Source organism: Dendrobates tinctorius, unplaced genomic scaffold (genome assembly GCF_039654945.1).
Source record: "Dendrobates tinctorius isolate UK_male_01 unplaced genomic scaffold, ASM3965494v1 ptg000086l, whole genome shotgun sequence".
Lineage (NCBI taxonomy): Eukaryota > Metazoa > Chordata > Amphibia > Anura > Dendrobatidae > Dendrobates > Dendrobates tinctorius.
In genome coordinates this window covers 65,322,862-65,394,950 of record NW_027361754.1, presented here as the reverse complement: position 1 = coordinate 65,394,950, position 72,089 = coordinate 65,322,862, and the positions used below count along the sequence as shown (strand labels likewise).

The following is a 72,089-nucleotide window of genomic DNA, read 5'->3' as shown; positions in this document are numbered from 1 at the left end:
CACCACAGGTGGCGTCACGAACTATTCCTATAAACTACATTAAAAACCACCATTGACTTGGGCACCCAGGGCCACGGACCGGGTCACAGCTGCCGTGACACATCCCACTGACACCGGCCCGGTACCGAGTACCCCATGACCCTGGGAGGGTGACCCAATTTGGCATCACGAACAGGATGACGAGACCCGATAGCATCGGGGTCTGTGCGCTTGAAATTTGAGAGACTTTGAACTTTTGAAAATGTGCAGAAGACATGATTTGATAGACTGTAAAATGGCCATTAGAAATGGCCGCTGAGGCGGAGAAGAAGGGCGTGAAGAGATGGGAGGTCCTAGGAAAAGACCGCGAAGAGTATTGGGCCTTCCCTGCCTGAATTACTATGTGACAGCGACATGGCCCAACCCCCGAGGGGTTCGTATACTGGCTTGGTATGGAGGCGATAAAAGAAGACGCCGCCCCCGGAAGGAGGGGCAGAAGAAGCCAGTGGCGGGAAAGGGGCCGAGGCAGGAAGAAGAACGCCAGAACGCCATGATGGAATGAGAAAAGAAGACGGAAGAACAGGGGGAGGAGAGCTCACTCGCCCCTAGGCCGCCCACGCGGAGGCTGCGAATGCTGATACATCCTCAGCGGCGGCCGCCACCACCTCACACCCGATAGTGCCATTGGGTGAGCCCCGTTCGGAGAAGATACATGAGGGCGCTGGAGCAGAATGGAGGCCCAGGACCGCGCCCTTGCCTGGACCGGGCGCTGTTGCACCGACCTCCACCAATGACCCCGGCCGAGACTGGCCTGGCCTCGGCTCGGATACAACTGCGGTCAATCCCGTCAGTTATTCCGGGAGTTGCAGCTTCAGCCATTTACCACCCGGAACCGGAGCTGGACCCGCGGCTGGAAACGCCAGGTACGATTACTGCCCCGGGGGTGACCTTAGTTTTGGGAATGGAACCCATGGATAGGAATGGCCCAGTTGACCTCCGCCGACGGCCCCCAACTGCGGTACCGCTAACTGAAGTCCCAATGGACACTGCGTAGTCCGACCCCGAGGAACTAGCAGCAGAGGTGCTAACAGCGGATGTGCCATCCCCGCAGGCAGTAGACATTTCCATGGCCCTTTCAATTACCCCGACCAGTCCCTATCTCTCCCTATGGGAGGCAGAATACATGCGGTTAGCGAGGAACCAGAATCAGGATGAGGACAGTTTCAGTTCGGCTTCCAGAACCCCATGAGGGGATCAGCAATAAGAAAATTTACAAATCTCGTTACCCAGGAGGGTTTATTTGCACCAGTTGTGCCTTTTTGTTTGCATATCATGGTTTTGTTTTTCCCAAAGTTGCCCTGTTTTGATTGGCAGCGTTCTTTAAAGTGAACTAGCGATCATGAACTTGGAGTGATCCAAAAACTCTTACTTATAAATAGTTGCACCTCTTTAGGTGCCCTCTCTTGGTTTTACAAAAAGACACTTTGCGAAGATGATGTTTTGCATGGACACTTTTCGAAGATGATGTCAACCTCAAAGGACACTGCGAGAAATTCCGGCTGGGAGCTGTGTCCAGCACTTACAAGAATAATTGTTGAATGTTTTACTGTAAAGTATTTGATAATGTGTTTTATAAGAGTATTAGTAACTGAGAAATGGCTTTTAGATAGAGTGAGAAATGTTTTGATACAGACTTAAGAAAAAAGAATTGAAAGTAGACAGGTGATGGACCAGGTACTTGCGGTCAGCGTCTTGCGTCTAGAAGAGAGTAAAATGAAAAAGAAAATGTGTAATAGAGAAGGAAAAGCTGAATAATACTGAAGTGATAGTGAGTCACAGATAATGGCACTTAGAATGAAAAATTGCACTTTTTGACTTGAAATTTAGATAGTTAAATAAGAATTGTTTGTAACGTTCAAGAATACATACCTCCTATACTAGGAAGCTTAGTATAAGAATTGTTTATGCAGCATTATAAAATTTTTGTATGTTCCTGTACTGTCAACTTTGCTGTCTTGCAGCCCTCGGACGTGCTGTGTTTAACGGGGGGGTATGTGGCGCCCCTGAGGCTCAGTCGACACAGAGGTACTGCACCTTCTCCTAAGGTGTAGTGCCCCACCACCTAGGTAAGTTGGGAACTCCTTTCCGCACTCCAACACTCGCACCCCACACAACAGGGTAGTTCAGCACAACCACAGTGAGGGTGTCTCTCTCCTCCTAGACATTAGGAGTGCCCTGGTGGTTCCCTGCTTGGAACACTGAATGTGCCGGGAGGTGGGTGGAGTTGAGATCCATATAAAAGGTTTGGAAGGTTTAGAATTGCAGATCAGTCTGGACCGTCAGTCAGGGAAGTCTGAGGACGGGTCCAAGAGGAAGGAGATCCCTAGAAGAGGGAGAGAAGAAGGAGTGCTGCAGCCGCCTCAGTGATCTGAGCCAGCTGGCATGGGAGAGGAACTGAAGGAGAAAGACGTAGAACTGCAACCTAAGCTTCCATAGGAAAGAGGAGTAGAGAGAACAGAGAGGAGTTGTGGGTCGAAAGAGGAACCCTGCCTATAGGTTTTCAGCGCAAGGCCAGGGCCCGGTCCCCGAGGTTGTATGCACACTTATGGTTCTGCAGCAGACACCGGTGGAGTAGTTGGCTGTAAATACACTACTCCTATCTAAGACTTGGGGCACAACAGCAACTGAATAGAGAGCCAGGACTCCGGAGAAGGGAGTCCCCGAGAGAGGCTACAGCTGTCTGCCATACAAGTGAAGTTGTTAGGAACATCTGACAGGAGGAACTCCAGAGTACCACGGTACTGGAGCTCTTCACACCTTAAGACGCAATAGAGGAGTCGTTCAGGAGAGGTACATGTTGGCGGAGTGTTGGAGAGGAGAATCCTGACTTGCCCGGGAGGTTGATTGAGTCTCTGCCCCGGGGGACATGGCACGGAGGCAGGCACCAGTGTGTACCACGGACTGTGAGTATAGCTTTGGAACTGCAAGCCCTGGTGTCTTCCATTCATTTGTGCGCTAACACCGTCAGGACCACTACATCTGGGTACCAGCATTCCTCACACCGCTTGTGCCTATTCTCATCTATTGCCATTACACGGCCCTGGGGTTACAGCTTCACCTGTGGGGAGCTACACCATCTATGCTGCAGCACACCATCAGCCCCAGAGGATCTGCATGCAGCGTTGGCTTAACATCTTGCTTGCCAAACACCACAGGTGGCGTCACAAACTATTCCTATAAACTACATTAAAAACCACCATCGACTTGGGCACCCAGGGCCACGGACCGGGTCACAGCTGCCGTGACACATCGCACTGACATCGGCCCAGTACCGAGTACCCCACGGCCCTGGGAGGGTGACCCAGAAGCAACTTAGGAATCTCTCTGTCAGATGGGTTGTGTAGTCTCCTCTCTAGCGCTTACTTGAGGTACATGCAGTACAGTGTTACACTGACGTTCCTCCTTCTTCTTCCCTTTTGGATCTACCTCGTATGGCAGACAGCTGTAGCCTTCTATCTCTCTTGGCTCACCCTTCGCTGTTGTGCCTCAGAGTCTTAGTTGGGAATAGAGCATTTACATCTTCCTATTCCTCTGGTTTCTGTTGCAGGACCTTCAGTATCCATACAACCGTGGAGACCAGACTCCAGATCATGCGCTATCACTGGGAGGGAGCTCTCTATCCTCAGCTCAACCTCCAGCTTCTCTCCACACATCTACACTCTTTGCCCTCCTCACACTAACTAACTAACTTCCCCTCCTGACCCTCAGAGAGCACTCCTCCCCCAATTCTGGTTCAGAGCTCCCTCTGCTGGCCTGGAGTGAGAACTGTGCTGCATGTAGTGATTAACTGCTAGAGAGACCCTTCATCGCTTCCAAGCCTGACATCACCCTCCCTGGAGGAAGGCAATGCCAGTGTGGTGACCATACTCCTGGGGGTGCCACATTCCCCCCCTAGTGCAATTCAGCACTCCTGGGCTGATGAAAAACATACACAACATATAAACAAATATAATTGTACAAGGTTTAGAAAAATGAAAAATTACAAAAACCAAAGGCTCCAAAAATAGTCCTGTGATGATAAGTCCATGCATCAACGTCCATGATCCATTCCTGGGCAAATGGTGAACTATGTACAAAGTTAGTGACCAGGCCAAAATGTCCATACCACAAACTGGAAAATTCAAAAAGGAAATTTCTTACAGAATATTTGTAGGCACAAAATTTGAACAGTTACATATATACATGTTAACACTTACAGTACATTGCTTTCACTTATTCATATGCGGAATCTAATGGGTGATATACCTTGAGTAGTACGGGTAGATCTACATAACACTGGCGTGGTTGAGGGTGTTACTGGTTGCCTGATGCTAACTACTGGTGTAGTGTGTGATGTACTGGATACACTACTGGTGGTTCTGCGTAGCACAGGGATACTAGATTTCCTAGGACCACTTCTACTCACTGTGGGCATGACAGATTCACCACTGGCAGGGCAAGGGTTCTCTGGCTCTACTGTTGCTGTGGCATCTGCTGCCTGATTTTCCTGATTTTCAGGATTTTCTTGAGTCACTTCTTATTGTACTACCAGTTGGGGAAATGTCAACACTGGCACCACTATGGCATTATTTGCTCGAGTCCAATTTGCAGGGAATTCTCCAAGTATAGTGCTGACCTTTTCTTCTTCTATGGGTTGGACGTTATTTTGTTCTTCCATTCTTTCCTTTAGCTGGTTAGGGCATAATTTCAAATGATCCCTTGATATTGCTGCTGAGGTTTCTCCTCCATCCTTACTAGTAAGGCAAACCTTGGTATTGTTAAAGTTTGAGGGTAGAATGGTGTAAGGTTCAGCTTCCCATTGGTCATCCAACTTATGCATCCTTCTTTTCCTCTTTAGGACTTGTTCTCATGGTGACAAGGGAACTACAGGTGCATGCTGATTGTAGTTCCTCTCTTGTTTTTGTCTTGTCTGAGCTAGTCTCTGTATCCCAGTCAGCATCTGGTGATGTCACTTCAGGTGTCAGGACTCACATATCCAAATCAATAGGCAGCTTACCAGGCCTCGCTCTCATGAGCTGGAGGCAGGAGTGTAGTTGGTGGAATTCACAGGAATGTGATTGTAGAGGTCTACCAGATCTGGCAACTTTTCTGGCCACAGATTCCACTCTTCCAAGGGCAAGGTCTTCAGTAGGTCGATCACCACCTTGTTCATCTTTCATACATGCCATTGGTCTGTGGATGGTATGGTGTTGTCCTGATCTTCTTACAACCGTACAAGTTACAGAATTCCTGGAACACTTCCGCCTCAAAAGCTGGACCTTGATCTGTAAGCACTCGCTCGGGATATCCGTGTGGTCTACAAAAGTGCTGTTGGAATGCTCTGGCTGCTGTTCTGGCTGTTTGATCCTTGACAGGCACTACTACCAGGAATCTCGAGTAGTGGTCAACGATGTTAAGAGCATAAATGTAGCCGGAACGGCTTGGGACCAGCTTCACATGGTCCAGGGAAACCAACTCAAGTGGTTGCTTGGTTATTATAGGCTGCAAAGGAGCTCGCTGGCTGTTACGGTCCTTTCTGCGCAGGTTGCATTGTCCACACTCTCGGCACCAATTCTCAATGGCTTTCCTCATACCAGCCCAGTAGAATCTCTCTCGGAGCAAGGCCTCCAACTTCTTCCATCCGAAGTGTCCAGCTCCATTGTGGTATGCTTCCAGGACCATTGATGCCTCTCTCTTTGGGACTACCACCTGCCAGACCAACTCATGAGTGCGGGCATTGATACTCCTCCGACACAGCTATCCTTCATAGATGAACAGTCTGCCTCTTTCCTTCCACAGCTGCTGGGTTTCTTCAGGAGCATCTGAATCCGGGCGTGAGTCAGCTTGTGACAGTAGTTCCTTCAACAGGAGGACTGCGGGGTCGCTATCCTGGGTTTCTGCCCAGTCATGGTGAGGCAATGGATTTAGGGTAGCCTCTTTCAGGATAGACCGTCTGTTTCTCACTCCTTGGGCACGTTGGGCCGCAATTGGCTGGTGGAAGGCAGGTAACTCAATTTCTTCAAGTGCCTCAGGGTCTTCTCCTGCATCTGGCAGATTAGGCATCCTGGACAGCGCATCAGCATTGGTATTCTTGTGCCCTGCTCGGTACTTGATTTTAAATTCATAGTTAGACAGCCGAGCCATCCATCGCTGCTCCAGTGCACCTAGCTTTGCAGTTTCCAAGTGAGTCAACGGGTTGTTATCTGTGAAGATGGTAAACTTGGCTGAAGCTAGATAATGCTTGAATCGTTCAGTCACAGCCCAAACTATGGCGAGGAACTCCAGCTTGAAGGAACTGTAGTTGTCAGGGTTCCTTTCAGTGGGACGAAGCTTCCTGCTGGCGTAGGAGATCACTCTTTGCCATTCTGTACCTGTGACAGTACTGCTCCAAGTCCCACGTTGCTGGCATCAGTATACAAAACAAAGGGTTGGTCATAATCTGGGTAGGCCAGAACTTCATCTCCTGTGAGAGCCATCTTCAGTCGGGTGAAGGACCTCTCCAACTCCTCAGTCCATTCAAATGTGGAACTTTTCTGTTTGGCTTTCTTGGACTGCCCCACCAGAAGATTTTGCATAGGAGTGGCTATTTCAGTGAAGCCCTTGATGAACCTTCGGTAGTAGCCTACCAACTCGAGGAATTGGCAAACCTCATGGAGGTTGCTGGGCTTCGGCCAGTCCCGGTTGACAGTGACTTTGTCAGGATCTGGTGCCACACCTTCTGCGCTCACAACATGACCGAGGTACTGAACCTTGGGCTTCAGGAGGTGGCATTTGGAAGGTTTCACCTTCAGGCCAAAGTTGGACAAGGCTTCAAACACCTCAGCCAGGTGCTTCAGATGGTCTTCATAAGTCTTGGAGAAAACAATGACATCATCAAGGTACAACAGGACCGTCTCGAAGTTCTTGTGGCCCAAGCAGCACTACATCAGCCGTTGAAATGTTCCTGGGGCGGTGCAGAGCCCGAATGGCATATAGTTGAACTCACAGAGACCCATTGGGGTGGTAAATGCTGTTTTCTCCTTGTCTGCCTCTGCCACAGGAACCTGCCAGTACCCACTAGTGAGATCTAAGGTGGAAAAATAGTTAGCAGTTTTAAGTGCGGCCAATGATTCCTCAATTCTGGGTAATGGGTAGGCATCCTTATGTGTAATGCTGTTAATTTTCCTGTAATCAACACACATTCTCATGGTACCATCCTTTTTCTTTACAAAAACTATTGGAGCTGCCCAGAGGCTACAACTGTCTCTGATAACCCCTGCTTCCTTCATCTCTCTCAACATACCTTTGCCACATTTGTATTGTGTTGGGGGTATAGGCCAGTACCTTTCTTTTATGGGTCGATGATCTCCAGTGGGGATATAATGTTGAACCCCTTTTGCCTTCCCAAATTCTAGAGGGTGTTTACTGAATACCCATACTCCTGGGTCACTCTGTAAACCCCATTCTTTTGGTATGAAGGGGTGGAGTCAGTTCCCACCTGCATTTGCTGACACCACTCCTCCTGCTGCTTTACAGAGCCATTGTCCTCCACCTGGTCAGATGAGACCAAGGGCTCTGCTGCCTGCATTGCATTATTACTGACAGTGAGCAGCTTAGCAACTGTGGCATACCGAGGTATTGTGGCCTCCTCCTCCCCACAATTCAAAAGGCGTACAGGTACTCTCCCTTTACGTACATCAACTACCCCTCTGGCTGTCAGGACAGTGGGCCTGCTATCAGAGTATACTGGCTCTACCAATGCCTGGTAATCTTTTCCTCTGAGGCCCATGGCTGCCCGACACCAAATCAACATTTCACATCTGGGGGGTATTGCAATGGAGAAAGCATCACTCACTCTGACGCTGCCAATTTCTCCGCCAGACAGTTCTACCTGCTGTCTTTGCATCAGGGCCTTAATCTCCTTCTGCAGGACTCGTTGTTCACTGGAAACAGCAGTCTCAGCCACCTGTTGCAACAAGACAATAACCTCGGAAAGACAATTTTCAATTACATTTGTACCAAGAGTCATCATGGGATTACATTCTCGTCGATCAATATCCACAACTATCAGACCTTGAGATTTTTACTCTACTCTACCCACTTTAACAGTAATTTCTTTACATCCCACTTGCGGTAAAGACTGACCATTACTGGCAACTACTGTGAGTTCATCACTTGGGCCACGGGTAAGTTCAGAGTCAGCCCAATACCGCTTGTAGAGGATATAGGGCATAGTGGTCACCTGGGAGCCAGTGTCCAGCAAAGCGTTCATGGGGATGCTGTCAATCACCACTGGAAGGATCGGTCTCCCTCGCCAATTCTTTGGGCCTTGGGGCTCTACTCCTGGGGGTTGGCCCTCTGCCCCAGGGGTTGCTCGTTTAAATGACAGAATCTTGCGATGTGGCCTGCCTTGTGGCAGTGACGACAGATGGGACGTCCGTCCTGGTCATAGCGATCATTGTTCCTCCCTCGGAGTGTCGGGGCTCTCCTCTTCCGGAGCCACGGGACTTCCTCTGGACTGGAAGCAAGCTGGATCTTCTCCTTGGAGGACACCTGCAGGGACTGCACGGTTTTAGTAAGTGCAGCCATCCCTTTGGTCAACTCCGGGACCTGAAGACGCAGCTCTTCTGTCGGATCTTTATCCAGAGTCTGTGCATCAGCCTCCACAGGGATGGAAGGGAAAGATGTTGCTTCCTGGTGGTAGGTGATCGCTTGGCGCCTAGGGGGTGCTAGATGGCTGACAGTTGGTTCCTGCAGCACCCAGATAGCCCTGTCCTTGAAATCAGCAAAGTCCAGATCAGGTTCTGTAGGGCTATGATGCGCAGCTGTGCTCTGTGGGTGCTGGATAAGAGTCCTTTAATGAATTGCTCCTTTAACAGTCCGTCTCCATCTTTCACACTGTCAGGGTCAATCTGCTTGACGGCTCGCAGCGCCTACTGCAGGTTAAGAGCATAGTCCCGTATACTGTCCTGCGCTTTCTGCTTACACCCAAAGAATCTCATCTTGATTTCAGCTGCAGTGCTGGTGTCAAAGGTGCTTCTTAGCTTAGCCAGGATCTTTTTAATAGTCTCCTTATCAGTGTCCTGCCAGGCTTTTACTTCTCTCTGTGCTGCACCTGTTAGCTGCCCAATAAGGATGTTCACCTTCTGGCTTTCAGACAGAGGATACACTTCAAACAAACTGCACAGTCTCTCTTTGAAGTCACTCAGGGTATGTGACTCCCCTGAATACTGCGGTAGCCATGCTGCTCCCGGTATGTAAGGCATTGACAGAGGCATTATGGGGACCGCTGCGGTGGGTGCTATTGGAGCCGCAGCCGCGTTGGGCACTGCATCTTGCAGCGCTGAGGGGCTGGTGGGGGCGTCCGCCGCTGTATCGGCGCATGCCTCGGACATTCTCCTTCCCCCCTAGTTAACGGTTGCCAGGCCCCGGGGTCGAGCGGCTTACCGGCTGTAGGCCTCAGCTCCTCCCTTCTCACGCGCTGTCCTCCCTTCCCGCGCGGCACTTCACTTCCTTGCGCTCTTTGGCAGGCTCCGCCCATGACGGCCCGCCACTCTGGTTTCCCGCGCGCGCCAAGCAGCGGGATAATGGCGGCAATGGCGCCAACAGTCTACAGTACACAAAACAGTCTCTGGCATACAGGACCCGGGGATACCGGGCTCCGTAATCCTGTTCGTGACGCCAAAATGGGTCGCCCTCCCAAGGCTGTGGGATACTCGGTACCGGGCCAATCCTTCAGAGGGGAATGTCACAGCAGCGGTGACCCGGTCCGTGGCCCTGGGCGCTCATGTAAAAAGGGGTTTGAGTGGTGAAATAAAGTTTATGAGTGATTCGTGACGCCACCTGTGGTGTTCGGCAATGAAGGTGTTAAGCCGACGCTGCGGACAGATCCTCTGGGACAGATGATGTAGTGCAGCAAAGATGTTGTAGCCCTCCACAGGCAGGGCTGTTGGTCCCAGGGCAGTGTAGATAGGTGTTGGGGAAGAGGGTGCAGTGTCTGGCACAGAGATGTAGCAGTGCTGAAGAAGTTGCAGGAAGAAGGCAAGGACACAGCGGAATGTAGTTTCTTTACCTTTACTTGTAAGTGCAGTCCAGGGTCCAGATTACAGATGGCACAGGAGTTAATTAGCCTGGAAGCAACTTAGGAATCTCTCTGTCAGATGGGTTGTGTAGTCTCCTCTCTAGCGCTTACTTGAGGTACATGCAGTACAGTTTTAAGGCCCTGTCACACATAGCAATCTCGCTAGCGAGATCGCTGCCGAGTCACAACTTTTGTGACACAACAGCGATCTCACCAGCGAGATCGTGGTGAGTGACAGCGATCAGCGACCGGCCCCCCTGCCGGTATCGCTGATCGCTGCAAGAAACCTCTGGACATTTTTTTCGTCGCTGATCTCCTGCTGGCCAGCACGCATCGCTGTGTGTGACAGGCGGGAGACCAGCGATCAGCTGTAAAATAATAAAAAAAAATAAAAAATATTGTTTTATTCTCACTTTCCGACGTCGCAGCATTCCCGCCTCTCTCCACGCTCTGGTCCCAGTAATCCTTTGCAAGAATGACCGCGAGACTTCGCGATCCCGCGAGAACGGACGTCATCGCGGTCATTCTCGCAAAGGATTACTGGGACCGGAGCCTGGAGAGAGGCGGGAATGCTGCGCGGGACGTCGGAAGGTGAGAATAATAATATTTTTTATTTTAATTCTATTTTTGACATGGATCCATGGCATCAGCGCTAACGAACACAGCGATGCCGCGCGCTCGGCATCGCTGTGCTAATCGCTGTGAAGCTGTCTGTTTGACAGCTCACCAACGATCACATAGCGACTTACCAGCGATCCTGACACGTTGATATCGTTGTCGGGATCGCTGGTAAGTCGCTATGTGTGACTCCAGCTTTACACTGACGTTCCTCCTTCTTCCCTTTTGGATCTACCTCTTATGGCAGACAGCTGTAGCCTTCTATCTCTCTTGGCTCACCCTTCGCTGTTGTGCCTCCGAGTCTTAGTTGGGAATAGAGCATTTACATCTTCCTATTCCTCTGGTTTCTGTTGCAGGACCTTCAGTATCCATACAACCGTGGACACCAGACTCCAGATCATGCGCTATCACTGGGAGGAAGCTCTCTATCCTCAGCTCAACCTTCATTTTCTATCCACACCTCTACACTCTTTGCCCTCCTCACACTAACTAACTAATTTCCCTTCCTGGCCCTCAGAGAACACTCCTCCCCCAATTCTGGTTCAGAGCTCCTTCTGCTGGCCTGGAGTGGGAACTGTGTTGCATGTAGTGATTAACTGCTAGAGAGACCCTTCATCGCTTCCAAGCCTGACATCACCCTCCCTGGAGGAAGGCAATGCCAGTGTGGCGACCATACTCCTGTGGGCGCCACATTCGCCTCTCCCTCAAGCATCTATCCACCTGGATGGCAAGGGACATGGTGGCCTCCAACGACCTGGGGGAGGATACACAAGAGTATCCTGCAACCTTGGGGACAGACCCTGCATAAAATGGCTCCTAATGGCAGGGTCATTCCACTGTGTGTCAGTGGCCCACCTCCTGAACTCCGAGCAGTACTCCTCAGCCGTCCGACCCACTCTGCTTGATTTTACGGAGTTGGGATTCCGCCTGGGAGACACCATCAGGATCTCCCTACACCAACGCCAGAGCCACGAAAAACTCGTCCACTGACTGTAACGATAGAGAACTGGTTGGCAGGGAGAAGGCCCAGTATTGGGGATCACCCTTAAGAAGGGAAATGTTGATTCCCACCCGTTGTTCCTCACTCCTTGATGAACGAGGGTGGAGCCTGAAGTATAACTTGCAGGCCTCCTGAAAAAACAAAAATGTATCTCTCCCTTCAGATAACCTGTTAGGGAGAGATATCTTGGGTTCTGGTTGAGCTTACACCTGATCCGAGGCCCAGAATACCATCAACTGCTGCAACTGCTGCACCACCTCACCACGCAGCTCCTTGAGCTCATTGGTTAGAGTCTGGAGCAGTTGGGCAAAGGCCTGCATTTGAGCCATGGCTCACTAGAAAAAATGTGACGGTCAGTGTTAATGTCACGATGTGACCGAAGCGGTGTGACGCGACCCCACGAAAGGTCGGTCAACGGACGGCGCAACACACAAGGGAACACCAGGGAAACTTTAACAATGGTGGGCACTGTCGATAGGGAACAGGGGAAATGGACACCTCCTGCACCCACCTGAGGAAGTCCCCTGATCTTAGTAGCGTCCCTATACAGGTTCTTTGACCCTGTTGCCGAGCAGGATACATAATCCATCACTTACCCTGCTCCTATCCCTAAGTAGGGAACTGGCAGGTGAGAGCACTGGTCCCACCGCTGCACTAATACAACAAAAGGTAAGGACAGACAGACACCAAAAGGGACAGGGTAAACAAAAATGCAACACTTAGCTCCCGATGCTGCAAAGCACCGTGCAGCAGAGTAAAGACCTGACAAGTGAACTCAGCAAAGCACCACCGCACCCAGCCAGCTCCTTCCTGCAGCTTGGTCGCTGTAGAATGAACTAACACCGACAGCTGATGCATCAGGTGACCTCTTAAAGGATGATTGGAGTGGTCACCACCCACATCAGCAAACCCAGTAGCAATGCAATTACACCAGCAGGCCAGTGGGGGAAATAACTGACATTAACCCCCGATGGCCTGAAAGGAAAAACTTTTTAATCTGAGAACCTGATCTGCCACTGATCCAAAAATGGATCGTGACAGACACAAACATATATATAACAAAACTTGTGTGTCACAGGTATGTCAGAAGCTGCAGACAGTTGCACTGCGTTTCGCTGCAGAGAGGTCTCTGTGTTTGGCTTTCCAGACACCTTCTTAACCCTTCTGACTCTTTGACCCAGTGGCAACCTTTCTCCGTCTCTACTTGACACACCTGGACCGGAGAGTTTATAGACTCACAGCTTGCTGCTGGGAGTTGCCGGTGATATTTCCATTTCCCCCGTTGAAGCTTGGAGCTATAGCAGTTGGCTATCTTCCTCTCTGGTCTTGTGGGAGGAACGCTGTGTTGAATTTCTGTCTACTCAAGTGTTCCCCTTGTTCGTCTATCCCAACTGTCTTTAGTGGTAGTGGGGATCGACTAGTGCACCCCCTTCCGTAGTATTGGGCTCCCCTCCCCTCATCACTTCTTGTTGCACTTAGTCTTTCCTACACTGTGCATGACATTGTGTAATTGCAATAATTTTCTGAGAGAAATACTTCATTTTCTGGAACAATTTCAAGGGCGACAACACTTTCGTCCACAACTGCATTGTACTCCGCCTCCATATCTGAGGAAGCTTCTTCCCCTTGAAGGGGCCCAGATACGAGAGTAGACTTTCTGACACATCTTGTAGTATAATTTGAGCTCAACTCTTCTTGGCCTAACCTTAACTTTTAAAGCCACATTTAGAAAGTCAAGAATGGTGTAGACCTTTCTGAAATTCAAAGAAATGTCTGTATTGTGCGAATGTGCTCTTTTTTTACGTGTCCAGTGTTCCGTATGGTTCCATTTTGCTATCTATATGTAGTGTGTTTTTACTTTTTGTTTTTTTAGAAATTATTGCAATAAAAATTAAATTTTAACTTTACCGGTGTATCTCTTTTTTTTTCCATTTTTTTACATCTTAATAGGTTTGATGTTATTATATCATTTTCTTATTCTGTATTTTTTTTTCCATCAGCACTCACCCACATGTCCTGAAATCCCTCAGACCTGCTGGTTAACCATCCACTTGCTGCCTGTTGGTTGACCCATCATATGCTGTAGGCATCACAACCTGTTATTAGAGACTGTTCACATTAAGCCTTATTTTGCTGTGGATCCTACATCTGCGTGCTGCCTTAGACATGCCATTTTCCTCTACATCTACCCTACTGGTTTTGTGGCTTAAGGTGTGTCCTGCCCTGCTTATTTGACTGCCGTCCAACATAGCTTATTTCCTGGTCCTTACTGTTTCAAGTGCCTTCCTGCCAACTGTGCCAACACCCTTGGTCTGTGTGTCCACCCTGATCTGCGGCTTTGTGAATCCACCTCACCAGGTGAGCCTAACAAAATAATTTAGGCAAAACTTGTCTCATGATTTTGTGGAGAAAGGTTGAACTTGATGGACCTAGGTCTTTTTCAACCTATGTAACTATGACATACATTAGAAATTTCAAAAGAAGGAATAGGAAAGGTGAAGGGGGACGTAAAAACAAAATAGCAAGTATGGAACAACACGCAAACACCAATGGTCTTGTTGATTATATACCCAAGACCCCAGAGTAAATAAATAAACTCTCCAAAACTGGAGTTTAATTTTGTGGGTTTTTTACGTATTTCTTTGGTTTGAATAGAAGCTAATGACATATGGGATGAGTCAATCTGGGAAATGTATCTTTTCATGTGGGATGTTTTCCTGAGGGCATAATTTCTAGATGAGCTCCAAGGGAGAATTTCTCCAGATGAAAGACTTATTATGAAGAGTATAAATTTGGAAAAACAGCACAAACTGCCTCTTAAAAAAACAATGTATAGACAGTTGTATGGTCGAAAGCAGTAGACGTTCACACTATATTGGGAGAACAGGTAAGGGTCCCTGTGCTTTTCCCTTATATTATAGATGTGGGATATTTCAGATTTGGATATATATTTTTTCCAATAAAACTAAGTAATAAAAAACATTAATAAAAATATATATCCATTTTACAAGCGCATCCCATTTTGTTTGTATCTTATATTTCCATTAGTTCGATTGAAAAAAAAAAAAAAAATAGGGTGAAGGGCAAAAGCTTTTTTTAACAGCACTGTAAAAATTAGATAGGGTGGTACGTAAAAGTTTGTGAACCCTTCAGAATTCTCTGTATTTTTTGCACAGATTGAACCTAAAACCACATCGGATTTTCACGAGTCCTGAAATTAGATAAAGAGAAGCAAATATAACAAATTAGTCTAAAATATTAGTTTGTCATTTTTTTTAATGAGGAAAATATGCAACATCATGTCACGGCACAGGGGTCAATAAAAGTCTGTATTTTTTTGCTTTGCAAGTATTCACTGAAGTGCTCTTTGTTAGATAGATAGATAGATAGATAGATAGATAGATAGATAGATAGATAGATAATACTGTAGATAGATGGATTGATAGATAGATAGATAGATAGATAGATAGATATAGAGATAGATAGATAGATAGATAGATAGATAAATAGATAATAGACAGGTAGATCAATTAATTGCCCTATAATAAATAGATAGATAGATAGATAGATAGATAGATAAACAAAAAAAAGCACAGCAGCACTCTGTAAGGTCCAAAATATATGTAAACTCTGAATACTTGAGTACTTACAAAAATGAAGGTTCTTGGGACATAAATTGGCCAATTCGTGTATGCCCATCAACAACTACAAAAAACCTACCTGCCCATTTTAAATGTAGGCTTGCAGCCTGTGAGAGGCATGTTTGATAAATATTAGGTTAGGTAACCATGAGAGAAGTGTCACCTTGCCATGGTTGATGGGCACATATAAATTATCAAATTTATGTGCTAAGAACCTTCATTTTTGTAAGTATAATTTGTTTAGCGATAATGCAGTTCAGATCTCATGTATTCAGAATTTGCATATATTTTGGTCCTTGCAGAGTGCTGCTGTGTTTTTTTTTTTGTACATTGTGCAGTCATTGCAGCTTGCACTTGTTCACACTGTATGGAGGGGCTAGTCAGTTTTTTGTAGATAGATTTTATAAACACTAGGCCTACGGTACTAAGCAGAAGAGGTTCCTGGATCCTAGCAGGTTTGAATAAAAAATAAAATAAAATAAAAATAAAATCACAGACATGAACAGCCCCAAAGACTGAAAGGACTGGACTTAACTGAAACTTTTTGTAGAACTAGTGATAGACATTATCAACTTAGCGGAAAAGCAATAAATTGAGTTGTATGTGACTGGGTGGACTGCAGCTGCGTCTTAATCAATAAAATCAATTTGTAGCACGACAAAAAAATTGCAGTGTAGCTCAGGTCTAAGGGCTCATGCACACATTGAGTATTCGGTGAGTTTTTTACCCCAGTATTTGTAATCCAAAACCAGGAGTGGAACGTTCAGAGGAAAAGCACAATAGAAACATTTGCACCAATTCTGCATTTTTCACCCACTCCTGATTTAGGCTTACAAATTCTGGGGTAAAAAACTCACCAAATACTGGATGTGTGCATGAACCCTAATGGGTACATACAGTGGCATGTAAAAGTTTGGGCACCCCTGGTCAAAATTACTATTATTGTGACTAGTTATGCAAGTTGAAGATGAAATGATCTCTACGAGGCCTAAAATTAAAGATGACACATTCCCTTTGTATTTTAGGCAAAATAATATATATATATATATATATATATATATATATATATATGTAAAAATGACAGTGTGTGTGTGTATGTGTGTATCACCAACCAATCACGAAGCGTCTTTCATTTCACCAGAGCGGCTCAAAAGAAGCTGAGCTGTGATTGGTTGCTATGACCAACAGTTTTCCCACTTGACAACACCTCAGCAGACACTGACATGGTGGGAGAAATCTAACATCCCTGGGAACATAAGCTCATTTGTAGCAAATTGGTATAGATTTGATTATTAAAACTTAACTTTTAATCAGTCATTAAAAACAATTAAAGTGCCGAAGAAGTGCCAAAAAAGCGCTTGTGCATATATGCAAATAAAACAGCAACCTGTGCTATGCCGCCCATGCTTCCCTTTATGAAGGACAAAAGATGACAAACAGTTTATCCAGCTGTATATTAGTGTACCTTGCTATTTGCATCCAAGTATAAAAACACACTATCTCAGCTTATTCAACCAGAAAATATTAATCAAAAACCATCCATGGTGGGATTATTTGCATTGCCAGCAGCCAAGCTCCACAATATTAGCCTCAAGTTCAGCCATAAGCATGTCCTTCAAGGATAAGGCGGACTTTTATGTTCCTATTGAAAAAGAAAAAGGAGGGCACTCACCGTTCTTGTAAAATGGTAAACATTATTCCATATTAACCATGCATAGGTCTCTCCTGTGCCAACGCCTATGCATGGTTAATATGGAATAATGGATTACCATTTTACAAGAACGGTGAGTGCCCTCCTTTTTCTTTTTCAATATGACATTCATGTTTTCTTCACATGGGATTGAGCACCCGTTCTATAAGGGATTGGTGTTATACTGATTGCGGTAGCAAGAGATTGTGCGGGGGATCATTTCCCAGTGACGGTGCCGGATACTTTTTGGCTTTTATGTTCCTGGTAACATGTCTAAGAACATTAATATATGCGTCTTCTAATGAGTCAGTGTGATTTAAGATCATAAGCTCCCAGCCATTGTCTGCCCCCCTGAAAGGAGCAGAGAGCACATGACAGAAATGAATCCCCCCTCCTGTGCCCATATACCCATCACACATCCTCCATCCCATAGGCACATCTTCCCTCTTAAAGGGATCCCTGGTATGGAAGTCAGAGCAAATCCATCAAGCTCTTTGGCTTTGACCCCAGACCTCTCTTAAAGGGATCCCTGGTATGGAAGTTAGGACCGTTCCACTCAGCTCTGTGGTTCTGACCCCCGGGTCTCTTAAAGGGATCATTGGTATGGAATTTAGGGAAAATCCACTCTGCGCTTTGGTACTGACCCCAGGCCCTTCTTAAAGGGATCTCCGGTATGGAAGTCAGGGCAAATACATCCAGCGCTTTAATTCTGACCCCAGGCCTCTCATAAAGGGATCTCCTGTATGGAAGTCAGGGCAATTGCCTTCAAATGCTCTGGTACTGACCCCAGGCTCTCTTAAAGGGATCTCCTGTATGGAAATTAGGGCAAATCCCTCGGTGCTCTGATTCTAACTCCATGGTTCTATTAAAGGGATCATTGGAATGCAAGTCAGGGCAAATCCACTCAGCGCTCTGGTTCTGATCCCAGGCTCTCTTAAAGGGATCCCTGGTATGGAAGTTAGGGCATATCCACTCAGCACTCTGGTTCTGACCCAAGTCCCCTCTTAAAGGGATCCTCGGTACGGAAGTGAGGGAAAATCCACTCTGCGCTTTGGTACTGACCCTAGGCCTCTCTTAAAGGGATCTCCGGTATGGAAGTTAGGGTAAATCCCTCAGCGCTCTGATTCTCACCCCAGGCTTCTTTTAAAGGGATCATTGGTATGGAAGTCAGGGCAAATCCACTCAGCGCTCTGGTTATGATGCAAGGCCTCTCTTAAAGAGATCCCCAGTATGGAAGTTAGGACCGTTCCACTCAGCGCTCTGGTTCTGACTCCAGGCTGACGGGATGATGTGGGATATTAGGGGTAATAGACCGGTGGCTCTGGCTGATAGGATGATGTGGGATATTAGTGGTAGTTGTCTGGTAGCTCTGGCTGATGGGATGATGTGGGATATTAGGGGTAGTAGTTCGGTGGCTCTGGCTGATAGGATGATGTGGGATATTAGAGGTAGTAGTCCAGTGGCTCTGGCTGATAGGATGATGTGGGATATTAGAGGTAGTAATCCAGAGGCTGTGATGGGATGATGTGGGATATTAGTGGTAGTTGTCCGGTAGCTCTGGCTGACGGGATGATGTGGGATATTATAGTGAATGTGGCTATGCGAAGTGGGCGGGGCTCTACACTCAGCTTTATATATATATATATATATATATATATATATAAAATCATTATAATTTGTTAAAACTAACCGTAGTTAGTTACTGTGAATAGGCAGCGCTGGACTCTTCAGCTAGTACCGTATATATATATATATATATATATATATTTATTTATTTATTTTACATTTTAAAAATTACAAAAAGGAAAATGGTCTGATCCAAAAGTTTGGGCACCCTGCATGGTTAGTACTTCCCTTCGGAAGAAGACCGCGAAACGTGCGTTAGGGGGTTTCCTACACGTGGTCCATCGGTACTGAATTGGTGGTATGTCGTCTTAAAAGCCTATATGTGATTTTGATATGAGGGCTGCCTAGCACTATTAGCACTTTTAGCACTATGAATTAACCCTTTTATGTATGCACTTTATTGATTTTTGTAGCATAATTAATAAATAGTGCTTGACAATCCCCTCAATGTGCATATAAGGAACATTTGTGGGAAATTGGATAGTAAGAATTGTTCTGACAATTGTTGAAAGGATACCATTCCTTTCTTTGCCACTAGATGGTAGTGTAATAGTAATAATAAAAAATTAAATGCAGCCTTGAGCTGTCCGTTTTTTTGAAGCTTAAAGGGGATCTGTCACCCCATTTTAGCCCTATCAGCTGCGGCCACCGCCATCAGGGGCTTATCTACAGCATTCTGTAATGCTGCAGATAAGCCCCCGATGTAACCTGAAAGATAAGAAAAAGAGTTAGATTATACACCCTGGCATTGGGTCTGGTCAGATGGGTGTCGCTGTCCGGTCCGGCGCCTCCCATCTTCTAGTGATGACGTCCTCCTTCTTACTTCTGCCGCGGCTCCTGCGCAGGCGTACTTTATCTGCCCTGTGAGGGCAGAGCAGAGTACTGCAGTGCGCAGGCGCCGGACCTCTCTGACCTTTCCTGGTGCCTGTGCACTGCAGTACTTTACTCTGCCCTCAACAGGGCAGATAAAGTACGCCTGCGCAGCAGGAGCCGAGGGAGAAGCAAGGAGGAGGACATCATCGTATGAAGATGGGAGGACCCGGACCGGACGGCGACACCCACCGCACCCGACACCGCCCCCTGGTGAGTATAATCTAACGTGTTTTTCTTATCTTTCAGGTTTCATCGGGAGCTTATCTACAGCATTACAGAATGCTGTAGATAAGTCTGTGATGGCGGTGGCACCAGCTTATGGGGCAAAAATGGGGTGACAGATTCCCTTTAACAATAGAGATTTATAAATACATCCTCTTCTTTCATTTAAAACTATCTGTGGCGTGATTAGTTCATTTTATTTTGATTCCACTTTGGGAAATATTTTGTGAAATTCCACATTTATATATTTAAGACAACTTTTTAAAGAATAATCATGTAATAAAAAGTATGGTGATATTACTGTTACCACTTCTTACCTAAATGTACCATGTGTTGTCTAATCATGTACTACCTTACAATCAATATGTTTTAATGAATTGATATTGTGTGTAATAAAGATTTGTTCATTATTTTAAATAGAGGTCTCCAGGTTTTTTTGATAGGATGATTTAATGGTTAGTAACTAGTAGCACCCCCTTTGGAAATAATCACACCTTGTAAACACTTTTTGTAGCCAGCCAAGAGTCGTTCAATTCTTGTTTGAGGGTTTTTCGTCTGTTCTTCCTTGGACAATTCTTGCAGTTCTGTGACATACCTGGGTCGTCTTGCATCTTCTGTTATTTTGAGGTCTAGCCACAAATTCTCAATGATGTGCAGATCAGGGGACTGTGAGGGCCATCGTAAAACCTTCAGCTTGCGCCTTTTGAGGTTGTCTGTTGTGGAGTTTGACATGTGTTTAGGATCATTATCCATTTGTAGAAGCCATCCTCTCTTCAACTTCAGCCTTTTTACAGCTGGTGTTATGTTTGCCTCAAGAATTTGTTGAAATTTCATTGAATCCATTCTTCCCTCTACCCGTGAAGTGTTCCCCGTGCCATTGGCTGCAACACAACACCAAAGCACAATTGATCCACCCCATGCTTAATAGTTGGCAAGATGTTCTTTTCTTAAAATTCTGTGCCTTTTTTTCTCCACACAAAACTTTTGATCATTGTGGCCATAGAGTTCTATTTTAACCTCATTGATCACAGCACTTGTTTCCAAAACGCATCAGGATTGATGTTCTTTTGCATACTTCTGATGCTGAATTTTGTGGTGAGGATGCAGGAGAGGTTTTCTTCTGATGACTCTTCCATGAAGGCCATATTTATGCAGGTGTCTCTGAATAGAACAATGCACCACAACTCCAGGGTCTGCTAAATCTTTCTGAAGGTCATTTGTAGTCAAGTGAGGGGTTCTGATTTGTCTCTGCAGCAATCCTACGAGCAGCTCTCACTGAAATTTTGCTTGGTCTTTCAGACCTTATCTTTACCTCCACTGTTCCTGTTAACTGCCATTTCTTAATTACATTTCAAACTGGGGAAAGGGCAACTTGAAAATGCTTTGCCATCTTCTTATAGCCTTCTCTTGCTTTGTGTGCCTCCACCATTTTCATTTTCAGAGTGTTAGGTGGCTGCTTAGAAGAATGCTTGGCTGCTATTTTTGGCACAAGGTTAAAGGAGGTTGGGTTTTTATAAAGCTGGGTCATTCCATGTCAAGTGGACCAGTTTTAAAAATCGTCCCCACTCGACCTTCTCCGATTTTGTTGAAAATTTATAAGGATGTACATGTATGTTTGAAAAGAGGTTCTGTAAATTTTTAGGGCCAGATCTCAAATACATTGGGCACTGTTGACCTTTCACTGGAGGTTCCACCAAGCCTGCGGCTTCAGCTAAGAGGATTTTGCAAACTTTTGCACATAGCCATTAGAGTTCTATACTGGCTATGATGCTAAAATTTGGCATACTAGCTCAACTTTTGCTGCTAAACACGATAAAATTATTACCGGCTATGACAAAACAATATTTCGGCCGCAATTTTGTGTCAAAGTAGCTTGTAAAACGCGTCGCATAAAATTTATGCCTAACTTTGCCCATATATAACTCAAGACCAAAAACCAATAGTAACTGGTGCTTTGCCCTGTACACCAAACATCTACATGACTTTGCATTGCTGCAATATCACGGTCAAAGCATATGTATTTGTGGAAATATGCACACCCACATATGATGAAAAACTTAAAAAAAATGAATTTTACCTATTTTTAGGTCAAATTTCTCAAAAAGGGTACCCCTAAAATATGTTAATTCTGATATCATTAGAAAGAGCACATTTTTCTCTACAAGGATCATTGTTTCTTTTTGGAGTCTCTCAGTTTAAGAAAAGAAAAATGCCACTGAACATGGTGTTATTTATTAATACGCAATGAATGGTAACTGCACTATTCAAACCCTTGCGTTGGTCCATGGTGGTTATACCACAACCAATTCCCTAAGAATTGGTATTATAATCCTATTAAGAATTGTAATAATGCTGTCTTTCGAGAATTGGCAGCCCCATCGCCTAGGAGCCATGGCCGATAGCCGTGCAAGGCCAGCCGCGGGCGGTCTCTTTATCGCAGGTTCCGAAGCCTGAGGGTGGGTGTCTTTGCCTAGGATCCCAAGCCTAATATTGGGTATCTTTTGTTGGCTCCCAAGCTATAATGTTCAGTCTAAGTGGTCTGGAATTGTTGCTGAATTTGCAACATAATCGGTTCAGAGAAGCTGTAATGTCGGCCCATTGCTGTTGCAGCTGGTGCTGGAATTATTGCAATGATTGACTGCTCGGGAATCCAGCATGTATAATTTCTCACAGGCCAGTGAAAGAAGCTAGCTGGACCATGAGGATGCATAAAATTTATTAATGCATCATGGTCGTCGACTGAAATTTCAGAAATATTTCCAATCCACCAGTTCCTATCGTAAATGCAGGCAATGTATTGCCCTGGCTGGAGGTTTGCAGTTGGCACAAAAGGCATTTCTGATCTGACAGATCTATCTACATGGGCAATGAAAGATGATGGGTCATTTGACACCCTTGAAATGCAAATCTTTTTGTCATCAATTGGCACAAACTGGTGATTTTCTCTTGTTCCAGCAATTGTATGTCCATCTTTGAACCTTTCCTCTTGAACTACCCGTATTTCGTCAATTTTTTCTTTTGGAACAAAAAAAAAAACTTGATTCCTGCAGTTGCTCGTTGCAAAAGTTGAATAAATCCAACGGGGTCAGTATTTGGTTTTCAGTTGGGCGTTGAAGACTGGCACGAGCTGCCAACCTCTTTGCTGTCCCTCCAATCCCATCACAGGGCGACTTTCCATGACTGGTACTAAAAAAATTCCATTCAGCGCTGATATTGAAATCAGCATTGTGGTGGCACAAGTTGAGAAAATTTTTGAAATTTTTGCACTGGGCTGCAGATCCATCGCTGAAGTAGTGGATATGACAAATCCCATAGATGAGAGTCTTGAGATACTCCACAATTACTGTTAAGAAAGTGTGGACTGCAACTGTGTCATGTCGTGAGCAATCATTGATTATGCACAAGCTGATGTTCTGCGCAGCTTCACCATTTAACTCCTTGAGGTAAATTACAAATGGGTGTACTGTAGCTTGACTATTTTCCCAGTAGAAACCTTCAATGGCATCTTGAATAATAAATGAGTAATTTTCAGCAAAGTCCATAAGGATCACAAGCTCTCCAGGTCTCAGATTTTCCTTCAACGATTTCAGATAGCAACTTTGATGCTTGGCGATGTAGTGATGGCTACAAAGTTTAGAAATTTTCAAAACCAATTCTTCAATGAAATCTTCTATAGTCAGTTGTTTGGTATCAAGCGTGTCTCCATCAGTGTGAATCCATTATTTGAACTCAATAATATCTTCAGGGTCACTGATGACAAACACATTGACTAGAAATTCTTTTAAAACTTCAGGACCCGGGCATTTATCACAACGGCCAAGCATACAGTCCTTGGATTCAATTCCACAGACCATTTTGCATATGAGCTCTTTGTAGTCATCATTGATTGGGCATGCTGCAAGAATTAGTTTGACATTTTGGTGAAGTGTACACACACAAACGGAATGTGTTCCAGCAGATCCAACGGTTACGCACCACTTTGGCCGAAGCTCACAAAACTTGTAAAATCCAATTTCAGGGCCATTCCGATCCCGATAGGCAACAAACATTTCCCTCATATTGCTCAGTAATAGTCGCTTTTGCATCTGCTTTTTTTCTCCTGCTATTCGCACTGATACATAGTCTTTTTTACCAGGGCACATTCGACTGAATTCATCATCCTTTAAAAATGCCTGCACCTTTTTCTTCACTTCCTCAGAAACTTTCTTGCCACACTTGATTCTAGGTAAGGCTAAGATCCCATGTTCACATTTAAGCTTTCGAGCTTGTTTGACCATTCGTTCAGAGACACCGAATTCGTCTGATATAGCTTTAATGGACCAACTCTTGGGTGCCAATGTCAAGATTTGGACCTTTTCTGCCCGACTGGACACCTGCAGCTTTTGCTTCAAATCTGCCAAAAGGTGATTGTAATCCAGACACATTTTGCACTGTGCTGTTTTTGTTTGCTCAATGTTTTTCGGCTCAAGCCCTCCAATTGAAGCAATCTTGCTAGAAAATGCATTTTGTCCCTGGCTTATCTTTCTCCTTGCATATCCAAGTGAATCCCACTGGCTTACCCGTGGATATTTCAGAGGAGAGATGCCAATGGATGTTAAGCTTGAATTTTGACTTTCAGGAGAACATCCCATTCCATCTGGATCTGATTCAGATTTCAGAGGAAACTGGATCAGCTGATTTTTTCCTGTTAGCAAATTCTTTTCGACATGATGCACACATCTTCTGGCCAGGCTTCACATCATTCTTTGTAAATTCGTTCAACTGGTCAGCTGCTAACAAATTGATAGCTCGCAAATTCTTTTTGGTGTTATGACCTTTCTTACCAAAAGGATTGCAACACGATTTTTGCAAATGCTCATATTTGGTCAAGAATGAAGCTTCATGGTGTAAACAGATTTGTGAATGTTCGTCAAAATTTAGTCCCACTCGTCGATGCAGCAACTTCTGTTCATCCAATCCAAAGCTTGTAAACAATTTCAACTCATCCTTGCTATGGGTGAATATCTTAAGGTGGCACTTCGAATTGTTCGCAAGGCCGATAGAGCACTGGGCTGATTCTTCATCAATTTCATTCTCCATCGCTAAAAAATAAATAATATATGCATTAAAATGTAACAATAGTCAATAACTTTTCATAAATAAAAAGGTTTATAGGTTTTTGATTATAATAGACATTGCTAGCAACAATACAACTCTGTAACATATGATAAGAATCTGAAAATCAAACACAAAATCAATGCATTACGCGCATAAATAACACGATGTTCAGTTGGATTTTTCTTTTCTTAAACTGAGAGACTCCAAAAAAAAAAACAATGATCCTTGTAGAGAAAAATGTGCTCTTTCTAATGATATCAGAATTAATATATTTTAGGGGTACCCTTTTTGAGAAATTTGACCTAAAAATAGGTAAAATTCGGATTTTTAACGTTTTTCATCAAATGTGGGTGTGAATATTTCCACAAATACATATGCTTTGACCGTGATATTGCAGCAATGCAAAGTCATGTAGATGTTTGGTGTACAGGGCAAAGCACCAGTTACTATTGGTTTTTGGTCTTGAGTTATATATGGGCAAAGTTTGGCATAAATTTTATACGACGCGTTTTACAAGCTACTTTGACACAAAATTGCGGCCGAAATATTGTTTTGTCATAGCCAGTAATAATTTTATCGTGTTTAGCAGCAAAAGGTGAGCTAGTATGCCAAATTTCAGCATCATAGCCAGTATAGAACTCTAATGGCTATGTGCCAAAGTTTGCAAAATCCTCTTAGCTGAAGCCGCAGGCTTGGTGGAACCTCCAGTGAAAGGTCAACAGTGCCCAATGTATTTGAGATCTGGCCCTAAAAATTTACAGAACCTCTTTTCAAACATACATGTACATCCTTACAAATTTTCAGCAAAATCGGAGAAGGTCGAGTGGGGACCACTGGTCCACTTGACATGGAATGACCCAGCTGGGAAATTTGAATCACCTGGCCTTTGCTAACGATGATAGTGAACAAGCCATATCCCTAACAGGCTAATTAAGGTCTGAGACCTTGGTCAAAGTTATCTGAGCACAAAAATCTGCAGGGGTGCCCAAACTATTGCATCACCCATTTTCCTTTTAGTAATTTTTAAAATGTAAAAAATAGCAATATATTGTTTTTCTCTAAAATACAAAAGAAATGTGTCATCTTTAACTTTGGCCCTTTTAGAGATCATTTAATCTTCAACTTAACTGTTCACAGTAACAGTAATTTTGACGACAGGTGCTCAAACTTTTACATGCCACTGTATTCTATCCATCAAGGAACATGTATGCATGAATGAGGCCATTAGGACATCTCATCGACCATAACATCACTGGTAAGATTTTTTTTTTAAGTGTGTGATATTTATGAAAAAAACTATAAAATGAAAATGACTCCGCTTTCCAGTTTTTACATTTAGGAATAAAACAAGGAGAAGATGAATACTAGCCACCGGCACAATGTGAAGGAGTTCGTTCTCCTTGGCTTGGACTCTTTTCCTAATGTGAGTATTGCCCTGTTCATCCTCCTACTCATCATCTATCTCCTTATACTGCTCGGCAATCTTCTCATCATAGTTACTGTTTATTTTGAAGCCCGTCTCCATTCAGCCATGTATTATTTTCTCAGTAAGTTATCTTTGGTGGACCTGTGCTATGCCTCCGTGACTGTCCCTAAGATGCTGGTGGACTTTCTATCAAAGAGAAACACCATCTCCCTCAACTCCTGCATCACGCAGCTCTTCTTCTTACACTTCTTTGCAGGAACTGAGTGCATTCTCCTTACCGTCATGGCCTATGACCGCTATGTCGCCATATGTAACCCCCTACGGTATTCTAGTATTATGAACAGGACCATGTGTTACTGGCTGGAAGCTGTGTGCTGGGCCGTAAGCTTTTTACACTCCATCATCCAGATAATATTAACCTGTCAACTGAAGTTCTGCGGCCCGAACACCATCGACCATTTCTTCTGTGACATCCACCCATTGTCTGTACTATCCTGCTCAGATATCTTTATCATCGAGATCGTATTTGTGGCCAACAGTGGCCTGATATCCGCACTGTGCTTTATCGTCTTACTCATCTCCTACATGGGGATTATCAGAACCATAGTAAACACTAAATATGAAGAAGGGATGGGCAAAGCCTTTTCTACTTGCGCCTCCCATCTCATTGTGGTCACCCTCTTCTTTGGACCTTGCGTCTTCATCTACTTGAGGCCTTCAGTGTCTTATGCTGCAGATAAAATGGTGTCGATATTTTACACAGTGCTGACACCTTTATTAAATCCGATTATATACACCCTAAGGAACCAGGAGGTAAAAGCTGCCATCAGGTCATTGTTCAAGAAAAAACTATGGCAGAAACAGTGACAAAATCCAAGGATGCTTTCACATGTTGTGTTCTAAGTGTGGATAAATATGAAGCAAATACCCCAATCTGGGATCGGGGGTGGAAAGGCTCATGTACCGTAGCCCTGATTGAGTATACTATTTTATCTAAATAAAGACAAGTTCTACAACTTTCTCATACACTTTTTATTCCAATTCTTAACTTGAAATTAAGTGTCTGCTGTCCGTGAATAAGGGCATGAAAATTCAAAGTTGGAAAATTGTGAAATTTTGAAAATTTTCGCCAAATTTCTGTTTTTTCCACAAATAAACGCAAGTTATATCAAAGAAATTTTACCACTAACATGAAGTGCAATATGTCACGAGAAAACAATGTCAGAATCACCGGGATCCATGGAAGCGTTCCAGAGTTATTACCTCATAAAGGGACAGTGGTCAGAATTGTAAAAATTGGCCCGGTCATGAACGTGCAAACCATCCTCGGGGGTAAAGGGGTTAGGTTTACCATCTTCTCCACATTTGTGCGCCGATTATCTCAGCCAGAGAATCAGATCAAACTTGGATCACAGTGTCATTACCATAATCGATCCTACTCTCTTAGAAGAGAGAATCATTACTTGTGTGACCCCGGCCTTAGGCTGGGGCTACATGGCGACGTGTCGCTCGACAAAAAACGTGGGCAACTTGTCAGCAACTTTTTTATAGCGTAAACCCCCCAAATCACAGATAAGTCACCTATGGCAGCTTGCATCAAAGTCTGTGGCATGTGAGTTGTGTGCGACAAAAAAACCCCACGCCTTAGGAAACATCTGTGTCGCAGGTGGTAACGCGACACTATGGGGACGCAGCAGTCTCTGCGTTTCCACGTCTGTGTGGTAATACATCGCAGCGTGCTCCATTGTGCTTCGCTTTACAGATGAGATTAGCGTATGCAATGTAACGCGCATGAATACATAGTGCCGTACACGGCACTAATCACACCTGCAATATGCAGAAGTGACTGACCGGCCCAAAGCGGTCTGAACACGACCTAAAGGGGTACTCCGGCTCCGTTTCTGTCCATGTCGTGCACCTGAAATATTAAATGAATTATCCTAGGAGAATTTACAAGTGCTCGAGCAAAAAATAAAAATGGCAGCCATAACCATAAAATGAAATTGGTATTAGCTCTAATAAGTCTGATTGTATTATATTATGGAATTGCCATGCATGCAGTTTCCCCATATAGTAAATAAAGGGGCTTTACATCCCATGATACAACTCTTTCTCTGATGCATCATTTTTCAGCCACACATACAATGAACTCCAGAGGGCGCTGTATCCATTTTCCTGTATTTTTTCCCATTACTATGTAATAGGCTACAGAAAGATGGCGCCGGCCTCGTTTGCTTCCGGGCACTCTGGATCCTCACACAGCCTATCCCCCAGCATTGCGCCTCAGGTTTTGTTCCAATCACTAGAGTGAAAGCTTTCTTTACCTTCCTGTCTCCTACGCAAGACTCTCGGCGCCATTTTGTCGGAGACCAGGACATCGTCGGACTGCAGACTATCACAGTAAGGAAGCCCCGTCATATCTAACGTTATATCACCCCGCATTGTGTCATTGTGTCTGGGGGGTGGACACGGCACGTCCTGGTGTGTGCCCCCTTGGGGCAGAGACAGATCATAGTATTTCTGTGCATTCCCTTGAATCAGCCATCACTATGGCCAGTGTGTGGTCTGAACACAGCCCTGTATATTTGGGGTGAGCCCCTTTACGTCCCACGGCAGTAATCATATTGATTAAAAAAATGTGGAAAACCCCTGTCAGACTGCGCTATATCTGTACCCAAAAGGGCGACCACCTATACCGACGCCCCCAACCCCCTCACCATTTCCCTTTATACGCTTTCATTATCTTTCCTCCCTCTTCTCCCTAGAGCCGTAACATTTTAATTTTTAAATGTTTTAATTCACCTAAAAATATGAGGCCCCCGCCCCTCCGGGGACAAGTTGTAGTTTACACTGGAAAACAGCAAAAAAAATTCTAGTAGTGTGAAATGGTGAAAAAAGTACAAAAAAAAAATCTTCGCAGCTCGTGCCAATTACGGGGGTAACCGGCATATGCCGGCTGTGTGCTACAGCCAGGAATGGTGCGGGCACAGCACCCGAGCCTGCGCCGTCCATGTGCGTCCCCACTGAGATGTACATGTACGGTAGGGTGCACAGAGGAATTAATGATGCCTGATGTAACCGTGAACTAACGCCAACAAAACTGGGCTGTTAGTTATTTCTTGCCATCATTTATCAGATAAGATAAAGAGTTCTTATTGTATTAGTGCGGGCAATAATACACACTACAATAACACTTTGTTTTTGTTTTCTTTACATTTTGCTACTTACTTTTGGGAAATAGGAAGGATGATTTCAACATATATAAATGTATTATTTTCTATCTATTTGTTTTATTTAAAATATATAAAATATAGGATATGTGTATGTAAACATAATTTTTTAACATTTTGCTACTTTTGGTAAAAAGGAGGGATGATTTCAACATATACGGTAAATAAGTGTGTGTGTGTGTATATATATATATACTAGATGGTGGCCCGATTCTAACGCATCGGGTATTCTAGAATATATATGGAGTTTATTTTTGAAGATTTAATAATAATAATAATAATAATAATAATAATAATGCAATAATGCACCCCCCAATCCTGATATGTATGGTTCTCTCACCCCCAATCCTGATATGTATGGTTCTCTCACCCCCAATCCTGATATGTATGGTTCTCTTACCCCCAATCCTGATATGTATGGTTCTCTCACCCCCAATCCTGATATGCATGCTACCCCTCAACCCCCTATCCTGGTATGCATGGTCCCCTGACCCCCAATCCTGGAATGCATGGTCCTCTCACCCCCGAATCCTGGTAAGCATGGTCCTCTCACCCCCCAATCCTGGTATGCATGGTCCTCTCACCTCGCTTTCCTGGTATGCATGGTCCTCTTACTCCCCTTTCGGGGTATGCTTGGTCCCCTCAACCCCCAATCCTGGAATGCATGGTCCTCTCACCCCCAAATCCTGGTATGTATGGTTCTCTCACCCCCCAATCCTGGTATGCATGGTATCCTCACCCCCCTTTCCTGGTATGCATGGTCTCCTCACCCCCCTATCCTGGTATGCATGGTCCCCTCACCCCCCAGTCCTGGTATGCATGGTCCCCTCACCCCCCTTTCCTGGTATGCATGGTCCCCTCACCCCCCTTTCCTGGTATGCATGGTCCTCTCACCCCCCAATCCTGGTATGCATGGTCCTCTCACCCCCCAATCCTGGTATGCATGGTATCCTCACCTCCCTTTCCTGGTATGCATGGTATCACCTCCCTTTCCTGGTATGCATGGTCCCCTCACCCCCCTTTCCTGGTATGCATGGTCCCCTCACCCCCCTTTCCTGATATGCGCGGTCCCCTCACCTCCCAATCCTGGTATGCGCGATCCCCTCACCCCCCTTTTCTGGTATGCATGGTCCCCTCTAGCATGTAAAAAAATATTAAAAAATAAAAAAAAGTTATTCTCACCTTCCGACGGCCTCCTGTCTTCTTTCCACGCGCCCGACCTCGCGTTCCCAGTAATGCTTTGCGGCTTAGACCGCTTATGACGTCGGTCTTCTTTCTCGCTCTCGCGAGAGTGACGACTGTCTTCTTTCTCGCTCTCGCGAGAGTGACGTCATCAGCAGTCTAAGCCGCAAAGCATTACTGGGAACGCGAGGCCGGGCGTGTGGAAAGAAGACAGGAGGCCGTCGGAAGGTGAGAATAAACTTTTTTTAAATTTTAATTCTCTTTTTTACAGATTAAGACCTGCGCCCGATTGAGCACTGCGCCTGCCGCGACCAATCAGCGGCAGGCGCAGCTTAGGCTGGTTTCACATTAGCGTTGAAACAACGCTGCGCACTGCATCGGTAAGCCCCGCCCCGATCCGGCTCCCTGCCCGCCCCATCCGGGATCACCGCCTACTTTCGCATTTGCACGCATGCGATTGGCGCACCCTATCTTTAGCATAGGGTGCGCAGATCATGCGCTGCCAGTGTGAAAGTAGCGTGCTGCGCACTTTTGACGGTGCGCCGTGCGCGCCGAAATGCAACATGCTGCACAGTACAGACCAAAAGTTTGGACACCTCCTCATTCAAAGAGTTTTCTTTATTTTCATGACTATGAAAATTGTAGATTCAGGCTGAAGGCATCAAAACTATGAATTAACACATGTGGAATTATATAATTAACAAAAAAGTGTGAAACAACTGAAAATACATCTTATATTCTAGGTTCTTCAAAGTAGCCACCTTTTGCTTTGATTACTGCTTTGCACACTCTTGGCATTCTGTTGATGAGCTTCAAGAGGTAGTCACCAGAAATGGTCTTCCAACAGTCTTGAAAGAGTTCCCAGAGATGCTTAGCACTTGTTGGCCCTTTTGCCTTCATTCTGCAGTCCAGCTCACCCCGAACCATCTCGATTGGGTTCAGGTCTGGTGACTGTGGAGGCCAGGTCATCTGGCGTAGCACCCCATCACTCTCCTTCTTGGTCAAATAGCCCTTACACAGCCTGTGGAAAAATAAATGATGGTCCAACTAAACGCAAACCGGATGGAATAGCATGCCGCTGCAAGATGCTGTGGTAGCCATGCTGGTTCAGTATGCCTTCAATTTTGAATAAATCCCCAACAGTGTCACCAGCAAAGCACCCCCACACCATCACACCTCCTCCTCCATGCTTCACGGTGGGAACCAGGCATGTAGAGTCCATGCGTTCACCTTTTCTGCGTCGCACAAAGACATGGTGGTTGGAACCAAAGATCTCAAATTTGGACTCATCAGACCAAAGCACAGATTTCCACTGGTCTAATGTCCATTCCTTGTGTTCTTTAGCCCAGGGGTCCCCAACCGCCGGTCCGCGGCCCAGCACCGGGCCGCTGCAGTGCCCTTGCCGGTCCGCGGACACAAGGGGAGCCAGGGGCGGTCAGTGGCGTAGCGGGGGCTGGGGCGGCGCGCAGCAGCTCTTAGCGGCGGGCAGGGAGTGATCCAAGCAGCTCCGCTGCCTGCAAGAGGGAATAGCAGGAGCGGAGCTGCAAGGACCCGTCCAGCTTCCTGCCCGCCGCCCGCGCTTCCTGTCTCTGACTGACACAGAGAGGAGCGCGCCGCTGCTGTGTCAGTGCGAGGAAGCGCGGGCGGCGGACAGGTGAGAGAGGTGGTGTCTGTGTGTATATGTATGTCTGTCTGTGTGTGTGTGTGTGTATAATGTGTGTACATGTATGTCTGTGTGTGTGTGTGTATAATGTGTGTACATGTATGTCTGTGTGTGTTGGTCTGTGTTTGTGTAGCCTGGCCCTGGAGGAGATGGGGACATGAGGAGAAGGCCATGAGGGGAGTGATGGGGTGAAGGCAATGATGGGGAGAAGGGAGTGATGGGGTGAAGGCAATGATGGGGAGAGGGGAGTGATGGGGTGAAGGCAATGATGGGGAGAAGGGAGTGATGGGGTGAAAGCAATGATGGGGAGACAGCAGTGATGGGGTGAAGGCAATGATGGAGAGACAGCAGTGATGGGGTGAAGGCAATGATGGGGAGACAGCAGTGATGGGGTGAAGGCAATGATGGGGAGACAGCAGTGATGGGGTGAAGGCAATGATGGAGAGATGGCAGTGATGGGGTGAAGGCAATGATGGAGAGATGGCAGTGATGGGGTGAAGGCAATGATGGGGAGAGGGGAATGATGGGGTGAAGGCAATGATGGGGAGACAGCAGTGATGGGGAGAAGGCAATGATGGGGAGAAGGGAGTGATGGGGTGAAGGCAATGATGGGGAGAAGGGGGTGATGGAGCACTTATTCAAAACCTATGGTGAGTTGAGTCACATTATAAATGTTATTTAATTATAAGTATGCACTGCTACACTACAACCGTGTCCATAGCCCCGCCCCCTTATGACCAAAGCCCCGCCCCTGCCACACCTCCATCCCCGCCCTGCCGGGCCATGGAAGAATGGTCTTGCTTGAAACCGGTCCCCGGTGCAAAAAAGGTTGGGGACCACTGCTTTAGCCCAAACAAGTCTCTTCTGCTTGTTGCCTGTCCTTAGCAGTGGTTTCCTAGCAGCTATTTTACCATGAAGGCCTGCTGCACAAAGTCTCCTCTTAACAGTTGTTGTAGAGATGTGTCTGCTGCTAGAACTCTGTGTGGCATTGACCTGGTCTCTAATCTGAGCTGCTGTTAACCTGCGATTTCTGAGGCTGGTGACTCGGATGAACTTATCCTCCGCAGCAGAGGTGACTCTTGGTCTTCCTTTCCTGGGGCGGTCCTCATGTGAGCAAGTTTCTTTGTAGCGCTTGATGGTTTTTGACACTGCACTTGGGGACACTTTCAAAGTTTTTTCAAAGTAATGATGGCCACTCGTTTTTCTTTACTTAGCTGCTTTTTTCGTGCCATAATACAAATTCTAACAGTCTATTCAGTAGGACTATCAGCTGTGTATCCACCAGACTTCTGCACAACACAACTGATGGTTCCAACCCAATTTATAAGGCAATAAATCCCACTTATTAAACCTGCCAGGGCACACCTGTGAAGTGAAAACCATTTCCGGTGACTACCTCTTGAAGCTCATCAAGAGAATGCCAAGAGTGTGCAAAGCAGTTATCAAAGCAAAAGGTGGCTACTTTGAAGAACCTAGAATATAATACATTTTTTCCGATGTTTCACACTTTTTTGTTAATTATATAATTCCACATGTGTTAATTCATAGTTTTGATGCCTTCAGAGTGAATCTACAATTTTCATAGTCATGAAAATAAAGAAAACTCTTTGATTGAGAAGGTGTGTCCAAACTTTTGGTCTGTACTGTGTGTGTGTGTATATATATATATATATATATATATATATATATATATATATGTAACACATTTCATTTATATTTCAAAAAAATAGTATATGTGTGTATAGATATATATATATATATATATACTGTGTATATATAATATATATATATTGTGGTGTAGTAACCACTGTGTCCGCTAGGGGGCGCTGTGTGGAGTTTCCAGGGAAAAGGATGAATGGCAGAATATTGAATGGCCGTTAGGTATCTCAAAGTGGGTGGCTTTGAGATGGAGACTTATGTGTGTGTGATCAGCAAGGTCTTTGCTGAGATGTTGATTTAATATGAAATAGGGAGAAGTCTCCAGGTAACTAGAGAGTTGGGGGGGTCTGGTTACCTACAAACCCACCCAGGGGGTGTGTTTAAAAAACGGTTGTAAAGAGTGTGAAAATGCCTGAAGGACCTGTGATGAGGTCAGAGTCATGTGACCCAGTGGGCGTGGCTATGAACGATATAATGTGACCAGGGTGAGACACAAGTGGTGAATGCAGGGACCTGGTTGGTCCAGTGTGGAAGGTCCCGTGCGCAGGATTGTCTCCTGGCTAACAGCCTGTGTGTGTAATGGCTGCCAGAGAGTTCCCTGGAGGGATATGGACGTCTGCAGCCTGAATGAAGGAACCATATGGAGACCCTGACGTGGGTGAGATAAATAAGGCTAGAAAGCCTCCTAAGCATAACCTGTATAATCACAGGCTTAGCAGAGGGAAGCTCTGTAATGGACGCTATGCTGTGATGAACTTTGTGTTGATTGCTTTGGATTGTGCTACGGCTATGAACTGTATAGTGCTGCTGTGGCTCTATGATGGTGAATAAACCGCAAGGACTATGTTCTGAGTCTATGGAAAACCTGTGCTGGATCTGGTTTTGTTCGCTGCCTAGCGAGGATCCCCTAAGTAAATGACAGCGCTACCTCACAATATATATATATATATATATATATATATATATATATATATATATTACACTTTTATTGTACCCCCTTAGATTTCTATTATTGTTTTGTATTGTATTGTGCATCTGATGATCTCCTATGAAGCTCAGCCTATGGAATTTGTCGCCAAGCTTTTGTCGCCTAATCTCAGAGAAGAGAACCCGAAAGGAAAGGCAGCCACACAAGCCCATATATATAGGAAACGTAACAAGCTTTATTGAAATGAATGAGCGAGACTAGAACAGCAGAGATCGCCTCAGCCCAACATCTGTATGAATAACATGACCTGTATATGTGTCATGTATACTCCACATAGCAGTATTCTCCTTACAGGTGTTCGGCTGAGGGGGATCTCTGATGTTCTATTCTCCCATTCATTTGTATTGCTTTTGTCTAATTGTGCATCTCAATAAAGTTTGTTACGCTTTCTCAATATGGGCTTGTGTAGCTTTCTTTCCTTTTGGGTTCCCTTGAATTTTGAAAGTGTCCTCACATACATTTGTTTGGCATTATATAGGTTTACATTTCTAATCTGAGAACAGCATGGTGTAGGGGGGAAAAAGACCTTGATTCTAGTGATGCGTCACTTACTGGGCTGCTTGTTGTAGTTTTCATAAAATCTGTGTTTTATCAGCAGGAGATTATCACTACTGGCCTAGGCGTCACTGCCTCTTGGTCCAATCACACCCCCAGCACTGATTAGCAGCTTTCTGCCTATGCACTGTGTCTACAGAAAGCTGCCAATCAGTGGTGTGGTCGGGGTTATACAGATCTCAGCAGTTAAAAAGTGATTCAATCAAAACTACAAACCCAGCAAGTGACATATCGCTGGAACCAGGGTCTAAGCCCCTACATCATGCTAACTCCCACTGATTTTCTTACAATTAAAAGGGCAGTATAATATAAAAAATGTTGTAAATCTAAAGTCATGGCGAGTCCGTTTTTTGTATCTGTGCTTTATTTGATATCAAATTTGCAGCTGATAGACTCCTTTTTACTCCTTGATGACATAGGGCGTACATATACGTCCTACGTCTGGTGCGGGTTTATGGAGTGGAATCAAGAGCAGCGCCCGTAAGAGCCAGTACCTGCCCCTAACCGCAGCAATCGGATCTAGCTTTGATCATTGCAGTCTCTGACCGTTTTGAAATGGTTCCTATGGGCGGCATCTGTTTCGCCCCCGCGATCGCGAGCTACCATGGCTGCTTTGGGCCTACTGAAAGCCCCCTTCACTGTCATTTTTGTACTCCTTGTGAAGCCCAACTACAATTCTAATAGAAGTTTGTTAAAGGGTTATTACCATCTTCATTAATGTATATTGTTAGATAGTGTTTGAAAAAACAACCACTTTTGCAATTTTCTTCTTTTTAAAATTTTCAGTTATTTTTGAGATGTTAATACTTTTCTTTTCAGCTTGTTGCCTAGGAGACCAACCACTGCTGGTACTTTGATTGTAAGCACTGCGCTGTGTCTGGCCAGGATTAGGAGGTAACAGCGTGATCTAGTGATCTTGGCCAGCTTTAAAACAGTGCTTACAAGCTCAATAAAAAAGACTTGTAATCTCTATGCATGTTCTACTGTCTAGCCGAGATGCTCGGTCTCCAAGGCAACGACCTGTAAACAAAAAAACTGTTAATATCTCAAGAATGGCTGTAAATATTAATAAGCTGTAAATTGTAACATTGCTTGTATTTGCAAGAACTATCAGACAATTTTCTTCTATGAAGGTGGGGAAAAAACCTTTAATTTCCAATTATACTATAATATTACAGGATAAGACACCAAGAAGACTCAAAAATAAGTAAAAAATGGTTGCAATTAAAAAAAAAAAAAAAAAAAAAATAATGACCAGAAGAATCATCTTGCCAGGCTATTTTTACTGGACATTGAATGCCATAAAACTGAAAAATGATGGCGGAGTTATGGTTTTCTTTTTATCATTTCACCCATTTTATAAAATTGTTCCTGTATTTCAGCACATCTAATGGTAAAGTGAATGGTTTCATTCAACATTACAGCTCATCCCGCAAAAAAAAAAAAAAAAAAAAAAAGAAATGTTATGTGGATGGAAAAATAGAAAAGTTATAGATCTTGGAAGAAGAGGAGGAAGAAAAATGAAAGTTCAAAACTTTAAATTTGCCTAATCATGGAGGGGTTAATTTTGTACAGTCCTGCAGCTTGAAATAGCAGGCATAGTCAGACGACCAGGAACCGTCATAGGATTATTATTATAGAAAACCACAAATGTACCAGCTTTAGGATTGTGAAGAATAGAGTTGAGCGCATTTGGTCGGGTTCCCTCTTATTCGGCAAGCTATAGCGCTTACTGAATAAGCTGCAGAGGGAACCTGTCTTTCTTGATCGCGCCAGCTGATCGGCGCCGCAGCTGTATGTGTCGCGTTTGTGTCACAGCACATGCATGGAGAGCCCAACACACAGGCTATCCATGCATGTGCTTGATTGTCACACAGCTGCGACGATCCAGGGGCTGGTTGTTATACACCGGGGGTGAGGGGCAATGAGGCTGAATGTTATACACCGGGGAGGGTGAGGGGCCAAATGTTATGCACCGAGGGCAATTGTGCCGTATGTTATAAATTGGTGGCAGAGAGCCCAGATGTTATACACCAGGGGCGAGGGGCCGGATGTTATACACCAGGGGCGAGGGCCCAGATGTTACACACTGGGAGCGAGGGGCCAGATGTTACACACTGGGAGCGAGGGGCCAGATGTTACACACTGGGAGCGAGGGGCCAGATGTTACACACTGGGAGCGAGGGGCCAGATGTTACACACTGGGAGCGAGGGGCCAGATGTTACACACTGGGAGCGAGGGGCCAGATGTTACACACTGGGAGCGAGGGGACAGATGTTACACACTGGGAGCGAGGGGACAGATGTTACACACTGGGAGCGAGGGGACAGATGTTACACACTGGGAGGGAGGGGCCAGATGTTACACACTGGGAGGGAGGGGCCAGATGTTACACACTGGGAGCGAGGGGCCAGATGTTATACACCTGGGACAAGGGGCCAGATGTTATACACCGGCGGCGAGGGGCTAGATGTTGTTCACCAGGGGTGGGGGCCTGATCTTATACACCACGGGCAAGGGCCAGGTGTTGTACACCACAGGCGAGGTGGCCAAATGTTATACATGACGGGTGAGGGGCTAGATGTTATACACCACGGGCGATGGGCTAGATGTTATACACCATGGTCGAGGGGCCAGATTTTATACACTGGGAGCAGAGAGGCCAGATGTTATACACCGGGGGCGAGGGACCAGATGTTATACACCACAGACGAGGAGCCAGATGTTATACACTGGAAGCAGAGAGGCCAGATGTTATACACTGGAAGCAGAGAGGCCAGATGTTATACACTGGAAGCAGAGAGGCCAGATGTTATACACTGGGGGTGAGGGACCGGATTTTATACACCACGGTCAAGGGGCCAGTTGTTATACACCACGGTCGAGGAGCCAGATGTTATTCCCTGGAGCAGAGAGGCCAGATGTTACACACCAGGGGCGAGGGACCGGATGTTATATACTGGGGGCGTGGGGCCGTATGATATATACCTGGGGTGAGGGGACAGATGTTATATACTGGGGGTGAGGGGCCGGAAGTTATATACTGGGGGCGTGGGGCCTTATGCTATATACCTGGGGCCAGATGTACGCCAGGGGATGAGGGGCCAGATGTTATACACTGGAGACAGAGTGGCCAGATGTTATACATTGAGGATGAAGGACCGGATGTTATATACCGGGGGCGTGGGGCCGTATGCTATATACCTGGGGTGAGGAGACAGATGTTATATACTGGAGGCGAGGGGCCAGATGTTATATGCCAGCGGCGAGGGGCCAGATGTTATACGCCAGCGGCCAGATGTTATATACCTGGGGTGAGGGGCCAGATGTTATACACCGGAGGTGAGGGGCCAGATGTTATACACTGGGGGTGGGGGGCTTGATGTTATACACCATGGGCGAGGGGCCAGATGTTATACACCACGGGCGAGGGGCTAGATGTTATACACTACGGGCGAGGGGCTAGATGTTATACACCACGGGCGAGGGGCTAGATGTTATACACTACGGGCGAGAGGCTAGATGTTATACACTACGGGCGAGGGGCTAGATGTTATACACCATGGTCGAGGGGCCAGATTTTATACACTGGGAGCAGAGAGGGCAGATGTTTTACACTGGTGGCGAGGGACCGGATGTTATACACCATGGTCAAGGGGCCAGATGTTATACACCACGGTCGAGGAGCCAGATGTTATTCCCTGGAGCAGAGGCCAGATTTTACACACCAGGGGCGAGGGACCGGATGTTATATACTGTGGGCGTGGGGCTGTATGCTATATACCTGGGGCAAGGGGCCGGATGTTATATACCGGGGGGGGGGGCAAGGGGCCGGATGTTATATACCTGGGGCGAGGGGCCAGATGTTATACGCCGGGGGACGAGGGGCCAGATGTTATACATCAAGGATGAAGGACCGGATGTTATACACCGGGGGCGTGGGGCCGTATGCCCTATTCCTGGAGTGAGGGGACAGATGTTATATACTGGAGGCGAGGGGGCCAGATGTTATACGCTGGGGAGCTAGGGGCCAGATGTTATATACCTGGGGCGAGGGGCCAGATGTTATATACCTGGGGCGAGGGGCCAGATGTTATATGCCGGGGGCGAGGGGACAGATGTTATATACCTGGGGTGAGGGGCCAGATGTTATATACCTGGGGCGAGGGGCTAGATGTTATATGCCGGGGGCGAGGGGACAGATGTTATATGACACATGCAGTTGAGCTGTAGAAAGTGTGTCTTTGTAATAACCTTGATTTTGGCGCTTGACATTTGTGTTTTTCATTGAATCTAGTGAATGTGGTTGGTGCTGATAGCAGCCATACACTAGAACGTAACACGGACTGATCCCGAGGCCATACAATGTTCCATCACGTGAGTAAAACCAATCTCCATTCGCAGAAGAATATTTATCAACGACCTATCCGCTTCCCTGATTTTTCTGTATTAGTAAATCATTGTGTTCCCCGTTAAATAACAATTTTTTTATTCTGCCTCAACATTGTACAATTCCACTGTTGTTGTTCCTGAAACGTATGAATAAATCAACAGCTGTGTGTTACTATTCCTAGTCAATAAAGTATGTGCATATGAACTGACGGGTGCAGGTAGAGTCACGCTCTGCAGGGACACATTCTTTGGAGACAGGTAATGGTAATGCCCATTAGTTAAAGGGCTTGTCCAGTGTATATTCAATTAGGAATAGGATCATGAACAGATACTCAGCTACTGGACATCTGCCGTTCATTACCATTTGTGATCGCTACTAGTCTCCGCACATCATCATTCAGGGGTGTCACATGATGGCTGCTGGCAATGATTGGCTGCAGCCTTGACAATCTGTGCCCTGGCTCAGAAAGAATGTCACCACTGCAGCCGATCAGTTGTATGACTTTCTTTTGTTCTCCAGGTCCCTATTATATTCTGTGATGTTGCGGCCTCGTTTACGGAGGAGCAGTGGTTACGTCTGGAGCACTGGCAGAGAGACATCTACAAAAACGTCATGCGGGAGATACACGAAGCCTTAGTTACATTAGGTGAGGCCCCTGGACCTCCTGCATTTAGGAACTGTTACCACCCAATTAGGATCATTCACAGCAGGCACTAACTACAAGCCACGTCTGCACCAGTATGGACAGTGTTTGTGCACTATATGGTGGTATTACCTGTGCTATCTAGGAAGTATTTTTTATTACTTTGTGTAATCTTGTAGAATTGTAAACATTTTTTAGCTTTTATATCTAGAATTTAGTTTTTCAGCCACGTCTATCTGCCATATATATCTGCGCAAATTTGTCAAATTTGTACAGATTGCACTTATAGCCCCTAATGCGGCTTCATCTGTAATTAAGATGAAATATCTTAAAAATTAACAGTTCCCCCGTGATCATAGTAGTGTAAAATCACCTCCATATACTGTGCAGATGTGGGGTATTAGATGTCAGCACAGTCTAATCTAAGTTTTTCCACCCCAGATGTAGGAAAACTACAACCCCCAGCATGACCTAATGGCTGCAGGCTATAATATATGTGCGTGTTATCTCCACAGGATATGCCATCACTAATCCAGATGTTTTATTTAACATTAAGAAGCAGGATGAGTCGTGTATACGCATTGACTGCAGTTCTGGAGAAAGGAAAGAGATCCCAGTTGGAGGTAAGATAACGTTATATTAAAGAGGTCTTCTCAAACTATGAATTTCATATCCTTAGAGTTGGGGATAACTTACTCATCTCTAGGTGCCCATCCACTGGGACCCCCAGCAATGTCAGGGTTTAGCTTTCTGATCATTAGGGGCCCATCCACTGAGACCACCAGTAATGTCATGGTATAGTTTACTGATCACTGTGGGCCCATCCACTGAGACCACCAGTAATGTCATGGTATAGTTTACTGATCACTGTGGGCCCATCCACTGAGACCACCAGTAATGTCATGGTATAGTTTACTGATCACTGTGGGCCAATCCACTGAGACTCCCAGCAATGTCATGGTATAGCTTACTGATCACTAGGGGCCAATGCACTGAGACCCCCAGCAATGTCAGGGTATACATACACATAACATTTCAGGGGTCCATTTGTAAATTGTCTTGAATGTATATTTATGTCCAGCTGTCAATGTCCTGTGCAGTGGGACAAAATTTCTTTTGTTCTTAGGCAAAATTTTGAGTGACCCCACTACATGTTAGCCTTCACCTTTTTTGCTCTGAACAGTCATTCTTCCTGAAACAGTCTGAAGGGGGCTTCATCAGAGAGAATCACTTTCCCCCAGTCCTCTGTAGTCCATTTCTTGAACTACCTGCAAAGTTACTTTCAATGATGAAGTCCCCGTCAGACTGTTTGGGATAAATGGAAGAATGATCCTATCCAGAGAAAAAAAGGTGAGTCCTACCATGAGTCCTGTGTGTGTCAACAATAAAGCATCCTGGGACCATTCACATGTGGGGGCTTTGCATCCAAGGGAGTGGTCTTCCCAGGTAAGGTTGAAGCTGTTGTCACTGTAAAGGGGGAACAGACTCCATATTAATGCCTATGGATTTAGAATAGATGATTCTATAGGTGTAATGTGTAGGTGCTACAATCGTTTCCTCCATGTAGTTTATGAAACATTTCTGACACAAATGGTTGTATAGGTGGACATAATTATGGATCTGTTAAGAATTTGAAAATACCTCCAGTCATGAAGGGGTTAAGAAAAGGCCATTCAAAAATTTGGGGGAGATTCACAAGGGGCGGACTGCTGCTGAAGCCATTGCTTCAAGAGCCACCACACACAGACGTATCCAGGACATGGGCTACAAGTGTCGCATTCCTTGTGTCAAGCCTCTCATGACCAATAGACAACGCCAGAAGAGTCTTACCTGGGCCAAGGAGAAAAAGAACTGGACTGTTGCTCAGTGGTCCAAGGTGTTGTTTTCAGATGAAGGTAAATTTTGCATTTCATTTGGAAATCAAGGTCCCTGAGTCTGGAGGAAGAGTGGAGAGGCCACAATCCAAGCTGCTTGAGGTCTCGTGTGAAGTTTCCGCAATCAGTGATGGTTTGGGGAGCCATGTCATCTGCTGGTGTAGGTCCACTGTGTTTTAACAAGACCAAAGTCAGCGCAGCCGCCTACCAGGAAATTTTAGAGCACTTCATGCTTCCCTCTGCCGACAAGATTTTTGGAGTTGGAAATGTCATTCTCCAGCAGGACTTGGCGCCTGTCCACACTGCCAAAAGTACCAATACCTGGTTTACAAACAACAGTATCACTGTGCTTGATTGGCCAGCAAACCCACCTGACCTTAACCCTATAGAGAATCTATCAGGTATTGTCAAGAGGAAGATGAGAGATGCCAGACCCAACAATGCAGACGAGCAGAAGGCTGCTATCAAAGCAACCTGGGCTTCCATAACACCTCAGCAGTGCCACAGGCTGATCGCCTCCATGCCACGCCGCATTGATGCAGGAATTGATGCTAAAGGAGCCCCGACCAAGTATTGAGTGCATTCACTGAACATACATTTCAGTAGGCCAACATTTCGGATTTTAAAATCATTTTTCAAGCTGTTTTTATAAAGTATTCTAATTTACTGAGATAATGACTTTTGGGTTTTCATTGGCTGTAAGACATAATCATCAACATCAACATTAACAGAAATGAACACATGAAATAGATCTCTCTGTGTGTAATGACTCTATATAGTATATGAGTTTCACTTTTTATATTGAAGAACTGAAATAAATTAACTTTTTGATGATATTCTAATTTTGTGAGATGCACCTGTATATACAGTATATTTGCTGCAATATAAATTAACACATTGATATTTGGAGGGTTTCGTTTTTTAATTCTTTAGATCATCCCGATATTTTAATAAGGATCGAGGCTGAAGAGAACGGGGATCAGGATGAGGTTTACGTAGAACCGCTGAATAGTGAGTTCTGATTGCAAATTTTAAGTCTTTTCATGGCTCCATACAAGTAACAGTTTGCTGTAGTTGCAAATGTAACTGGCTGTGTTTTATTTGTAAATACGCACATACTGTATATTTATATATACAGTGTGTGTATATATATATATATATATATACATATATATACAGTCATGGCCAAAAGTGTTGGCACCCTTGAAATTATTTTTAAAAAAATGAAGTATTTCTCTAGGAGAATCCTTGCACTTACACATATTTTGTAATACACATGTTTATTTCCTTTGTGTGTATTGGAACAACACAAAAGAACAGAGAAAAAAAGGCAGATTGGACATAATTTCACACAAAAACCCCAAAATGGGCCAGACAAAATTATTGGCAACCTCAACTTAACCCCTTCACCCCCAAGGGTGGTTTGCACGTTCATGATCGGGCCAATTTTTACAATTCTGACCACTGTCCCTTTATGAGGTCATAACTCTGGAACGCTTCCATGGATCCCGGTGATTCTGACATTGTTTTCTCGTGACATATTGTACTTCATGATAGTGGTAAAATTTCATTCAAATAACTTGCGTTTATTTGTGAGAAAAACGGAAATTTGGCGAAAATTTTGAACATTTCGCAATTTTCCAACTTTGAATTTTTATGCCCTTAAATCACAGAGATACGGCACACAAAAAACTTGATAACTAACATTTCCCACATGTTTACTTTACATCAGCACAATTTTGTAACCAAAATTTTTTTTTGTTAGGAAGTTATAAGGGTTAAAAATTGACCAGCGATTTCTCATTTTTGCAACACCATTTTATTTTTACGGACCACATCACATTTGAAGCCACTTTGAGGGGTCTATATGATAGAAAATACCCAAAAGTGACACCATTCTAAAACTGCACCCCTTAAGGTGCTCAAAACCACATTCAAGAAATTTATTAACCCATTAGGTGCGTCACAGGAATTTTTTTGAATATTTTAAAAAAAAAATGAACATCTAACTTTTTTTCACAAAAAAAATACTTCAGGTTCAATTTTTTTTTTATTTTACCAAGGGTAACAGGAGAAATTGGACTGCAAAAGTTATTGTGCAATTTTTCCTGAGTACGCTGATACCTGATATGTGGGGGGGAACGACTGATTCGGCGCATGGCAGAGCTCAGAATGGAAGGAGCGCCGTTTGACTTTTTCAATGCAAAATTGGCTGGAATTCAGATTGGACGCCATGTTAAGTTTGGAGAGTCCCTGATGTACCTAAACAGTGGAAACCCCCTACAAGTGACCCCATGACCCCATTTTGGAAACTAGACCCCCCAAGGAACTTATCTAGATATGTGGTGAGAACTTTGAACCCCCAAGGGCTTCACAGAAGTTTATAACATACAGCCGTACAATGAAAAAATCATATTTTTTCCACAAAAATGATCTTTTCGCCTTCAATTCTTATTTTTCCAAGGGTAACAGGACTATAAAAGTTATTGTGCAATTTGTCCTGAGTACGCTGATACCCCACATGTGGGGGTAAACCACTATTTGGGCGCATGGCAGAGCTCGGAAGGGAAGCAGCGCCATTTGACGTTTTTGGCTGGAATTGAGATCGGACGCCATGTCGCGATTGGAAAACCCCTGATGTACCAAAACAGTGGAAACCCCCCACAAGTGACACCATTTTGTAAACTAGACCCCCCCAAGGAACTTATCTAGATGTGTGGTGAGCACTTTGAATCCCCCAGTGCTTCACACAAGTTTATAATGCCCGGGCGTGAAAATAAAAAATTCATATTTTTTCCACAAACATGATATTTTAGTCACCATTTTTTATTTTCCCTAGGGTACCAGGAGAAATTGGACCCCAAAAGTTGTTGTCCAATTTGTCCTGAGTATGCTGATACCCCATATGTGGGAGAAAACTACTGTATGGGCACACTTCGGGGCTCGGAAGGGAAGTAGTGATGTTTTGGAATGCAGACTTTGATGGAATGGTCTGCGGGTGTCATGTTGCCTTTGGAGAGCCCCTAATGTACCTAAACAGTGGAAACCCCCCACAAACGACCCCATTTTGAAAACTAGACCCCCTAAGGAACTTATCTAGATGTGAGGTGAGCACTTTGAACCCCCAAGGGCTTCACAGAAGTTTATAATGCCCAGGCATGAAAATAAAAAAATCGTATTTTTTCCACAAACATGATCAATTAGTCCCCAATTTTTTTTATTTTCCCAAGGGTAACAGGAGAAATTGGACCCCAAAAGTTGTTGTCCAATTTGTCCTGAGTACACTGATACCCCATATGTGGGAGAAAACTATTGTATGGGCACACGTCGGGGCTCTGAAGGGAAGTAGTGACGTTTTGGAATGCAGACTTTGATGGAATGATCTGCGGGTGTCATGTGCGTTTGGTGAGCCTCTGATGTACCTAAACTATTGAAACTCCCCAAAATTACCCCATTTTGGACACTAGACCCCCCACGGAACTTATCTAGATGTGTGGTAAGCACTTTGAACCCCCAAGTGCTTCACAGAAGTTTATAACGCTCGGACGTGAAAATAAAGAAATCTTTTTTTTCTACAAAAATGATATTTTTGCCCCCAATTTTTTATTTTCCTAAGGGTAACAGGAGAAATTGGACCCCAAAAGTTGTTTTGCAATTTGTCCTGATTAGGCTGATACCCTAGATGTGGGGGTAAAACACTGTTTGGGCGCATGGCAGAGCTTGGAAGGGAAGGAGCACCATTTGACTTTTTCAACTCAGAATTGGCTGGAATTGAGATCAGACGCCATGTGGAGAGCCCCTGATGTGCCCAAACAGTGGAAACCCCCAATTCTAACTCCATCCCGAACTCTAACACACTCCTAACCCTAATCTCAGCCCTAGCCCTAGCCCTAACCCTAATGGGAAAATGGAAATACATACATTTTTTTAATTTTATTTTTTTTCCCAAACTAAGGGGGTGATAACGAGGGGTTTGATTTACCATTTATGGCGGTTTTTATGTTTGGCAGCTGTCGCACGCTAAAGGACGCTTTTCATTGTAAAAATAGTTTTTGCATCACCACATATTGAGAGCTATAATTTTTCCATATTTTGACCCACCGAGTCATGTGAGGTCTTATTTTTTGCGGGACGAGTTGACGTTTTTATTGGTACCATTTTCGGGCACGTGACATTTTTTGATCGCTTTTTATTCTGATTTTTGGGACGCAGAATGAACAAAAACCAGCGTTTCATGAATTTCTTTTGGGGGGGGGTGCATTTACACCGTTCCGCGTGCGGTAAAATTGATAAAGTGGTTTTATTCTTCGGGTCAGTATGGTTACAGCAATACCTCATTTAGGTCATTTTTTTATATTTTGGTGGTTTTATGCAATGAAAACTATTTTATATAAAAAATAATTATTTTTGCATCGCTTTATTCTGCAAGCTATAACTTTTTTATTTTTTCGCTGATGATGCTGCATGGCGGCTCGTTTTTTGCGGGACAAGATGACGCTTGCAGCAGTACCATGGATATTTATATGCGTCTTTTTGATCACGCGTTATTACACTTTTTGGTTGGCGGTATGATAATAAATCATTATTTTTTGCTTCGTTTTTTATTTTTATTTTTTAAGGGGTTCGCTAAAGGGGTTAACTAATGGGACAGTTTTATAGGGCGGGTCGTTACGGACGCGGCGATACCTAATATGTGTACTTTTATTGTTTTTTTTTTTTTATTTCCAAAAAATGGATTTATTGGCGGAATATTTTTTTTTTTCTAATTTATTTGGCGATTTTTTTTTTTTTTTAAATTATTTTAACACTTTTTTTTTATTTTTTTTTTAACTTTATTACATAGTCCCAGGGGGGACATCACTGTCCTGTGACAGATCGCTGATCTGTCACATCACAAATCACTGTGACAGATCAGCGATCTGTCACAGGCACTACTGCAGACTTCCTCATGCCTGCGCTTTGCAGGCACTGAGGAAGCCAGCTCCCTGCAGGCCCCTGAAGGCCCCTGTCGCCATCTTGGATTCGGGGGCCTGCAGGGAAAGAGCCCCCCGCAGCAGCGCTGCACATTGTGCTGCTGTGGGGGGTTCAGGGAAGCACGGAGGGAGCCCCCTCCCTGCCGATGCTTCCCTTTAACCCCCGGTACACCGCGATCATGTTTGATCGCGGTGTGCAAGGGGTTAACGTGTTGGGGGCGGTCCGTGACCGCCCCTGACACATTGTGCCGGGTGTCAGCTGTGATAATCAGCTGTCACCCGGCCGCGATCAGCGAGAGCTCACCACGTGGGCGCCGCTAATCGCGCTAGACGTACTATCCCGTCCATGGGCATAGGGGCCTGGGTCCCATGGACGGGATAGTACGTCTGATGTCAGAAAGGGGTTAATATTTGGTTGCACAGTCTTTGGAATAAATAACTTCCTATACCCATAAACAAGCTTCTTACACCTCTCAACTTGAATTTTAGGCAACTCTTCTTTTGCAAACTGTTCCTGGTCTCTCATATGTGAAGGCGCCTTCTACTAACAGAAATTTTAAGATCTCTCCAAAGGTGTCCAATGGGATTTAGATGCAAACTCATTGCTGCCACTTCACAACTCTCCAGCTCTTTGTTTCCATTCTTTTCTGGGTGTTTCTAGAGGTATGTTTGGGGTCATTGTCCTGCTGGAATACACATGACCTAGAACAAAAGCCCAGTTTTCTAACACTGGATCCAAAATCATTTGGTAATCTTCAGATTTAATGATGCTTTACACACAGTCAAGACACCCAGTGCCAGAGGCAGCAAAACAACCCCAAAACATCTTTCAACCTCTATCATATTTGACTGTAGGTACTGTGTTCTTTTCTTTGTAGGCCTCATTCTGTTTTCATTAAACAATAGAATCATGTGCTTTACCACAAAGCTCTATCTTGGTCCCATCTGTCCATAAGACATTTTCCCACAAGGATTTTGGCTTACTCACATACATTTTGGCAAACTGCAGTCTAGCTATTTTATGTCTCTGTGCCAGCAGTGGGGTTTCCCTGGGTCTCCTGCCATAGCGTTTCATTCAAATGTCGACGGATAGTACGCGCTGACACTAATGCACCCTAATCCTGCAGGACTACTTGGATTTCTTTGGAACTTTATTAGACCTGCTAATCCACCATCTAGACTATCCTGCGTTGCAACCTTTCATCAATTTTTCTCTGCCATCCACATTCAGGGAGATTAGATACAGTGGTACGGGTTGTAAATTTCTTGATTATGTTGTGCACCGTTTCCAAAGGAACATTAAAATCTCTGGAGATGCACTTGTAACCTTAAGATTGTTAATATTCTTCAACGACGTTGGTTCTCAAGTCCTCAGATAGTTCTCTTCTCTTTTTGTTCTCCATGTTAAGTGTGGCACACACAGACACACAATGGTAAGATTGTGTCAAGTTTTCCTATTTTTATATTATTTCAGGTGTGATCTATAAAATGCCTACACCTGTTACTTGCCACAGGTGAGTTTGAACGAGCATCACATGCTTGGAACAATTTCAAGGGTGCCAACACTTTTGGTCATGACTGTATAAAAATTTATATTATTTTTTTGTATTATGTTTTGGCACAAATCAGTAGTACACATCAGTAAATGATACTGTATAATAGAGCTGACCAGCCACAAGTGTCATTTTCACATCAGCCATTTGTGACTGAGATGGGTATGCCTGTCTGTGCGGCAACCAAAGGTGATCGGGATTACAAAATTCCCAGTCAATTTCTGTAACTTTTGTTCAGTTCTACAGAAATTGCAGAAACAACAAAGCACTGCCATGCCCGGCTATTTCCGTAATCACGGCCACCTATGACTGACTTTTCGAATACCCTGTTACATATTTTTTTTTTTTTCTTTACAGCAAGACCTAGTATCACAACAGTTGTACTAAATTCGCCGACACATCGGGATCTTCATGGTGATGTCTATTCTGAATCTCAGCAGAATACACTGGGTAGGTGACCGCAGAAATAGTATTGTTACCATTGCCCTGCAATTTCTGTGTAGATGGATGTCAATCAGTTGATGTAATAATGCTTCTAAAATTACAGGACCCTTTTTTATGTCTCTTAAGGACAATTTGAACCCCAATAATGATACAGTCTTTACAGTATTATAGGTTCTTCAGATATGCAGAGTTCATGTTCTCTTTTGGTTAAAGGGGGTAAAGGATTATTTTCAAAAAGAGATCAGTGACGATATAAGAAGAAAAACCTAATTGAGGCCTACAAAATTAAGTCAGGAGGTGGAGGGGGACCTGGCTGAGATCCTGAGACACACAGAGAACATTTTTTTTACTTCTAACAAAGTTTTACTCTTAAACAACATTTACCACTTCACAGAAGTTGTCGTCTTTGAGAAAATTTCAGAGTATAATTTACTCTAGCTGGGTTTAGCATCGGCTCTCCTCAGCTGACATCACGTTTGCAGCGCTGCAGTCAGTCACTGAGCTCCGCAGGTCACTGCCTGTGTATATTGCACAAGGAACTTAGCTCACTGACTGGCTGCAGCACCATCAACGTCGCATCAGTACTGTAGACAAACAACATTGACCAGCAGAGTGTCCAGGTTGACTGAGTCAGTGGTCCCATATGTACACCATTGCTCCATTCAGTATCTATGTAACTTTTGGAGAAAAAAAATTCTCATCTTTATGATTTTTTATAGGCAGTTCTTTTAAAAAAAAAAAAAAAAGTTTGCCTTGGATCATCCGTACTTCTCTCTCATACGTTAAAGTGAATCATGATTGCATGTTTTGTGCTCATTAGACATTTCCTAATGTTACAGATCATGGACCTGAACTTGCTCAGAGGGACTCTATGTATGATGAATATTACAATGAAAGAGACTCTGATGATGATTGTTGCAGCCCAAGTAAGTTTTTAGCTCTCTCAGGTGGCGTCTCATCCCCTCTAGAGCCCTGACAAGTAAATATGCTTAATTATGGAGTGTTATAGGAGCGCTAGACGACCGCATCTCCTTAAGGTATTTGTCCGGGATTTTAAAAAGTTGCCTAGGACCACCGGAGGGTTGGTGCTGGAGCAGAAGGGGATCTAGCCGGTAGTAGATATTTCGTCTTAGAACATTACTTTTCTTAAACTACTTTTCTTAAATCTGGATTACCTTATTTCAACACCAGAAACACATAACCCAGGAACACACCTGTTGTAGTCCCAATCAGGTAGCCTTATTGAGGTGGATGTGACATATTTCTGTCCATATCTATCATTAGCTGCCTAGTGAGGCAACAATGTGGTGTAGAATTTTAGCTGATCGTCCCATCATGACAACCCTGGGGATCATATGTTATCACCTGGGAAGGTTTTCAGCGGCCACATATTTGTAGTATTACACAACACACATATAAAAAAACGAAGGGTCGACTGAGTAATATATGGCGGTGCCTAGCTCTTTCAAGCAGCTCTGTGCTTTTATATACGGTGCAGGGATCTGCCCGATCTAAGTCATATGTGTTAATTTTGCATTTGGAAAGGGGTTCTCCCATCAGTAGCATAAAGCCCCCGTTACACACTGCAATATCGCTAGCAATATCGCTGTAAAGTCACCGATTTTGTGACGTAGCAGCGATATTGCTACATGTGATACTTACCTCCGACCGGCTCACCCGCTGGTTATCGCTGATCGCGCGAGAAGCTCCTGGATCATTCCTCGTCGTCCACTTCCTGCTGGGCTTCCTGCTGTGACGACGAGCGACGCGTGGACGCGGGCGGGAGGACGTCAGGATCGCCGCGTCTGACAGGTAAGTAGCGACCCCCGACCCCTGCAATGTCGCTGGTGAGATCTGCCTGTGTGGCAGCTCACTAGCGACCATTTAGCGATGCACCAGCGATCCATATCGTTGTCTGGATCGCTGGTGCATCGCTATGTGTAACGGTACCCTAAGACTTGATAACTTTATTTGCGTTGAACTGGATTTTGCAGGCATGCGGTGAAGAACTGCCCACCCTTTGTAGCAATGGCCCAGATATTACTAGGTGATAGATTCATTTTCTGTAGACCAATTTGATCTTCTCTTAGAGGGTTATGAATGCACTTTTGGTTTCAGTCTCTATCAGGATTAAAGAGGAAGAAGAAGATGATGATGTTCCCTATGAAGAAGACGAGTTGATAAATAATTACAGTACAGGTGAGTACCTTGCATTTAAAGGAATTGATTCATGAAGACGACCGCTCTCTATATGCCATATATTCCGCTCTGAACTCTGCTTTAGGCCTCTTTCACACATCCGTGTTTCCAGTACGTGTGGTGTCTGTTTATTTCACGGATCCCACAGGTAACCACTATAACCTATACAAGTCTTTGGGTCCGTGAAAAACGCATGGATGGCATCAATGTGCCATCTGAGTGCTGTCCTTAGTTAACATAGCAAAGTTTAGGAGAAATTTTGTAATGTACTTCTTTCTTTATCCATACCTGCAAAACACTAAGGGCTCATACTGACTTGCGAGTAACTTGCACGATTCTCGTGCGAGTCTCTCGCATGAAAACCTGGTGCTGCCGCCGGCACTCAGACCGAATCGTGTGGCTACATGTATTTCTATGTATTTCTATGCAGCCGCACGCTCCAGTCCCAGTACTGGTGGCTGTGCCAGGTTTTCATGCGAGAGACTCACACGAAAAACGTGAGAGTCTCTCGCAAGTGAGTATGAGCCCTAATGGTAAAAACGGACACACGAATGACACACTGTTGGAAAACACTGATGACACTGGTACCATTTTTTCACACACGTGTTTTATACGGACGTGTGAAGGAGGCCTTATGATCTAGAATGGCGAGCTGCTTTGTAAGATCAGCTGACACATCGTGGACATTTAGGTCTGATTGACCATTGCTGGGGAAGTATGTGACCAAAAACGGCTTTCTCCAGCATGGACTTATTGGCGGGGATTAGAGAAACTGAGTTGGCCTCCAATCTTAGACATTTTGGGCATATCATCACAATATATCATCGTTAGAGTAAGCGGTTAATGTCTTCAGGCTTGCCAAATCTCACAGTTAAGCTACATTTACTATATTTTCAATCCGAATGCTGTCCATGAAAGCATATAACGAATATTATCCAATGGGGTTATCCAGATGACCATTTTTTATTTACACGGACTGAATCTGCACATGAAAAGAAGTCGCCGCTTGCACTAGTCTTTTCCGCATTTTATATGAGAATAACCTATTAAGTCATATTAAGTCAATGGGTGTGCAATAACAATGCAGATGAAATGTTGTCCGTTTTTTCTAGATGAAAATGGGACAATTTTTTGTACACTTTTGTGAATTTAGGTCTACGGTGTGGTATTCTCAGAAGAACACTGAAACAAAGAATTGTTGAGGGTGGACACAAGAAGTGTTTTTAATTTGTTACGCAGCTAGGGATTATGCTATTTACTGTCATGCATGAAACGCTTAAATTAATGTACAGAAAGCCTATATTCATGCAGGGTATAAAATATACAAACAATCCAGCAAACCAATGGAGATTGTCGGAAATCACATTCCAGTATTTCTTCTATTCACACCGGTCGTAATCTGTATCCCAGAAACTTCTAAATTGATGTGGTTTCCACTATAACAATCATAAACGCACTCACAAGACGACTTCACTGCACTCAAACAAGCAACACTTGCATTCAAATCAGCTCTCACCTCTGCTAAACAGGTCTTTTTTACAACCCTTGTATCTTCCATATCCCACAACCCTAAACAGTTGTTCAATACTTTTAACTCTCTTCTCCGCCAACCACTGCCCCCTCCAACTTCTCTAATCTCTGCTGAGGACTTCGCCACGCACTTCAAAAACAAGATAGACCAAACAAGGAAAGTATTTATTATTCAACCACCACAACCCCTTTGTATACCAGACCAATGCCCAAACCCCATAACCTCAGTTGGATAAGGATCCAACATCACTGAAGGGGAGCTTGCTCATCGTCTCTCCAAATCACACCTCACCACTTGTGCACTCGACCTCATCCCATTTCACCTCCTCCCCAACCTCGCCACCACTCTTATCCCATCCCTAACCCACCTCTTCAACCTATCACTAACTGCCGGTACCTTCCCTTCTGCTTTCAAACTATCATGCCTATCCTTAAAAAGCCTATCCTTAAAAAGCCAACCCTCGACCCAACCGCTATGTCCAGTTATCACCCAATATCGCTGCTCCCATTCGCTTCCAAACTCTTGGAGCAGCACGTCCACGCTGAACTTTCCTCCTATCTCTCATCTAACCTGCTCTTTGACAATCTACAATCTGGTTTCCGCCCCCATCACTCCACTGAGACCGCCCTGACCAAAATTACTAACGACCTACTTACAGCCAAAGCAAACGGACAATACTCTATACTCCTGCTTCTAGACCTGTCCTCTGCCTTCGACACAGTTGACCACTGCCTCCTACTACAGATCCTCTCTTCCTTTGGCATCAAAGACCTCGCCCTATCCTGGACCTCCTCATACCTCTCCAACCGCACATTCAGCGTCTCCCACTCCCACACTACCTCCTCATCCCACCCTCTCTCTGTTGGAGTTCCCCAAGGCTCTGTTCTAGGACCCCTACTCTTTTCAATCTATACACTTGTCCTGGGGAAACTCATAAAGTCCCACGGATTCCAGTACCACCTTTATGCCGATGATACTCAGATCTACCTCTCTGGCCCAGACGTCACCTCTCTGCTCTCCAGAATCCCGGAGTGTCCATCAGCCATATCCTCCTTCTTCTTCTCACGCTTCCTCAAACTGAATGTGGAGAAATCTGAACTGATCATCTTTTCCCCATCTCACAGATCTTCCTTACCTGACCTATCTATAACAATTGACGACATCACGCTTTCCCCCGTACCGGAGCTCCGCTGCTTCAGACTAACCTTTGACTCTGCCCTGTCCTTCAAACCGCACATCCAAGCTCTCTCCACCTCCTGCCGCCTCCAGCTCAAAAATGTTTCCAGAATCCATCCCTTCCTCAACCCTCACTCTACTAAAATACTTGTGCATGCCCTCATCATCTCCCGTCTCGACTACTGCAACATCCTTTTCTGTGGCCTCCCTGCTAACACCCTCGCACCTCTCCAGTCCATCCTTAACTCTGCTGCCCGACTAATTCAACTCTCTCCTCACTACTCCTCCGCTTCTCCCCTCTGCCAGTCTCTTCACTGGCTCCCACTCCCTCAGCGTATCCAATTCAAATTATTAATACTGACCTACAAGGCCATCTATTACCTGTCTCCTCCATATATCGCTAAACTAATCTCCCGATATCTTCCCTCACGTAATCTCCGATCCTCCCAAGACCTCCTTCGCTCCTCCACACTTATTCGCTCCTCAACCAACCGCCTTCAAGACTTCTCCCGAATAGCCCCATCCTTGGAATTCCTTGCCCCAACACGTCCGCCTATCAACCACACTCGGATCCTTCAGAAGGAACCTGAAAACCCACCTCTTCAGGAAAGCCTACAGCCTGCAATGATCCCCGCTGCCTCCTCAACACTACTGGAGCTACCACCTCACCATCACTGGAGCTGCTGCAACCCCCCAACCTACTGTCTCCTTCCCCACCATCCTGTAGAATGTAAGCCTGAAAGTACAGGGTCCCCTCTCCCCTCTATCAGTCTGTGATTGTTAGTTTGTTTACTGTAAGTGATATCTGTAATTTGTATGTAACCCTCTTCTCATGTACGACACCATGGAATCAATAGTGCTTTATAAATAAATAATAATAATAATAATAATAATAATAATAATGTCCAGTAGGAGTTTCTTCTACACTCGCTCCGTGAGATGGCTAATGTTGGCTTTATCCGGTTGCAGACTGTATGAAAAGGTGAACATCTCTCCATTCAAATCTATGGGGATAAGAAGCAAATGACCTAGCTTCTTTCAGGCTTTAGGCAGATCGACAGTGAAAACGTTCAACCAGACAAAGATCTTGAGATGAAAAAATTAAACGATCCTTTTATAATGTCTGATTGGTCTTTAGTGACATAGACTTTAGAATATGACTGACTATTGTATCAGTTCCTGAGATCTGGGACCAAGTTGTTTTAGAAAATTTTCTATTGACCTAAATATGCCCTTGAATTAATTTCACAGTTTTATGATATGCAGCTGCTTATTACGAGTCTTCTCTTTTTTTTTTTTTTCCATCATGGCAGACTTTCACAGTCAGGACACAAGTGAACAGCAAAATGATGATTTTCTGGAATCTCCTATAAATAAATGTATTCTAGGTAAGTTTTCCAAACAAAGAGTGTATCCATGCACTGAATGTGGCAAAAGTTTTCTCTGCAAGTCAAGTCTTAGCCGACATCGGAAAATCCACCGGCAAGACCGCTATAATTCTCTGGATGGCGAACAGTGCTTCCCAAGACTTCCCTACCTCTCGCTGCACCAGAAGATTCACCAAAGCGAAAAGCAATATTCTTGTGACGAGATCCAAAGTGATTTCACGGACCAAACCTACCTTTATGAAGACAATGAAGACAATATGCCAGACACAGGAGAAAGGCCATTTTCATGCGACATTTGTCCAAAAAGTTTCCGAAATCGTTCCAGTCTCTATAAACATAAGAAAACACACTTAGGTGTAAGACCGTTCAGATGTGACCATTGTCACAAAACCTTCAGCCATAACTATGGCCTTCTGCGTCACAAGCGAGCCCACACAGGAGAGAGGCCCTTTGAGTGCAGTCTGTGTAGGAAAAGATTTTATCGGAAGGACACTTTGGAAAAACATCAGATAGTCCACGCCAAACAAAGGAGCTTTATGATAAAGGCCGGTTGGCTGGATTAAAGCATTATTACTGTATATATAATATTTTTTTCTTATTAAATATGTGACAGTTCTTTATATTGACTCTCGGGAACTGTAATACAGTCCTGATTCTTTTAGGCTATGTGAATTCAGAACTTTTGGTGCAGATCCACTCCAAGAAACGCTTGAAAGACTCTTCCTGTTTGTAATGTAAAACTGTTTTGCCGTTCATAAGTTCAATGTTTTATGCATTTGCTTTTCTTCACCTTCGGGCTTTGAAAAATGCTTGTTGCAAAAAAACGTGCATGTCATTTCTCCAAAATGGCTTCTGATGGATTCAGCTCCAAACTAGACACTTTCCAATCAAAAGGCTGCAAAAAAAATACTTCAAGAAGAAAACTTTTCCCAAAAGTCTTTAAAAATGCTTCAAAACAACTCCAGGAAAGGAATAAAGTCCTCCAAAAATTCTTACTTCACATAGCCTAGGGTGTGATCGCACATAGGCCCAATTCATCAGTGTCTTTGCACAGGATTTTTGTCTAGCTTTGTGTGTTTTGTTCCTTTTATTCTTTACACCCAATTGTATTTGCGACTTTAAGTCGTTTTTTTGTTGTTTTCTGCTTTGGGTGGAGTTTAGTGAGTTCAAATGTTTTCACCTGGATTTATTAATTTTGACTTTTTAAAAAGTCACAACTCCACTTCAGATCGCCCCCGGTGTATTATTGAGGGTGATAGTATTTGCCACCAATTTTTGCGCCAAAAAGTTGTAAAAACAGTTTGAGGCAGATAAAAGACTATTTTTGACTTTGCGCCAAATTCATGAATTGTGTATGTCATTTTGAAGAATTTGGCTCCAAAAACGTCAACTAATACCACAAGACGAAAAAAGGAAAGTGACTTAAAAAATTACATATGATGAATTGGGGACTGAGATTTTTTGCTGAGTTTTTGGAGTTGAAGCTAAAAAAAAACACAAGTTTTGGTTGGAGAGTTTCTGCTCTGACAACTCAGCTAATGAACTCTGTGAGAACTTGCCCTTAAGCTCACTAACTGCTATGCACTTCAGTCGGATGTTTAATATTTTTATGTATAAGTACTGGAAAGTGGAAAAATTCACAGTATTTTAATGTTTGTATGTAGCATACATATTCCTAATTTTGTTTGTATGAGTATATTGTGCTTGGTCTTACATAGTGGTACAATGCCCTCTAGGTTTAACTTATAAGTTCTCCTTGTGACGTCTCCAATTTTTATATTTACGTGACTATTTTTTTTGCATATAGCTATAATAATGGGTCCGGTTATTAGGTTTAGGATTATATAAGATGCATAGTATAAATTTTCGCTATTAAGATTATTATTCTATCTTCCCATTTACTTACAATAGAGCGGATTTTACTGAGGATTTTGTTCACATTTTGGAAAAGATTACCTGACATCAGTAATCTCTGACCTTTGTTGAGAAACTCCTAGAACATCATGCTGGGAGTTGTAGTTGTGCAAAAACTGGAACGCTTAAAGGCGCCTACACACATTAGACAAAACTGCCTGGTGGACAGTGTAATGTGTATGGAGGCTCCCGACACTACCCTGACAGGTGTTATCAGGGGAGTGAAGAATCCGTCCATGGGATTTCCAATGGCCGTTCCATGTGTTTGGCAGGGATATAATGAATGAAACTGAATGGGAGAAGATATAGATTATATATTAGAAAACACTTTTTTGACAGTGAGGGTGATCGAGTGGAACAGGCTGCCATGAGATGGTGAGTTTTCCTTCAATGAAAGTCTTCAAACAGAGGCCGGACAGACATCTGTCTGAGATGGTTAGTGAATCCTGCATTGAATAGGGTGTTGGACACGATTAACCCTGGAGGTCCCTTCCAACGCTAACATTCTATGATTCTATGATAAGCAGCTGCTAGAGGAGTCTGACAGCGGCTCCTCTCAAAGAGAACATTGGGGTGCTTCGCCAAACTGAGGCGTCCATGTGTATGGAGGAGGAGAAAAAGATAACTTTCAACTGAATGATTGTTCATCTGATAGTTAACTAATGTATGGGGACCAGAGGTTGAATAGAAAAACTTTTAAACTTGTTATAAAAACAAGCAACCTTTCAATTTACTTCTTATTAAAAATTCTCACCATTCTCAAGATTGCACAGATTCTTAATTTCATAGTTTACAACTAGTTGTGTAAGTTAAAGGACCCCTTTTCAGTTTCTGGTTTCTTAGGCGAGGAGTGCAGGAGTTTATACAGCTTGGAAGCACCGGCTGGAAAGCTGGATCGGACCAGCCTTTGTGCCCCTAATGCTCGGCTTTTGCTACAGAGGCAAACCTGCCTCTGTTGACAGCATGGGAGAGCACGCAGTTCAGACCAGCACCATAGTCACGACACTGGCCTGAATGGTCAAACTTCAGAAGCCCACCACTCCCCAGCAAGCAGGAAGCCGGGAGGCAGGTGCTCCTGAAGATCAAATATGAGATCACCCTTTTAAGTCTGCTTCTCGTCTCCCCAGTGCTTTCAGATTAGAGTGGTTCAGACTTACCACTACGCTCCCCGTACCACTGGGCTGTCTTCAATGCAACATGAGCGCCATCAGGAACATGCCAAATCAGCCCAATCTTAGCTACATCTCTGTGCTAAAGAGCGAAGGACGGCGACTAGGTACATATAATGTGGGCTTGCCACCCTCCCTACCCAGGAGGAGATTTTTTTCAGTGATGTCGACAACATATCCTGTACATGTTTCAAAGATGGTGTAAGCATAGTAAGCAAATACTGAAGGCTTCTGATAAAACTTTTTTCCTATATTCTGTATGATGCCATATATATAATAAAGCAAAAGTAACATATACTTGAATTTGATGACACGTCCACATATAGTCATGGCCGAAAGTGTTGGCATTCTTGAAATTATTCCAGAAAATGAAGTATTTCTCACATAAAATTATTGCAATTACACATGTTTATTTCCTTTTGTGTGTATTGGGACAACACAAAAAAATGGATAAAAAAAGCTAATTGGACATAATTTCACACAAAACCCCCCAAATGGGCCTGACAAAATGGGCACCTCTATAATAATAATCTTTATTTTTTATATAGCGCTAACATATTCCGCAGCGCTTTACAGTTTGCACACATTACCATCACTGTCCCCGATGGGGCTCACAATCTAAATTCCCAATTAGTATGTCTTTAGAATGTGGGAGGAAACCGGTGTACCCGGAGGAAACCCACGCAAACACGGGGAGAACATACAAACTCCTTGCAGATGTTGTCCTTGGTGGGATTCGAACCCAGGACCCCAGTGGCTAACCACTGAGCCACCGTGCCGCCCTCCAAAATTATGGGTAAAAAACTTTATTTCAAGCATGTGATGCTCCTTAGAACGCACCTGTGGCAAGTAACAGGTGTAGGCAATATGAAAATTACAGCTGAAACCAGATAGAAAGGGGAGAAGTTGACTCAATCTTTGCATTGTGTGTTTGTGGGCCACACTAAGCATGGGGAACAGAAAGAGAACTATCTGAGGACTTGAGAACCAAAATTGTTGAAAAATTTCAACAATCTCAAGGTTACAAGTCCATCTCCAGAGATCTTTATGTTCCTTTGTCCATGGTGCGCAACATAATCAAGAAGCTTACAACCCATGGCATTGTAGCTAACCTCCCTGGACATGGACGGCAGAGAAGAATTGATGATATGTTGCAATGCAGGATGGTTTGGATGGTGGATAAGCAGCCCCAATCAGGTTCCAAAGAAATTCAAGCTGTCCTGCAGGCTCAGGGTGCATCATCATATTCATCAGAGCGAACTATCCGTTGACATTTGAATGAAATAAAACACTATGGCAGGAGACCCAGGAGGACCCCACTGCTGACACAGAGACATAAAAAAAGCTAGACCGCAGTTTACCAAAATGTGAGTCAGCCAAAATCCTTCTGGGAAAGCATCTTGTGGACAGATGAGACCAAGATAGAGCTTTTTGTTAAAGCACATCATTCTAGTGGAGCAGTTTACAAAATTCCAGTTGAGAGGTGTAAGAAGCTTGTTGATGGTTATAGGAAGCGATTCATTGCAGTTATTTATTCCAAAAGGTGTGCAACCAAATATTCAGTTCATGGTGCCAACAATTTTGCCTGGCCCATTTTAGGGGTTTTATGTGAAATTATGACCAATGTGCCTTTTTTCTCTGTTCTCTTTGTTGTTCCAATACACAAAAAGGAAATTAACATGTATAATTGCAATAATTTTCTGGGAGAAATACTTCATTTTCTGGAACAATTTCAAGTGCTAACACTTTCGTCCATGACTGTAAATTCAGCTACATGAAAGTACACATCACAAATGACCTGATACCATGTAAAACTTTGCCCTGAACAATGGAGTTATGATGAATCACATGACCTAATTACCAACAGTTTTAAGCATTTCCAGAATCAGTAATAAGGGTTACCTTTTTCCTAAGTACCATATGGGGCTATTCATCCAAGACTGGACAACTGTTTTGTGACATTTGCAAACAGTTAACTACTTTTTGCATATTTATGCTGGCTTTGGTACTTTTGGTTTTTGCAAAGTCTATATGTAATGCTATATTTAACAAATATAAGCAATTAGGATAAATAAAATTGCAACTTACATTTGTTAAAGAACTGAATTATTAATTCAATTCCATGATCCTGTTCCCTGTGTGTCATAAATGTTGTCAACTCTGTATATTTGTGCCTGTTGTGACAGGGTCACTGGCACAGTGTATGAAGGGAGATATATGTCACTGCGCATATCAGCGTCAGTGATGTAAAACCAGAATAGTTATCCTCCAGCACGCTATGTGTTGAGAGGGTTAAGTTATGTTATGGGCTGGTTTTAGCGGACCTCCATAGAGCGTGTGGGAGGGTGTCCACCATATCTCCACCTGCAGAGTCCTGACAGGACCTGTGTGATGTCAAGATCATGTGATCACACGGTATGTTAAATTCCTGGCCATGAGAGTGGGTGTCGTGTCTTGGGAGAGCAGGAACTCCCTCATTGCTCCCGGAGGAGCTAAGGACTGTGCAGGTTGACTGCAGGTGAACCCTGCAGGGAATGGAGTCTTATGGACTGTGTTTTGTTTGTTTTACTGTTATGCCAGCAAAACTCTTGTTTATTTTGTTGAACCATGCCAAGGTTTATGCTATCCACAATAAGGCTGGGGTCACACTGCGATATGGCAGTCCGTTAAACGGACTGCGTTACACCGCGGGGCGGGGATCGGTAAATATCGCTAGTGCCGGGGTCTTGAGCCAGCGGTGACATCAAAACCTGTCACCGCATACTTAGGACACCGGCATCGGGCCCCCAGCGACGAGACGTGAGTATGTCTTTTTTTTTTAATTTGCAGCAGCAGCAATATATGGGGGCATAATCTATGGAGCAGCATATGGGGGCATATTCTATTGAGCATCTTATGGGGCATAATTATGGAGCAGCATATGGGGCATAATCTATGGAGCAGCATATGGGGGCATAAACTATGGAGCATCTTATGGGGGCATAATCTATTGAGCATTTTATGGGGCAGCATATGGGGCATAATCTATGGAGCATCTTATGGGGCATAATCTATGGAGCATTTTATGGGGGCATAATCGATGGAGCATAATCTATGGAATATCTTATGGGGCCATAACCTTTATGGGGCAGCATATGGGGCATATTATTCTATGGAGCATCTTATGGGGGCATTATAATTAATTTTACTTTTATTGGTATCTATTTTTATTTTTGAAATTTACCAGTAGCTACTGCATTTTCCACACAGTTTTTTGTGGCAAATTTAGGGAGGTCGGCTAATACTCGGGTCGGCTTATACACGAGTATATACGGCACTTTAGGGTAAGTCCCCACAATAAGTATTTAATGTGCTTTTCACTATGTATTTTCACTGCGCAAAGAACGCATCATATCACAGTTCCAGCAAACTGGATGGGATTTATAAAAAAACGCAGTGTGAAAAATACAATAAAAATGCATGTAAAAAAATTCTCAAAAAATGCAAGAAACCTAATCAGTGCAGAAATACTGCAGCAAAGCAGCAGGTTGAAAAATGCACCAAATACATATTGTGGGAACATAGCCTAAGGGTATGTGCACGCAACAACTTTTTCTGGTGAATTTCTCCTGGAATTCACTTAAAGGTGCTGTAAAAATGTAAGGGGAGGCCAGGACTATAGTCGTGGCCATAGACACTGAAGTATCTGTCCCGGCCTTCCCTCAGAAAACTGCAATCCTCTATTCAGCGTACCTGTGTCTCCAGGTTCGAGTCCTCCTCTGCACTTCCCATGCATCGATGGCCCTTCTCTGAGGCAATTCCCAGTGATTGAGACAAAGTCCAGAGCAACTTAAAAGGTTTCTTTACTTATAACTTTACACATATCCATAGTTGGCACATCATAGGTTACACATCCATCTTTACTTGCTTTCTCAGCTCTCTCTACTTCGCTGACGCTTACATATGGCACACGTCTGGACCAGACCGTCTTAGGCTGTTTCCCAGCTTCCTCCTGGCTTAACCTCGCCATGATGACAATTCCTTCTGCCTGTTTCGCCCCAGACCTGAAATCATCCACCACCCAGTTTGGCTGCCTCTGGAAAAGCATCAAACCCGTCTGTACCACTTCCTGCAAATCTCCAGCATCTTTCTGTTCCTCACTGCATCCGACTTCCGCCCTAAAGGCGTCCGCCCAGGCTACGAGTCGCCACATCTCTAGTGTACTGGCCCACTGTAATGATGTCCAGTACCCGTGGATAACGTGGGCTGTCACTGCTTAACGGTGCGGGGCTGCCGAGCCGTCCTGGGCATATAGCCCATGTGGACACTTCGGGCACCCTGGCCCCAACTACTTATTCTATATACTAGAGTGCTCCCCTCTAGTGTCCAAACAAGAGCACTACGCTTTCCCTATACTGTACATGAAATGCAGTATACATTATCACAACTATGTGCAAGGAAGAACAATAAAACGTGAAGACAAGGCAGTGGTAATGCCCAGAAGGGGTAGCAGTACCAAATCATACATGAGGTAGTACATGTAAACATGTAGCAATACTAGTTAGCAAAAAGTCATAAATACAAGAATGAACATTTTTAATTTAACCTCTTTACACTAGTATCCCAAAAAATTGAAATATTGAACAGCAATGCAAAAAAACATTGCTGCGCACATGTCCCATCTTATGTCACGCCTTTTAACTGATTCAATGATCCTTTTAACTGATTTCATTCTTCAGGTGGCTTAGCTTATACTGTCAGGATTCTCAAGGAGCGTCTGGGGCGGTCATGGGCTCTATGCAGTCTACTGGTCACATTCCAACTAAATGTGTCCAGCCTTCCTCAGTTCAAAGGAATTTAGCGAGGTTGTGCAAGTCTAGTTGGAATATGGCCAGACCTATGCACATTGTATACTTGTGGCCTCATGACTTCCTAGCCTTGCTGCCATAACCTAAAAATATTGTCACATATGTGAGGATAAACAGGTCTTCAGCCACACCGAGTACCTGAAGACTTTTTTGCCAAACCTGGTCAACCCCTTTTAGTATATCATCAATAACTGAGGAGTATAGCCACGAACTTCCGTTGTACAGTTTATTTTTTTTTTCAGTTATAGCCCCCCTTTACATTGTATTTAACAACAGATATATCTTATTATTCTATAAACTAAGCCAATTTGTTTTGCAGGTAAAATTTATTTAATCAACACCAGCATTTAATTGTTTGATTTTTTTGCTTGGGAACAATTAAAGTGAATCTGACAGGTGATTCAGGAGCTTTCAGAGGAAACAGAATTTAAAGAGTGGGGACGTCTCATATGGCTAGTGTGAGGACAATCCCCGATAGCATCTTCCCGTCCCTCTCCAATGGACTGACAGGTCTCTCCCTATGCGTTAGAAGAAGCTCTTGTGGCTACTGGCCTCCACAGGCAGGCTTGTCATGGCAGCCCAGCGTATGTCCACCGCGGTTTGGAGTGTCCGTGCTTCTTTATATGATAGCAGTTTAGAAAAAGAGTTCGGGATACCTGGAGGTTGGCGGTAAGGACACATCAAAGGCGAAGGTGGAACCGCTGAAAAATATGAGCTGAGCAGGCGGAGGTGTTCCCCCCACGCTGCTTCTGTATGGACGCCTGTCATATTATGTCTCCCCTGGATTTTTTAACGAGAAAACTGGTTAAAAGCAACGAGAAAATGTGGCGTTATACTGCCAAACTGGGCTGTGCATAACTGACAGGTTTTATATGTAAAGTACCACTGTGCTGAGTGTATTGTGTATGGTAGTGATTATTGTATACAGCTTCATATATCACTGTAGGCTACATATAGATCTGCATAGACACAACAGGAACCTGAGGTGCTGGCAATGGCATCATCTACACACTATATACTGTGGAGAGACCACCACAATAACCATACAACGCAGCGCGCATGCGCAGTAATAGATCAGGCATGCTGCTTAGTGCGCACGCGTGAGTTACTGACCTTCTTCATCGCGCATGCTCCCCCCTCCGTCCATTGACTGACTCGCGTGTAGAGGAAGTTGAATGTTTTTGCAGGGTTGAGCCTAGACTGTATGGGCTCCTTCCCGGTGCTAACTGCAGCCCATACAGTCTAGCCGGCTCACTACTGAAGATGCTAGACTGTATGGGCTCCTTCCAGGTGCCTGACTGCATCCTATACAGTCTGGCCGGCTCACTACTGAAGATGCTAGACTGTATGGGCTCCTTCCAGGTGCCTGACTGCAGCCCATACAGTCTAGCCGGCTCACTACTGAAGGTGCTAGACTGTATGGGCTCCTTCCAGGTATATATTCTTGAAGATAGCAGACATTATGGGCTGCTGCCTGACCCTAACTGCAGCCCATACATGACACTAGAATGTATGTGCTCCTTCAAGGTATAAATTATTAAAGCCAGCCGAATATATGGGTTCCTTCCAGGTCCTAACTGCAGCCCATACAGTCTAGCCGGCTCACTACTGAAGATGCTAGACTGTATGGGCTCCTTCCAGGTCTATATTATTGTAGATATAGACTGTACGTGCTCCTGTCAGGTACATATTATTGTAGATATAGACTGTATGGTTCCTGTCAGGTATATATTATTGTAGATACAGACTGGTTCCTGTCAGGTATATATTATTACAGATATAGACTGTATGGGCTCCTATCAGGTATATATTATTGTAGATACAGACTGTACGGGCTCCTGTCAGGTATATATTATTGTAGATACAGACTGTATGGGCTCCTGTCAGGTATATAGTATTGTAGATACAGACTGTACGGGCTCCTGTCCGGTATATATTATTGTAGATACAGACTGTACAGGCTCCTGTCAGGTATATATTATTGTAGATACAGACTGTACGGGCTCCTGTCAGATATATATTATTATAGGCTGTATGTGCTCCTGTCAGGTATATATTATTGTAGATACAGACTGCACGGGCTCCTGTCTGGTATATATTATTATAGATATAGGCTGTATGCGCTCCTGTCAGGTATATATTATTGTAGATATAGACTGTACGAGCTCCTGTCAGGTATATATTATTGTAGATACAGACTGTACAGGCTCCTGTCAGGTATATATTATTGTAGATACAGACTGAACGGGCTCCTGTCAGGTATATATTATTGTAGATACAGACTGTATGTGCTCCTGTCAGGTATATTTTATTGTAGATATAGACTGTATGGGCTCCTGTCAGGTATATATTATTGTAGATATAGACTGTATGGGCTCCTGTCAGGTATATATTATTGTAGATACAGACTGTATGGGCTCCTGTCAGGTATATATTGTAGATATAGACTGTACGGGCTCCTGTCAAGTATATATTATTGTAGATACAGACTGTATGGGCTCCTGTCAGGTATATATTATTGTAGATATAGACTGTACGGGCTCCTGTCGGGCATATATTATTGTAGATATAGACTGTATGGGCTCCTGTCAGGTATATATTATTGTAGATATAGACTGTACGGGCTCCTGTCAGGTATATATTATTGTAGATACAGACTGTATGGGCTCCTGTCAGGTATATATTGTAGATATAGACTGTACGGGCTCCTGTCAAGTATATATTATTGTAGATACAGACTGTATGGGCTCCTGTCAGGTATATATTATTGTAGATATAGACTGTACGGGCTCCTGTCAGGCATATATTATTGTAGATATAGACTGTACGGGCTCCTGTCAGGCATATATTATTGTAGATATAGACTGTACGGGCTCCTGTCAGGCATATATTATTGTAGATATAGACTGTACGGGCTCCTGTCAGGTATATATTATTGTAGATATAGACTGTATGGGCTCCTCTCAGGTATATATTATTGTAGATACAGACTGTATAGGCTCCTGTCAGGTATATATTATTGTAGATACAGACTGTATGGGCTCCAGTCAGGTATATATCATTGTAGATACAGACTGTACGGGCTCCTGTCAGGTATATATTATTGTAGATACAGACTGTACGGGCTCCTGTCAGGTATATATTGTAGATACAGACTACGGGCTCCTGTCAGGTATATATTATTGTAGATACAGACTGTATGGGCTCCTGTCAGGTATATATTATTGTAGATATAAACTGTACGGCTCCTGTCAGGTATATATTATTGTAGATATAGACTGTGCGGGCTCCTGTCAGGTGTATATTATTGTAGATATAGACTGTATGGGCTCCTGTCAGGTATATATTATTGTAGATATAGACTGTATGGGCTCCTGTCAGGTATTTATCATTGTAGATACAGACTGTATGGGCTCCTGTCAGGTATATATTATTGTATATATAGACTGTACGGGCTCCTGTCAGGTATATATTATTGTAGATACAGACTGTGTGGTTCCTGTCAGGTATATATTGTAGATATAGACTGTATGGGCTCCTGTCAGGTATATATTGTTGTAGATACAGACTGTAGGGGCTCCTGTCAGGTATATATTATTGTAGATACAGACTGTACGGGCTCCTGTCAGGTATATATTATTGTAGATACAGACTGTACGGGCTCCTGTCAGGTATATATTATTGTAGATACAGACTGTACAGGCTCCTGTCAGGTATATATTATTGTAGATATAGACTGTGTGGTTCCTGTCGGGTATATATTATTGTAGATATTGACTGTATGGGCTCCTGTCAGGTATATATTATTGTAGATACAGACTGTATGGGCTCCAGTCAGGTATATATTATTGTAGATACAGACTGTAGGGCTCCTGTCAGGTATATATTATTGTAGATACAGACTGTACGGGCTCCTGTCAGGTATATATTATTGTAGATATAGACTGTATGGGCTCCTGTCAGGTATAATTGTAGATACAGACTGTACGGGCTCCTGTCAGGTATATATTATTGTAGATACAGACTGTATGGGCTCCTGTCAGGTATATATTTTTGTAGATACAGACTGTACGGTCTCCTGTCAGATATATATTATTGCAGATATAGACTGTATGGCTCCTGTCAGGTATATATTATTGTAGATATAGACTGTACGGGCGCCTGTCAGGTATATATTATTGTAGATATAGACTGTACGGGCTCCTGTCAGGTATATATTATTGTAGATACAGACTGTATGGTTCCTGTCAGGTATAATTGTAGATACAGACTGTATGGTTCCTGTCAGGTATATATTATTGTAGATATAGACTGTATGGTTCCTGTCAGGTATATATTATTGTAGATACAGACTGTATGGTTCCTGTCAGGTATATATTATTGTAGATATAGACTGTATGGTTCCTGTCAGGTATATATTATTGTAGATACAGACTGTATGGTTCCTGTCAGGTATATATTATTGTAGATATAGACTGTACGGGCTCCTGTCAGGTATATATTTTTGTAGATACAGACTGTACGGTCTCCTGTCAGGTATATATTATTGCAGATATAGACTGTATGGCTCCTGTCAGGTATATATTATTGTAGATATAGACTGTACGGGCTCCTGTCAGGTATATATTATTGTAGATACAGACTGTATGGTTCCTGTCAGGTATAATTGTAGATACAGACTGTATGGTTCCTGTCAGGTATGTATTATTGTAGATATAGACTGTATGGTTGCTGTCAGGTATATATTATTGTAGATACAGACTGTATGGTTCCTGTCAGGTATATATTATTGTAGATATAGACTGTACGGGCTCCTGTCAGTTATATATTTTTGTAGATACAGACTGTACGGTCTCCTGTCAGGTATATATTATTGCAGATATAGACTGTATGGCTCCTGTCAGGTATATATTATTGTAGATATAGACTGTATGGCTCCTGTCAGGTATATATTATTGTAGATATAGACTGTACGGGCGCTTATCAGGTATATATTATTGTAGATATACGCTGTGTGCGCTCCTGTCAGGTATATATTATTGTAGATATAGACTGTATGAGCTCCTGTCAGGTATATATTATTGTAGATACAGACTGTATGGTTCCTGTCAGGTATATATTATTGTAGATACAGACTGTACAGGCTCCTGTCAGGTATATATTATTGTAGATATAGACTGTACGGGCTCCAGTCAGGTATATATTATTGTAGATACAGACTGTATGGGCTCCTGTCAGGTATATATTATTGTAGATACAGACTGTACGGGCTCCTGTCAGGTATATTTTATTGTAGATACAGACTGTACAGGCTCCTGTCAGGTATATATTATTGTAGATATAGACTGTACGGGCTCCTGTCAGGTATATATTATTGTAGATACAGACTGTATGGGCTCCTGTCAGGTATATATTATTGTAGATACAGACTGTACAGGCTCCTGTCAGGTATATATTATTGTAGATACAGACTGTACAGGCTCCTGTCAGGTATATATTATTGTAGATATAGACTGTACGAGCTCCTGTCAGGTATATATTATTGTAGATACAGACTGTATGGGCTCCTGTCAGGTATATAGTATTGTAGATACAGACTGTACGGGCTCCTGTCAGGTATATATTATTGTAGATACAGACTGTACAGGCTCCTGTCAGGTATATAGTATTGTAGATACAGACTGTACGGGCTCCTGTCAGGTATATAGTATTGTAGATACAGACTGTACGGGCTCCTGTCAGGTATATATTATTGTAGATACAGACTGTACGGGCTCCTGTCAGGTATATATTATTGTAGATATAGACTGGACGGGCTCCTGTCAGGTATATATTATTGTAGATACAGACTGTATGGGCTCCTGTCAGGTATATATTATTGTAGATACAGACTGTACAGGCTCCTGTCAGGTATATATTATTGTAGATATAGACTGTACGAGCTCCTGTCAGGTATATATTATTGTAGATACAGACTGTATGGGCTCCTGTCAGGTATATAGTATTGTAGATACAGACTGTACGGGCTCCTGTCAGGTATATATTATTGTAGATACAGACTGTATGGGCTCCTGTCAGGTATATAGTATTGTAGATACAGACTGTATGGGCTCCTGTCAGGTATATATTATTGTAGATATAGACTGTACGGGCTCCTGTCCGGTATATATTATTGTAGATACAGACTGTATGGGCTCCTGTCAGGTATATATTATTGTAGATACAGACTGTACAGGCTCCTGTCAGGTATATATTATTGTAGATATAGACTGTACGAGCTCCTGTCAGGTATATATTATTGTAGATACAGACTGTATGGTTCCTGTCAGGTATATATTATTGTAGATACAGACTGTATGGGCTCCTGTCAGGTATATATTATTGTAGATACAGACTGTACAGGCTCCTGTCAGGTATATATTATTGTAGATATAGACTGTACGAGCTCCTGTCAGGTATATATTATTGTAGATACAGACTGTATGGTTCCTGTCAGGTATATATTATTGTAGATACAGACTGTACAGGCTCCTGTCAGGTATATATTATTGTAGAGTGATTCTGGCCCAACACCCCTCCATAAATCAACATCACCTCTATGACAGTAAGCACCTGAACAAATCAGGGGTCAGCCTTCTGGCCAAAGAGCTGAAGGACATTGTACTAAACAGAGACCACCCTAGGCCTGGAGCCAACACCAACCAGAATCCCATGAAAAGACCCCCGACAATAAGAAGGAAAGAAACAACAATTATATCAAAGGAAGCTGAAAACATACACCCTCACCCAAAATTGGACCATCAGAGGAGGAGACCACCATGAAGGAGTTCACCGACCTCACACAGAGACATGCGAAACAGAGGCATACAGAGCAGAGATATACAGAGCAGAGATATGGAGGAGATAAAGACTCTACTCAACACAGTGTGCAGGAAACTAATGTGACTGGACGGAAACAACACCATTAATAAACCAGTCAGAGATCCGGTGTGTCCTACACAGCCATACTCATTACAAGGTATATACACCCAAGATATATAGAAAAAAAAAAATGACCTCACTTACAATCAGCAGCTGGAATATTCAGGGTCTCAACACCTCGGCCTTTGGATGTAAAACAAATGACCCTGACTTTATACAAAGACTGAGAAATATAGACATTCAGATCCTCCTGGAAACATGGACCAGAGCCGAAGACAAATCTCTGGTGCCCATCGGATACAGGGAAATCTCTGTCCCTGCCCTGAAAAATAAAAACATCAAACAGGGTCGGAGCTCAGGAGGAATACTGATCTGGCATAAAGAGGAGCTCCACCAGTACATCAAACCGGTGAAGAGAGGAGGCAGCCACATATGGATCAGGATCAGCAGCTCCATCCTCACCTCTCAGTCTGATGTCTATCTCTGCGCCACCTATATACCACCGCCAGAGTCACCCTACTTCAATCCAGACTGCTTCGAGATCTTACAAAGAGAAGCCGCCCACTATCAGGGCCTGGGCAAAGTTCTCATCTTTGGAGACCTCAATGCAAGAACAGGGAGAGAAAACGACTTCCTGACCACGGATGGGAACATCTACATATTTGGAGCAGAGAATAACGGCCAAGACTCAGTAGTCACAGAGAGAAACAGCTATGACAGTACAGTCAACAAAAGTGGTAAAAAGCTCCTGAACGTATGCAGAAGTTTAGGACTTCATATTCTTAACGGACGAACCAAAGGAGACTCCTTAGGGAGGTGCACACTAAACTCCCATGTAGGGAGGAGTGTAGTAGATTATGCCATTACAGATATGAACCTGGCAAATATCAGCGCCTTCATAGTCTCCCCACAAACGCACCTGTCAGACCACAACCAACTTCTTCTGTACCTGAAATCTACAGAGAAACCATCCACTCAAAAGCCACAGCAGAGCGGCCTCTTCACCCGGCCTCCATCCTATAAATGGCACAAAACGTCGGCATTAAAGTATAAAGAGGTTCCCAGCAGACCTGAAATACAGCGGATGCTCCACCACTTCTACAACTACGAGTACCAGCCTAACCCAAAGGGAGTGAGTCAAGCTGCAAAAGACCTCAACAATATATTCTATGCAATGGCCAGACTGTCCGACCTTAAAAAAGTCAACTACAAGAGACCAAAAGAAAAACAGATCAATGGATGGTTTGACAGAGAATGTAAAGCCGTACGGAAGACCCTGAGAACAGCCTCAAACAAGAAACACAGAGACCCCAACCACCCGGGTCTGAGGGAAGCCTATGAAACCATACAAAGGCAGTACAAAACCATCCTCAGGAGGAAGAAGCAGAGTTACATCTCCACCAAACTTAACCAACTCCAAGACGCCCTCCAAGACAACTCCTTCTGGGAACTATGGAACCACATGGGCACAAAAGACAAGAAAAACAACATCCATATCCAAAATGGCAACATCTG

General features: G+C 43.9%; 2 protein-coding genes across 3 annotated transcripts; both read left to right on the top strand.

Annotated features, from left to right (window-relative positions):
• Positions 1 to 26,202: 26,202 nt before the first annotated feature.
• Positions 26,203 to 27,138, top strand: LOC141098085 (olfactory receptor 4Q3-like). The gene has a single exon (XM_073585660.1). It carries the CDS (start codon positions 26,203 to 26,205, stop codon positions 27,136 to 27,138), a length of 936 nt encoding a protein of 311 aa, XP_073441761.1.
• Positions 27,139 to 28,524: 1,386 nt separating this feature from the next.
• On the top strand, positions 28,525 to 58,395 carry LOC141097960 (zinc finger protein 90-like). 2 transcript variants are annotated; one of them, XM_073585509.1, is made up of 9 exons: positions 28,525 to 28,671; positions 39,847 to 39,926; positions 40,462 to 40,588; positions 41,101 to 41,208; positions 43,393 to 43,470; positions 49,343 to 49,435; positions 50,269 to 50,355; positions 51,548 to 51,628; positions 55,649 to 58,395. In XM_073585509.1, the coding sequence occupies exons 2-9, from the start codon at positions 39,915 to 39,917 to the stop codon at positions 56,284 to 56,286; spliced, it is 1,224 nt and encodes a 407-aa protein (XP_073441610.1). In that variant the 5' UTR covers positions 28,525 to 28,671; positions 39,847 to 39,914; the 3' UTR covers positions 56,287 to 58,395. The 2 variants fall into 2 exon arrangements, with proteins under 2 accessions (XP_073441610.1, XP_073441611.1); XM_073585510.1 differs by lacking the exon at positions 28,525 to 28,671 and adding an exon at positions 34,189 to 34,663.
• Positions 58,396 to 72,089: the final 13,694 nt, after the last annotated feature.

Bases quoted from the DNA above. Each gene is read 5' to 3' on its own strand.
- LOC141097960 (XM_073585509.1), top strand. The intron at 43,471-49,342 runs GTGAGTTCTGAT...TTTTCTTTACAG, and splicing joins TTACGTAGAACCGCTGAATA to CAAGACCTAGTATCACAACA. The intron at 50,356-51,547 runs GTAAGTTTTTAG...TTTTGGTTTCAG, and splicing joins TGATGATTGTTGCAGCCCAA to TCTCTATCAGGATTAAAGAG.
- LOC141098085 (XM_073585660.1), top strand. From the start codon at position 26,203: ATGAATACTAGCCACCGGCACAATGTGAAGGAGTTCGTTCTCCTTGGC.